Raw genomic sequence first — 72,089 nt, forward strand, 5'->3', positions numbered from 1 at the left:
GCAACTTCCTTTAGTAGCTCAATCTTTTTGGTTTGAGCGCATCTTGGTCTTTGATGTGCTTCATCATCGTTTCCATCATCTTGGACATGTTCATGACTTGCTCTTCCAAACTTGCTATATTTGTCATCATTGCAGGCATTGTGGAGAAAGTATAAAATGTTGCAGAATCTTCAACAAGGAGTTTTGATTCAGCAATTTCATGAGAAGATATTGATCTAGTACTTGATAGGTCATCTTCATGCTTAGAAAGTTTGGATCTAGATCCAAACTCAAGCATGGCAAGGGTCTTCTCGATTGAGGCAAGAACATCCATGGACCCAGTGTCGGAGAAGAGATCATTGGTGATGTTGAACCAAAGACGGAAGTTGATGCAGATGGAACTTCCATACTATTTTGGGTGGAAACTCTTATCATGCTTCTTGTCACAGGTCTAACAGCAAGAGAGTATTTGTAGCATCATCATATGCAGCCTTATTATCGAATTTGGTAATAGTAGCCTTAGAGCGAGTAGTCATGGATTTGTTGTTTTTCAGAACCATTGATTGATATAGGCGGTTGGATATGCAAAGAGAAGAGATGGAAGGCAGAGATGGTCCTACCAGGCATGCAAGAAATTTGTATGCGATAAAATTCAAGTCTGCAATAAAATTACAATACAAGAAAAATATATGACAAATATGAATTACATGCATTTTAAGAAAATATGCGAGTTACAATTTTCGAAATTTTCTCTAATTTGTAAAGAGTTTCCTTTGATTCTTCTCCGTAAACATTAATCCGAGGAGATTTGAAGAACTTGATGGAGTTGAATACTTGAAGATTCAAGTCTTGATATTTGAAAAACTTGAAGACCTTGAAGATGCAGAACCTTCACAGCCTTGGAGTTTCAAGAAAATATGGGAGCATGAGATATGTGATTTGTGAGTTTTAGTGGAAAGACTCCTTATTTATAGCTGTAGAATAGGGTGGAATTTGAAACCACGCATGCCACTTTGCTTGTCTTCAAAACATGAAATCATATCAGAATTATACCACTTTAAATATTATATCTTCATTTGATATTTATTAATAAAGAGATAATATTAATAAATATTTCCTTGATTGATTAGGCTTGTAAGGGCATATGATATGACACAATTTAATTGGACGAACCATTGCAATATATAAGACATATACATTGATTAAATAACTCTAAATATTATCTCTTTAATAAAGAAATAATTATTTAGATATTTATCCATAATTTTGCCAAGTCATAGAGACATATGACATGGCATAATTTGATTGGCAAAGACATTTCAACAATTTTAATTGGTCGAAACACCTCAACTTGACATGTAAAGAGACATGATTAGCTGTCGAATAGCCAAATTTCCAAGTGTGCATGATATGTGGCAATATTCAATTGGATAAAAAATAAATCATAAACATGATTTATAGACCAATGATAATTTTTAAAATTAATTAAAATTCCATTGTTCACACATATTTTCAACAAATCTTTTGATCCTATGGAACCGCAACTCATCCACACGTGAGCATTAGATAATAGCATCAGGGCATCAATTAAGTTGCGAAGTTGAGTTAGAAAAAAAAATTCTATATGTACTTCTAAATATATAAGCACTTATTCGAACAATGAAAAAAAATTGATGGAGGGCCAACTTTTATGGTTATGCAAAGAATTAGGTGTCATCAAATTTTTACAACCTGATGTGTGCATGGATAGCGAGATGGATGGCGGCCCTGACTCAAGGCTTTCATAGAGATATTGAAGGCTTGGAAGGAGACAATCAAGTTATCTACACCATGATCCAAGCCCATGAAGAGTCAAGTTATCTACACCATGATCCAAGCCATGAAGAGTCAAGTGGGCCTCCAAGTGAGTTGGCCGAATAGGGCCATAAGCCTTAGTGTTAGGAGTCTTAAGTTTAGATTAGTCCTTTTGTTAGCCATGGATTCGGCCCACCTTTGTCTAAGGATGGCCGAACCACTAGGCCCTTTTTATTGAGTCCATGGGTCGGCCCACCTTGTCCAAAGAGTGGCCGACCCTCTAGCCTTGCGATATTAGGGTTTCGTTAGTTTTGCCTATATAAAGGCTTCCTTTGTAAGCATAAAGGGAGACGTTTTATCAATAAAGTTTTGCATATTTTCGATTCTTCTTGAGAGAGAGATTCGACCCCTTTACTTGCTTTGGCAAGGGTTTTGAGCAGTCTTGCGTCCTGTCCTAGATTGTTCTACCGACCTATTCCCCTGGAGTATTCACCTTCATCGGAGTGTCGTCTACCGTCTTGAATCATATCGTGTCGTCCGTTTGGTTCTCGACCCCGCAATTCCAAGCGTTGGACATCCTCGCTAGATCCTTGGGCAAACGTGCTACGTGTCTCGAAACGTGTTGATCGAGGAACGTATCAGTTGGCTTCAGAGCTGTGGTTGAGGTATCTTCCGTTATATCCGTAGTTTTGTCTTAGTTTTCCTTGTTTCCGCTGCCTTGTTTTACAAAAAAAAAAAAAAAAAAAAAAACGTCACTGTTCATCCGAACTGTTCATCCGAACTGTTCACCGCTACTGTTCACGTTACTGTTCATCCGAACACAAAAATCTGTTGGTGTGTTATCTCCTTTGTGTTGTGTCTAGTTTGTTGATAATTTCTGTCCACAACTTGTTTCTTGCGTTTGAGTCGTTTGTGCATCAAAAAAATTCTGGTTTGTTGGTGTTTCAACGTTGCTCCCAAATCTGTCTCGTTAATTGGTTGTCGCTTGGGCAGCAAGAACAATAACGTGACGGCTGCTAGGGTTTCCTTATCTTGCTAGGGTTTCCTTCTCTTGCTAGGGTTTTCCTTGCGGCTAGGGTTTTCTACTTGCGGCTAGGGTGTCTACTTGCGGCTAGGGTTTCATTTGCGCTAGGGTTTCTTTGTTTTCACTTGGACACTCTCCTATATTTTGGGGCACTCTCCTACATTCTCTCCTATATTTTAGGAACACTCTCCTACATTCTCTCATCCATTTTAGGAAACTTGTATATATTCTCTCATCCATTTTAGGAAACTCTTCTATAATCTCTCATCCATTTTAGGAAACTTTCCTATATTCTCTCATCCATTCTAGGAAACTTTCCTATATTCTCTCATCCATTTTAGGAAACTCTCCTATAATCTCTCATCCATTTTAGGAAACTCTCCTATAATCTCTCATCCATTTTAGGAAACTTTCCTATATTCTCTCATCCATTCTAGGAAACTTTCATATATTCTCTCATCCATTTTTAGGAAATTTTCCTAAACTCTTTCATCCATTTTTTTGGAAACTTTCCTAAATTCTCTCATCCATTTTTAGGAAACTCACCTAAAATTCTCTCATCCATTTTTAGGACCTTTCCTATATTCTCTCATCCACTTTAGAAAACTCTCCTATATTCTCTCATCCACTTTAGGAAACTCTCCTATATTCTCTTCCTAGATTTTAGGAACACTCTCCTACACTTTCTCCTATATTTTCTCCTAGTTTTTAGGAACACTTCCCTACACTTTCTCCTGCATCTCCGTGATTACTCTTGAGGGAAAAGTCGGTGACGTTTATTGGACTTGTGCGGCATTTCTCAACTACCCAATCCGACAAGTAAAGGAATTTTGGTAAGCTTATTTGAGTGCTTTGAGTGATACACGAGTGATGAGTACATACACGTGAGCTTGTGTGTCGTGAGGAATCTCCTTTTCTTTGCTAACCATTTTTACAGGTCACGTAATCATGCCAAGGGGAGTTGCCTCTTACTCATACAACCCAGAATTCTTGGAGAATGAGCCTCTCAAGAGGAGGGGTTCCAAGCGGCCTACTCCCAAGCACAGTTCCATGGAATCTAGTTCACAACGTGAGTTTCGCTCACTCCGGGAGGAGATGGAACGTTACCGTGCTTCGTGTATATATGAAAGGTATAAACGAGATTGTGATGAGTATGAGAAGGAGCAAAGAAGTTTGCACCGAACATCTAAATTGAGATCAACCTCAAGCAAACAAGATTCATCTACGAAGTGCCTTGACAATCAAGGCAAGGCGTTCGCGAACTCTCGAATTGAGGCAAAGCTTCGTGAATCAAAGGATAAATTCCAGAGTCGGACTGAAGCATTGATTGATGATATGATGGAAAGACTTAGCCAAGTGTTGGATTCACACTTGGATCAACTTACCCATGTGCCAACTGGTGGTGATAAGGGGAAAATTCAGTCTAGTCCCTCGTTGATTGAAGAGCCATGTACGAATGAGTTGCCACCGAGCCATGAACAAGAGCTAGCCAATAAAAATCCGAACTCAAGTGCAATAAATGAACAAATGTCCAAGAAGAATGAAGTGGGAAAAGGCAAGAATAATTTGGCCTTATTGCTGAGTAAAGAGGAGGAGTTGGCCATGTTCGCAAAAGTTGAAAGTGTGGACGTTTTGTTTGCTAACAAGCTAACATGTGTTGTGTTTAGTACCTCTTCTTTTGTGCAGATTAAACAAAGTCAAGTAGAGTTGGTCATGGCATGTTCCATTCCGAAGTCACTTGGACACTTTGCGAGTTTCCATGGAGTTTGTCTCCTAGGAGCTAAATCTCTTTGGTATCAATCCATGGAACAATCTCCATTCAAACCTGTCCGCGCCATGGGAGGAGTCATTCGAGCCCATTATTTTGACGAGAAGTATGGTAAAGTTATCCAAAATTTTCCAACTACGACTAAAGAGTTGCAGCCTGATTTCATGCTTGTTCCAACTGCGTGTTACGCGAATGCATGTGATTCGTATGGGGTGAATTTCACTTCATTCTTGCCGCTTATGTTGGGTGATGCCCGCAAGGGTGTCAATCAAGATCCGAGTGCTGTTCTTACCTCACTAGTTCGTGTTTCTATGGATGTGCAACACGGGTGGCTCAGTGTCCCACCTCCAGAGTGGCAAGTTGTGCCGATTCAGTGCCTGGGGCTAAATTACACCACCTTGCACAACCAGGTTCGAGGCTTTTCTAGTTTCAATGAATATCGTTATGAAGTGCATGTGAATGTCCGGGTGCGAAGGCTAATTAGCGAGCTTTGGGTTGCAACCTGGAACGTTCACAAGCCTTATACACGTTCCTTCCTACCTTGGAGAATGTCCTTGTTTGAGAACCCCTTGAAGCTGACCAAGAGACATGTGCACCGAATTATCTTAATCATAACATATGCAAGTATCATTCAATCTAAGAGGGCCAATATGTGGAGATTTGAGGTGTCATGCTACTATCTCTTGTTAGTATCATTCATCTCCATCCAGATTTGAGGACAAATCCTTCTCAAGAGGAGGGGACTGATGTGTGCATGGATAGCGAGATGGATGGCGGCCCTGACTCAAGGCTTTCATAGAGATATTGAAGGCTTGGAAGGATGACAAGTTCCATAAATTTTGAAGAAAAGAAAACTTAGTTCCGCCCCCTTTTCTTATTTTTTTTAATATCTACTATGTAATTATAAGGACATTTTGGAGATCTTAAAATGAATTTATAACAAAATTAATCAATTTCTCTCAATTAATTAAGAGTGTGGGAGATTTTTTATGTTATCTAACAAACAAGAGAGGATATAGCTGTTATTCATAAATCAAGAGAGAAGGTCTCTGATTTTTGTAAAAACTAAAAGGATGTTACTATAATTTACCTTAAATTTATACTTTTTCTACTTTTTGTAGTGCAAGTCGATCGATGACATGTATTTCTTTATACTTTGAATAATAATATAACAATTCAAGTTGACAGGGAACGTGAAATCTCACATAATTGCGAAGGCAGCCCAAGTGGATCAATAAAGTTAATTCTTTATGCTTTTCCAAATCACATTTGTGTCTAAAATTTGTCACTGAAATTACTGTCTCGCATAATACTGAGGTAAGGTTAATGGAACAATGGGCAGAGGTACTCTAGTGCAATGTGAAGAAAGGTGCATGCTAACTGCCATTGACAATATCGTATCCCCAGACGTGTGATGCAATATTTCAGAAAGCATTCCATCAACATTTGGAAATGTTGCTGGACAAAGAATCTCTATTTTCCTTGCCGCTTAGCAGTTCAGATCAGGGAATCTACTCCGATGGAGAAAATAACACAGAGAAGTGAAAACAAAATGGGATTTGTTAAACAAGAAGAAGACATCTTAGATTTACACTCAGCAATACATGGTGAAAATGCCAAAACTGCTCGAAGAAGAAAATATCATACTTCAAGAATTCGAAACAAGCCTGATTCTTGAAAAATCAATCATCTCAATCAAGCACAATAAACCAAACCCAAGTCACAATTCCTCAGAAATTAAGAACAACCCACTATAATACCAGTCCCAAGAATAAACTCAAACCCAACTTCGAGAAGCACTCCCTTTCTCCTTCTCAGTTATTGAATCATGCTCTCATTCTTTATCAGAATCGCTTGAACTTGAATCAGAGCTAGAGCTAGATCTAGTGCTTGACTTGTGAGATTTTTCCCCTTGATTACTAGCAAGATCAGTACTCAAACTTTCAGGACTTTCAACATTATTTAGATCCAGCTTTTCATCAGCACCATTGCTTTCCTCTTGTACACCCAATTCATTTGTATTTGACTGCAGATATCTTGAGGTGCCTGCTTCATTCTGTTCAAATAATGCTGATGACTCCAGCACCTTATCTTGTTGATGTTCTGAGGCTTGTCTCAGATCCAAGCTTGGATCCTTTAGAGATCCAGTTCCTGAAATAGACAACTCTGAATCTTTTCGTTCCAAATATTTAATTTCTGCCTCATGCAAACCATCACTAATTGAATCAGGCAGCATCTCTCTCTCTACGCCAATTTTGTTGGATTGCCTAAGATCCAAATCAGCATCTTCTAATTGACTTGGTGGAAAATCCATCTTATGCTCAGAAGGGCTTGACCCTTCATGCAGTCCATGGTCCCAGGAGCCAAACGGAGTGGTATCTTCAAAGGTGAGCTCAGCACCTAGATGCATTCGTGCTTCAAGCACATGCATCCCGGAACTGCTTGCTTCATTGGCTTCACTTTGAGGGGGAATCTCAGTACTTCCAAGCATGACCACCTTTTCTGCTGACATCAATTCAGATATCTTCAAGCTGGACTCAACATCTTGTATTGATTGTGCTTCAATCACTGGCATATCAAGCATGACCTCTTCTGCATTTTGTTTCGTGCAGGGATTTGCAAGCCCAATTTGATTTTGTCTTGGCAACATCTCTTGTTCTGTTGATCTGGAATCTATGTGAATCTGAACTCCCTCAACTGAACTCCCACTAGATAAGTTAGCAAGCTCAGTTGTGTTTGTCACAGACGTTTGAGGTTCTGAGATACATTTAATCTCCTCTACATATTGAGCAACATCATCCTCCTCGGATGGCCATGCATTCATCACAGGTGGTATAGAGATACTTTCATGCATTTTAATAGAGTCACCATCAAGTGGGCTAGTGCTACGTATAGTATCATCCGAGATAGAAAAACCCTCTTCAACAGAACCCACATGCTTTTCAAATTCATTTGAGGTTGTGAGCAGTTCTTTTATGCTAAAATCACCAACTGCATCTAATTCTGATAATAATACTTCATCAATTTCCTTTATCTCATCTGCATCATTTTCAATATCTTCCACATTAACTTGAGAAATAGTTGCCTCTGCTGCAAAATTTATGTCCTCCAAAGCCTGAAGCCGGTCATCATTTCCAAAATTATGAACACTGTTGCTCTCAATATCCGAATAAGCTTCAGCTGCTCTGCTTTCATAAGTCTCGGACAGAATGGAAATGGATACAGGGCTAGTTGGAGAGTTGATCTTAGTTGAAGCTTCCTGCACAAGCTCATGGGGACTTGTGATGTTCGAGTTGTCTCGAGAGCTTAATTCTTCAATTATCTCCTCAGCGATAACTGCACTCTCCTGAGTTTTGTTAGAAAAATTAGAGAAGCTATGAGTTGCGCAAATCATGATGAAGTTAGAAGTATATTTCATATTCCACTCTCATATCTGCTAGAAGTACATTTTATGGAACTGATTTTACTAACACAAAGAAAAAGGACTGAGTATTGCACAAAACTGCATTCCAACACTCAAAAAGCATAAAAAATTGCCATTTGAGAACTAAGGCTTCTGTACAAAATAGAATTGCAACCATATTACCAGTCTAAGTTGAATTACTAGAAAACAAATATAACGACTCTTCCATATTTTCAGCACCTTTTCATCCTTTGGATTTATGGAGAACAAATTCGTGTTTTACATGATGTGACTGCACATTCACTTTATCAATAACTGAGCTGGATCTGGTGACCGAATAATTGAATTTGGAATAGACATCTTTTCCTCCAATAGGAAACAGGTGGCAGGCTCCAAGTTGAGAATATGGATTCATCTGAGTTTCCTCAATATCATTATCTACGACTTTATCATCATCAAGATCTAGAAGTTTGCTGTTGATTCTAGGTCTTGTAATGATCTATTAGCTTCTAGAAGGAGACTTTGATGGAAACTGTACCTAAGTCAGACCAAAGCATCTCAAAAAAAGCTCTTCATCTGTCCTTTTACACTAACCTCCCTATGCAAATCACCATGATCATGAGGACAACCCATTTCAAGTATTCCTGAAGCATTTGTTCCTATTCTGTGTTGAATTCCCCTTTGTACCATCTCAAGTATATCCTCTTTTCTTTTCTTCTTTTTTCCCCCTATTCGGAAATTAATAAAATGGTATTTATTCCTCCAGTTTGTCAGTCAAACCATGAAGGAGCCAATCCATAATTTCAGAAACCCAAAGAAATGTTCTTTATCAAAATAGTAAACTCAAAGGAGCTTATTGTAATTTACTCTTTTACAAGTTTTGCAAACATATGTAACTGTTTCTTTTCCACTTGATTTACAAAACTAGAATACAATTTCATCTCCCCATCCCCATGGAACAATAAAAATGATAGCAATCTCAAGAGTCATATATCAAATTGTTGCATATTCTTTAAACAATGAAAGACCACAATATCATTCAACCAGCTAGTCAAAGGTTTAAGTTACTTGAAATTTATGATAGCACAAAATCCCTCTTACAGGATTTGTTATCTACAACCAAAGTCCCTATTAGTGTTTGTTTACAGAAAAGCCAGTAAGATGAGTTTTTTCCATTCTGGCTATCTTTTTCTTTTTCCTTTCAGTTCTAATTACTTAAAATTTCAAATATACAGTTCCAATGCTTTTCCTAACATTGGTATAGCAACATCTCAGCATATTAAACATGGTAAACTAAATTTTTAATGGACTGGACTCTGAATGACATCTTCCCTGGATGACAATCAGGGAGTCCATACTTTTTTGTTATTTATTTATTTGTTCTCTTGAGATGCTGATAGCAATCGCTCATATGTTAAACTTTGATCTGACCTAAACTTTTTGGTTGCTATCTGATATGATAATATTTAAAAGAATAAAATTTACTTCAAAAGAATACTATGCAGATATAAGTTGCAGTAGAACTTGGGCAGTCCTAAATCATGTATAAGTGCTCATGTTCGCTGGCCAACTCTACTGCATACCTTGACACATAGCCTCTCTATAACTTATCAGCATGTTGGACAAATGAACTTCTTTTCCTCCATTAACAACCAAATGTTCCAATCAGTCGTGTATAGAATTCAGCATTTCCAAAAGGGAAAATGACCTGTTTCATCCCTTACATTTCACAAAAATATTCTTTTCGTCCCTCACTTTTAAAATGAAGCAATTTCATCCCTGACATTTAAAAATTAAAGCTATTACATCCTTGAACCCAATTTTCAATCTGAATCAAACCACCTATCAACCTGATTACAAATTTTGGAGGTATAATTGGTAGATCACTTGGTTAACTCAACTTGAATATAACTCAACTTGAATTCCTACATTGTCATTGTATACACTGATAGTTTTATGTACCTACCATATCGTTTCAATTTAAATTTAAACACATTTATGATACACATTTAGACTCGCAAGCGAATATACTAACGGTGCATGAAAAGATTTACCCAAAAGAAAAACCCGACTATTCCAAAACAAATAATGGCCTTTATGTTATAATATTTATTTTTTTGGTTTGATAAATGTCATGTGAATATGATGAAATTGACCGAGTGACCTATCAATTATATCTCCGAAATTTATTATTGGATTATTGGATGGTTTGATTCAGATTGAAAATTAGGTTCATGGATGTAATAGCTTTAATTTTTAAATGTCAGGGATGAAATTGCTTCATTTTAAAAGTGAGGGACGAAAAGAATATTTTTGTGAAATGTGAGGGATGAAACATGTCATTTTCCCTTTCCAAAACAAGGATTTACTGCAACTATTCTTAAAGCCAACCTGCACAACTTGGTGTAGCAGATATGGCTCCCAACCTTCATAATTTATGGCCTATTAAAGGGTAATGTGCATAAATAAAATGAGATAGGTTAAAGACGACGAAGGAAGCTCATAAGTCATAATGTGGCAAACTAGAAAAGAATGAAGGTCTGAGAACCCACAAGGATATTGACAGTTGAAAGTTAATTAATGTCAGACACATGAAACTCCATTGATGGGTCAGTCAGTAAGGCAAGCAGGCATGTTGTGCATGTCTGCTTAAACGACTTGGAAGAAAAAATGTATAATCAACACGTCATATTTGCTCATAGGACTAGCAAATTAGAGCTACATCTTTACAGCTAGACTATGTAACAATAGAATGCTAAAATCAAGGAAAATGATTTATTTAATGCAGAATTGAACAACTAATGATAATGATAGTAAAAATAATTACCCAAAACAATGACTGAAAAATATTGTTACTTGGGTCAACAACTGTACTACAAAATATAAATCCTTTTTTAGAGAAATGTAGCAACTCTAAAAAGTGACAATTCTTCACAGATAAAGGAAGCATCTATACTATGGACCACAGTACATATGATATAACAAAATCGAGCAACTACACAAATAAAAGGTGTCAGCGTGTTTAGAGATTCAATACTGACTTCTATTACAACCCTCTTAGAAGTTGCCCAAGGCTTGTATGGGCATCTGCTCATTACCTCCTCTATTTCACAGGACAGTGAATCTTATGAATATCTGTCCACATGCCAACAAAACAACTGGTATATTTTCTTTTTCTTTTTGAGTCAAAGGAGATAGTTGTGAAGGGGAAAGGAGCACAGCAAAGACAGTCATCTCAGCGCCCAAATGAATAGAGCTCACAAATTTGATTATCTAAGCATTTTTTTTTAATGCCTCAAAATACCAGCGAGCGGTTACTATTAAGACATATATTGTAATCTAACTTGATTTCAGTGGAAAAAGAGATTCCATCTGAAACTGATGAGAACTCATACTGCTGATCTGAACTTCTGGCAACATATGCCTAATTAATTATTTTATATGCAGCGATAATGTGAATGTTGGGCAATTTAACCATAATGTCCGAATATCCATCAATGAAAAAAGCACTGAAAATAGAGAATAGATTTAAAACCACCAACACAAGGGAAGCAAATACAGAAAGGGGGAGAGGGAGACTAACCTGCCCTTCATGATTAGCCCTGGAATAGGTTTCATCACTAGATTTGTCTAAGAAAACCAACTCTTCACTATATTCAGTTGTAGGCTTCTCTTCTGCAGTAAATTGATCATGTGCAAATATTTGTTTCTCCTTTCCTTCAACATGAACATCATCACCAACTGAATGCTCTGGATGGTATTCTGTAGATTGACCGACAGTGTATGGCATGTTGGCATGCAGAACTGGCTTAACAGCCAGTGAAGGTGTTTCATCTGACTCAACAAACTTTTGATCTTCAGAAGAAGTGGCCATAGACTCCAAAGTTGAATGAACAACATTCTGGACCAAAAGATGAACATCTGCATCAACCAAAGCGAAGCTGTTATCAGCTTGATGCTCACTTCCACGTTGATGTGTAAGATCTCCCTTGACAGCAGTGTCCTGAAATGATTTTGAGTCCCTAGAAGCAAGCTTCACATGTGGTTCAGGTGCTTCAGGAGCACTTGTGCTGTTAGAGACTTCATCAGCTCCTGACAAATCAACTCCGATCATGTGGTTGCCACTTGTATCAGTTGCCATCCAAGTTTCACGTTGATTTTCATCTACTGGAAAAGCAACCGATGCAGACATATCATTATCATCAGAGGCATTCTTGTCCCTCTCCTCCTTACCAGATTCAGATTCTCGTTCAGTAAAAGAAAGAGGTCTCTTAATTGACAGAGTTGGCATTTCCGTTTCCACATGAAAGTCAGATGACATAGAAGATGAAGAACAGTTCTTCCTAACTGCAGGTGGACTTGAATCATAAACTGGCTCCTTCTGTGGAGTATCACGGGCCATATTCAAATCTGACCCTTCTTCTGAAGGCCTTGCAGAAACACCAGCCTCTTCACCAACATCAATGCATCCTTCCACAAGATTAGAAAATCCTCCTACTTCCCTCTCTGAAGAGATCCTTTCACTCACATCTGACAATGAAGATGAGCTTGAAGTACTTTGATATACTTGTTTCACAGCTTCTGCATTTGAACAAGTTTCAGTTTGATCCAATTCCATGCTACTGGAAAAGCTTCCTTCCTCAATTGATAGTGATTCAATTTTGTGATGACTATCAACATGCAGCAAACCAACTTTGACCCCATTCGCTTCCACATCTCTGTGCTCAATTTCGTCCAATTCCAAGGTGTCTGTTTCTTCAGAAGATTGGCTTCCATGTCCAACATGCTCCGAGACATGCTCTATCTTGGAGATATGCTCTTGTTCATGAGAAATATCCTCTTCAGTGGGGCTCTTATATTCTTTCATTGAGATGAGATCTGATTCTTGGGATATATCTTCTTCAGAGAGGTTCTTGTCATCCAGATCTCCAGCTGGGTCCATCAGCACCACCTCAGGAACTGAACTCAGTGCCTCTGCCTGATGAGAAATATTTTCTTCAACCAGGGACTTCTCATCTATGTCCCCAGCTGAAGCCACAGAATCTGTTTCAGGAACAGAACTTGCCTTGGAGTCACTAAGTTCACTGGATTGTCTTTGAAAAGATGAATAGCCTGCTCCATCTGAATCCATCCTTTCCGCGACAAAGTATGGTCTTAACCTGCTGTCTTGTCTCTCTTGCCTGCTTGGGCCAAAGATTGAAGGCCCTACATTAAAACTCTCATGCCTCCGGAAGAGGGGCTCTTTTGGTTGAAATGAGGTGAACTCTTGTTGGAAACTGTCTCCCATAAGATCAGGTTTCTCTTCACTTGAGTCATAAGGCAGATCAAAAGGGTTTCTCCTTGGCAGTAAAATAGATGGGGCAGATCCTGGTATTGGAGGAAGTCCCATATCATCATAGGAATCATAAGCAAGGTCAAAAGGATTGTTTCTTGCAGTTGAAATGGGTGCGACATTGAAAGGAAGATCGGCACTGTCCAAGTCTATCAAGTTCCTTTCGGCCATCATGCTCATGGTCTTCCGTGCTCTTCTTCTTGCTATAAGACTCTCCAAACGCTGGTTCCTTTCAAGCTCAGATGTCCCCAAGTCCATGAGATTCTTTTGATCCTCTTCTGTCCATGTAATAGCAGATTTTGTTTGGCCCTCTCTGTTTCCTTGTACTTCATCCTCATCATCGCCATCATCATTTTCCTCATCAGCAGCTTCCGCATCTTCCTGCTTTTCATCATTATCATCATCTGATTCACTACTGCTGTCACTGGATCTAAGAGAACGTTCTGAAGCAGCATCTGAGACATCATGTGACAATGAAACAGGTTGAGGAGCATCCTCATCTAAAAGGGGGTGGAGCTCATCAAGCATTGGAATTATGTCAGCCATGGAAGCATCAGGAGAGGAACTTTCAGCTCTATCAGACCCAGAATCCAAAGCCTCATCATCTTCTACCTCCTCCTCCTCCTCTTCTTCTTCTCGTTCCTCCCCTTCCTCGACATGTTTCCAAGGTGAGCCAGGAGGAGAATCTAGAGAATCTACATTCACCCTTTCAGAATCAAAGGATTCAGCTGGTGATTTATCATTTTCCAATTCAAGATCCTCATCATCTGTCTTAGCATTGCCATCAACTGGTCTGTCATCATTTATTTCATTTTTCTCCTCAAATCCCTCATCACGTAATTTTCTCCCTTCTTCCGCAACTAGCCTATTCTCAAATTCAATATCCTGACACCTTGCCTTGATGAGTGGAGCTCCATAGTCCACTCCATCACCTCGATGAAGCTCACTAGCCCTGTTTGCAATTGAACTTGCAACACCATTTAGCTGCTCTACCACATCCCCTCTCCTATCTGTGAACTTCTCAACATTGTAGCTCTCATTCTTCTCAACAACAACATCATCCCCAAATACCCCAGTTCTCAAAGATGCAATCTCATGGTTCGTTTTCTCATCTCTTTCGATTTCAGGTATATTCGGCTGCCCAAAACTTAAAAGGGTGCCCAGCAAAACAGCAGTGCAAACAAGAACAGGAGAAGCAGACACCAGTAAAGAAAACACAAAAGGAGATGATCTGTACAGAAATAATAAAAAACACAGCATACCCACAAGGAACGGATGACTGCAAAATGATCTATAACATCTTTTGGTCGTAAAGATCACAATTTTCCTCATTTTAACCACCATCTCCAACATTTCAACAGCCATTTTTCTTTTTTCTCGAAACGCTCCCTTCTTCTTTTATCTTTGATAATCTGCACACAAATACATTTTTACAAACAATCCCCAGTTCCGTAAGATCAAGTCAATTCATATCTCAAACAGAAAACTAAATTATGAAGTACATAAACCAAAAACCAACCTAAAGAATCAGAGAATTAAGTGAGGAAGAACAAAATTGTAGAATCAGATAATATTGCAATCAGTACCCAAAACCCAAACTATGGAAGATAAGATTTGTTTTTCTTTTACAGTGGCAGAAAAAAAAATGAATGAAAAAATTTAATAAAAAAAGAATTGGAAACAATTACTTTACCAGCTTGAAACAGGAGATCAATCCCAGAAAATACAAGAAGAAAATGAAGTGGAAAGTAATGATCTTCTGTGACAACACTCGTATAATGCTGAGCTTTGTGAATGTATGCGAATAATTGTATAAAGTGATCGAAGAAGAGAAAAGGCAATGTGGAAAAGGAAAAGTCCGTTCTTTTCTTTTTGGTTCGGTCAACCTTCCTGTTCTGTTTTTCCAAGGTGAATTAATTTTTTATCTTTTTTGAGATTTTGTTTCGGATCTTGGTTTATATTTGATCGGACAAATAATCGAATCCATTAGATCAAGCCCTTTACAAGTTATGATCTGCAGGAAAGGATTAGATGGATATGATTCCATTAGAAGTGCTTGTGGCTAGCGGTAGCAATAGGGCGGGAGTGGGGCGGGGGACACCTCCCCCAACCCCTGTCTCGTTGCATTTTAATTCCTCCCGCCCCCACCCCGTCCCCCGCCTCCTCCGCGGGGACACCCATGGCCGTGAAGTTAAAAAAAATTTATTATATAATTTTATTATAATTAAATTTGAGTAAATAATCAAGTACTAAAATATCAACACATCACCAAATTATTATTCATTGTAACTTCACAATTGAAACTTATAAAAATAATTAAACAAAGGTTATTTGAATATAATCTAATTTGTTAAAACAAATATAACTAAAATAATCAAGTTTTCACTTTTGATACAAATACAATCACTAAATTATTATTGTGTTTTTTTTTATAAAAAAATGTTATTGTATTAAGTGTAGTTAGGAATTTAACATAAATGTATTAATAAATTTAGTATAAATAATTAATAATTTTTATTAATAGACATGTATAATTAGTAGTATAATTGATAATATCATTATATATATATATAATTATATACATATATATTTTCAAACGGGGGGAAAAATTCCCCCCACCCCGCCCCACCCGCCACCCCAACCCCCGTCCCAATGACTCCCCGCAAGGGTGCCCGCCCCCATTGCTATCCCTACTTGTGTCTAAATAAGATAATACCCCAAGAAATCTCCTACTAATATATATGTGATATATTTGTATATACCAGATGTTATTTGTTGTCAATATGGCCTTGGGGTTGGACGTGGGTGATCATTACTTTCTCGCGTTTAGGATTTTTATTCTCATCTTTTACTTTAATTTGTCCAATTGTTTAAGTTGGTTGGGATGGCATGGCAGCAACAATGGATCAGACCGGGACATTCACTTTACGGTTAAAATTGACTCAGATTGGCTGCCGAGTGCCGACCAATTTGGCCCGTCTTTTTATTTTTTCTGAACCTTTTTTTTGGGACGGGAAGGGGGGGTGGGGGAGGAGGTTAAAAACGAGGTTGGACTTCAACTAACCACTAACTAGTACTAGAGGTGAAGTCCCCGCTAGTCTCCGGAATGGGGTGTTTGTGTGTTTCAGTTTTGATTAATAATATTAGGAGGCATAAAACGCGCGTTGTGCATTGGAATAAACATAAAACATGCCCCCTTAAGCATATGGATTCATGGAACAAAAATGTTTGTTGGTTAATAATTTGTGTACACGGCTAAGCATAAATATACATGAATAAGTAGAAGGCAAAATCGTTTCACGAAAATAGTATGAATATTTTTTTAGATTTATAGAGAGGTATTGCTGGAATTTAAAGTTAATACTTTTTTAGCTAGAAATTGGTGAATTCTTCTCCTATCTTACTCTATTGCTTGTTTGGCATGAGAATAAAGTTCAGCATTTTTCATGAAGGGTAGAAGTATAGGATGTAATGATTCGAATATATCGTACTTCGTAGGAGAGAAAAAGTACTGCTGAGATATAGAGCCACTTTAGCTGGAACTTGGAAAATTCTTTTTTTATCTCACTCCATTTCTTGTTTAACATGAGAATCAAGTTTACTATTTTTCATGAATTGTAGAATAGAGTGTGACCACATGTATATATTATGCTTCACAGGACAAAAAAGGGAAATACTAAGCTAAATATAAAGACATCTTCATTGTATGCAACAACATTGATCCAATTGTGATATAGTAGCTTGAAAAAAAAACAAGTGATTGGATTCTTAGATTTAGTTGACTATGAGTTAACCGAGCTAAACAGTGAAATTAAAATGCCATGGGTACAGTCTTTGAATTCCTCTTAAGATGAATCGGATAACAATAAAAGAGTTCTAACCTTATGGAATATAAAGGAATATTTCACTGGCACAAAGAGTGTGGTCAACAACCAAGCTGTATCAATTCTAGTGGAAAGTCCTTTGGCTCATACCAATGGTATAGGTTATATACCCACTTGTACAAATTATTGTCAGTGTCTTCTCATTAAGTTTAGACAAGCTAGCTTGCTCGTGCATGCAGTCTACAGATATTAAAAAAAGGCATAAACATGAGTGATTATCAGTATAGTAAGTTAGTAACCAAGGAATGTATGTTTTGTGAGGACCCGAAAATTTGTTTTTATATTTTGTATTTTAATCTACTTGTCTTGAATTTTTGGTTGATTTAATGGTTAAGTCATGACTTTTATTACTATTGCCCCATTCAATTTGTTGCATATTGAGTTTCATAGTGCATTATGCTAATGTGACCAACTAGTGAGGTGTGTGCAATAAATTTGGTGTTAAGAGGGAGTTTTGTACAAAAAAGGTTTATGTGACAAAAGGTGTTAAGAAATGATTGGAGGAAAGCTAGATATTTTAGTGTATGAGAGGCAAATGGATAGGTATTTCTTCTTGGCTTGCCAAGTGTCAATCATCTAGAAACCTTTAACCAAGACCAAGCCTTCTTCTTATCTTCACCAAGCTTTCATTCCATCCCCATTTCTTCTTCTTTTCTTCTACCTTGGCCGAATTTATAGAGAGAGAAAGGGAGAGAAAAAACTCCTTTCCTAACCTTAATTTCTTGTCTATTTAGTGAGAAAACATGAGAGAAACCTTAATCTACTCCATTAAACCTTGAATCAAGCTTGGAAGGAAGCTCTTGAAGAAGTATTTGGAGGAGAAAAGCCTTGCAAACTTCTTGATTTGCTTGTCATCCTAGGTTTTGGAGGTAAAGAGGTAAACTTAGCTAGAAACCCTAGTTTTCTTCCCTTATCTTTCAGTTTAGTTGAGGTATGATGTTATAGAAGCTAAAGGAAGGATCTTTATGAAAGATTTCATGTTTTTGTCAAATTATGTTGCAATTTCTACTTTTGGTGTGTAATCTATTTAGCTTAGTTTAGAGATTTATATATGTGCAATTTTGATGAAAAGGAAGGATTTTAGGGAGGATTCATGTTTTTCAAGTTATGCTCTAAATTTTCAGCTTTGGTGCATAAGATATATAGTTTAGTTTAGAGTTTCTATAAGTGAACCTTTGATGGATTTCTTGTGATACGAGCAGTGGGACCATCACTAGCTCGTGCCAAGATGCTTGAGAGTTTTTTCAATCAAATCCATGATGTTCAAGGCTCTTGATACGATTCTCGATCAACTCGTTTCGAGACACGTAGCACGCTTGCCCAAGGATCTAGCGAGGTTGTCCAACGCTTGGATTGCGGGACCTAAAACCAAAACGAACGACACGAATTGGTTGAAGGGTAGTAGAACGACAACTCCAACAGAGGTGATTACTCTAATGGATAGGTCGGTAGAACAATCAAGGACTTTCGCAAGATTGCTCAAGAACCCTTGCCAAAAGCAAGTAAAGGATCGAATGCTCTCAATAATTGAAGAGAAACAAATCAGAATTTTATTATGAAAATTGTGTACTCGTTAACCGTACAAAGTGAGCCTTTATATAGGCTAAGGGGCTAATGAAACCCTAAGAAACTAGATAAGGAAGGTCGGCCACTCCTTGGACAAGGTGGGCCGGCCCATTACTCAAATAAACTAATCTAATCCAACTCTAAACAATTGAACCTAATACTAAGGCCTAGGGCCTAGTTGACCAACCCTTCATGAGCTCTCTTCGTGGGCTTGGATCATCATGTAGACAACTTGATTATCACCTTCCAAACCTTCAATATCCCGATGGACTCCTTGTTGGTCTTGAACATTTCGCACAAGAGTTTGAAGGGACTCCTTGAAGCGCTTGGCCCGTGCACGTGTGACTGGATCCAATGGAACTCGAACTGGATCATTACTTGGGTTAAGGTCCGTGCACACATCAGTCCCCTCCACTTGAGAAGGATTTGTCCTCAAATCTGGATCCTCCTCGCCAAGGAATGGGCTCAAGTCGGTGACATTAAAAGTCGCGCTAACAGTGTACTCCTTAGGTAGTTCCAATTTGTAGGCATTGTCATTGACGCGTTGGAGCACTCGAAATGGTCCATCACCCCTTGGGGATAGCTTCCCTTGGCGTTGCTTGGGAAATCTTTCTTTTCACAAGTGTAGCCATACCCAATCGCCAGGTTCAAAGGTCATCTTGCGATGGTACTTGTTAGCTTGCTGGATGTATTGCTACGTACGCTTCTCAATATTTGCACGAGCAGCTTCATGTAACCTGCGCACATAATCAGCTTTCTTTTTCCCATTTAAGCTTGTGTGCTCAGAGGAAGGTAAGGGTGCTCAATCAAGGGGAGTCAGGGGGTTAAAATCATATACAATCTCAAATGGTGAGTAGTGTGTTGCACTATGAACAGTTCTATTGTAAGCAAATTTCACATGTGGCAAACACTCTTCCCAAGATTTAAGATTCTTTTTAATCAAAACCCTGAGTAATGTTCCAAGTGTGCGATTGACAACCTCAGTTTGGCCATCGCTTTGGGGATGACTTGTGGTTGAAAACAATAATCTAGTGCCAAGCTTAGACCACAAAGTCTTCCAAAAATAACTCAAGAACTTCACATCTCTATCACTAACAATGGTTTGAGGCATACCATGCAAGCGAACAATTTCTTTGAAGAACAAGTTAGCAATATGAGATGCATCATCAGTTTTGTGACAAGGGATGAAATGAGCTATCTTCGAGAATCTGTCAACTATCACATAGATGGAGTCATTACCCCTTGGTGACCTAGGTAGGCCCAAGACAAAGTCCATAGACAAGTCTACCCAAGGATGATATGGAATGGGCAATGGGGTATACAAGCCATATGGATTTGTTTTAGACTTGGCCTTGTGACAAGTGACACATCTACCAACCATGCATTCAACATCCCTACTCATATGGGGCCAATAGAAGTGTTCTTGCAACATTGCTAAAGTCTTAACAACACCAAAATGTCCCATGAGACCACCACTATGTGCCTCTCTAACCAAAAGATCACGAATGGAAGAATTAGGGACACACAACTTATCTACATGGAATAGGAATCCATCATGCAAAAAGTATTTTCCATGCGGGTTCTTAATACAAGCAGCATATATGTCACCAAAATCATGATCATGTGCATAGAGTTCCTTAATCATTTCAAACCCTAGTAACTTAGCATCAAGAAAAACAAGCAAGGAATGTCTACGTGATAAGGCATCAGCTACCACATTCGATTTGCCAGTTTTGTACTTAATGACATAAGAAAAAGTGTCAATGAAACTTACCCACTTGGCATGTCTTTTACTCAATTTTGATTGCCCTTTGAGAAACTTCAATGACTCGTGATCAGTGTGTATCACGAACTCCCTAGGGCGGAGGTAGTGTTGCCAGGTCTCCAAAACCCTCACCAGTGCGTACAACTCTTTGTCATACGTAGGGTAGTTTAAGGCAGCACCTCCCAGTTTCTCGCTAAAGAAGGCACAAGGTCTCTTGTCTTGCATGAAGACGGCGCCAATACCTACACCAGAAGTATCACATTCAATTTCAAAGGTCTTGTTAAAATTTGGTAATGCTAGAACAGGTGCATGGGTGAGTTTGTCCTTGAGGGTAAGGAATGCTTGTTCTTGGGCTTCTCCTCAATGGAATTTATCGTTCTTCTTTGTCATGGCGGTCAATGGAGCAGCAATGGTGCTGAAGTTTTTGACAAATCGCCGGTAGAAGCCCGCCAATCCATGGAAGCTGCGCACCTCAGGGACGGATGTTGGAGTTGGCCATTGCTTGATGGCCTCAATCTTGGACTCGTCTACTTTGATCCCCTGTGAACTCACAACATAGCCTAAAAACACAAGCTCATTAGTACAAAAGGTGCACTTCTTAAGGTTGGCGTATAGACGCGCCTCTCGAAGTGTATTAAGAACTAATCTCAAATGCTCCATGTGCTCATGCTCATTTCGACTATATATCAAGATGTCATCAAAATAGACAATCACAAACTTCCCAATGAAGTGTCTCAAAACATGGTTCATTAATCTCATAAATGTACTAGGGGCGTTAGTCAATCCAAAGGGCATGACTAGCCACTCATAAAAACCATGTTTAGTTTTGAAAGCCATTTTCCATTCATGCCTTCTTTCATCCTAATTTGATGATAGCCACTCCTTAAATCAATTTTAGTGAAAATTACAGCACTATCAAGTTCGTCAAGCATATCATCTAGCCTAGGAATGGGATGACGATATTTAACAGTAATAGCATTAACGGCTCTACAGTCAATGCACATGCGCCAAGTACCATCCTTTTTAGGAACAAGTATCACAGGCACAACACAAGGATTTAGACTTTCCTTTACCCAACCCTTACTTAATAGGCCATCAACTTGCCTTTGAAGCTCCTTTGTCTCCTCAGGACCCATGCGGTAAGCCGGTTTGTTGGGTAGTGGTGCTCCAGGAATCAGGTCGATTTGGTGCTCAATCCCTCGAATGGGTAGTAAGCCATCAGGGACCTCATCAGGGAACACGTCCTCGAATTCCTGCAAAAGAGCAACTATACTCGAAGGCAATGTCTTATCGAGCTCACCAACATCTAAAAGCACATGTTTACAAATCATGAGGAGTACAGGCTGATCAGAATTCACAATCTTTCTAACATCCTTAGCCTTAATGATCATGTTTTGCTTCCTAGTAGTGGGTTTAATGAGTGAATAGTCATATGTAACACTAGGTGTGCTCACTTGACCCTTGGTCGATTGCTTACTTGTAGAAGTGGAGCATTTGCCAGGGTCGACCGCCTTTTGTTTCCTCTTTTGGTGGTCCAATTCATACTCCCTTTGCAATTTAAGTTGGTTCTCATACACTTGTGCATGTGTGAGTGGTGTCAGGACCATGCTTTTACCATTGTGCAATAGAGTGTACTTGTTTGCCCTACCATCAAATGTGACATGTTTATCAAATTGCCAAGATCTTCCTAGAATGACATGTGTTGCATGCATAGGGATAACATCACACACAACTTCATCAATATAGTTGCCAATTGAAAAAGGAACACGTACCTGTTTATAGACACGTACCTCACCTTCTTCACTTAGCCATTGGAGACGATATGGATGTGGATGTCTAGTGGTCAAAAGGTCCAAGCTCTCAACCATTAGTAAGCTTGCCACATTGGTGCAACTCCCACCATCAATGATGAGACTGCACACTTTATCACTTACTTTACAACGAGTGTAAAATAAGTTTTCCTTTTGCAATTGCTCGTCCTCCTTGACTCGGACGGTTAGCACCCGTCGTGCCACCAAACACCCTATTCCCCTTGAATAGGAGAACATTCTTCCTCAGCCGAGTCATCCTCCAAGCAATCGCCCTTGATTAATCCAAGCATATTCTCACAATCGTCGTCATCGGACATGATCTCTCCATTGTGAGTGACTAACATGATCCTTTGGTTTGGACATTGGGACTGGATATGTCCAAACCCTTGGCACTTGAAGCACTTGACATCTCTATTCCTAGTCTTAGGAGTCTCATAAGATGCCTTAGAAGTGGACCTGGATGCATCAACAATTTTGTTAAGGGTAAAATTGGAATTCCGGTTAGGAGCATTACCTTGAGCTCGGCTAGATGAAGTTGGTGTAGCCAAATTTCCAGCTTCGTGGGTCGCTCTCCGTGGTTGGTTGCCCCTCCATGAAGTTGAGTTGGAAGTTTGGAAGGTACAGGCTCCTCACCTCAATTTCTTTCCCCTCTCGGCCTTGATAGTGAGTTGAAGAAGATCATGCATGTCCAAATAATGTTGGAGCTCCAAGGCTTCTTGAAGGTCAGGGTTGAGACCTCTAAGAAACCTCACCATGGTCGCTTCACTATCTTCTTGAAGGTTCACCCTCATCATGGCCATCTCGATCTCTTTGTAGTAGTCCTCCACACTCATGTTACCTTGAGTGAGGGTTTGAAGTTTGGAGTGGAGATCACGATTGTAGTAGCTAGGAACAAATCTCTTGCGCATCAATGCCTTGAGTTCTCGCCAAGTTCGGACTTGTGGTTCTCCCATTCTCCTTCTATGGGTCCTCACTTAGTCCCACCAAACTAGGGCGTAATCGGTGAATTCAACGGTGGCAACTTTCACCTTTTGTTCCTCGCTATAGTCATAACAGTCGAAGACCATTTCGATGCGGCCTTCCCATTCCAAGTAAGCCTCAGGATCACTTTTGCCTTTGAACGCAGGCACTTGAATTTTGAGTCCCTTGAGTTCGTTCTTAGGCGTGTCCTTTCTAGGCCTCTCGGCTCTCTCGTCATCTTCACTACCCGAGTATTCATCACTATTTGCCTCCTTGGTGCCATGGTTACTCCGGTTGTACGACCGAGAACGAGAGCCTCGTGTAAGACGCTTGGATAGCTCCTCAAAGCGAGTGTGCAACTCTCCCATTTGTTGCTCACTAATTCACCTGAGCTCGTTCCTCATGGTGGTGAACATCAACGAGTAGTCTGTGGTCGGTTGATTTTGCTCTGTCCCTCTTTATGCCTTGCAAAAGGTTAGTAACAAGGAAAACAACACAAGTATATCCTCACTTCACTCCCTTAGTGTATCACTCACTCTCGTGTGTATCACTCAAAAGCACTCTAATGGACTTACCAAATACCTTTACTTGTTGGGTCAGGTAGTTGAGAAAGGCCGCTCAAGCCCAATAATTGTCACCAACTTTTTCCACAAGAGTAACCAAAAAGGTAAGACACAAATGTGGATGCAAAATGAAGTGGGAATGGACGAATTTGGAAGGCCAATAGTGGCGGACAGAAATGGAAGTGCGCTAATGGAAACACGCAAGAAAGAAACCCTAGCTTCCTAAAATATAGGAGTGGGTTCTTAGAATGTAGGAGAGTATTCCTAAAATGTAAGAGAGAATGTAGGAGAGTGTTCCTAAAATGTAGGAGAGTATCCAGGTGAGACAAGAGTTATCCAAGTGCTTTACTTAGTTTCCTAATTGACTTTGGAAAGCAAGTTAGTTTTGGAAACCTTTAGAAAATCCTTTTCCTCTTGGAAACCATTTTTAAGAAACTTCCAAACCCTAATCTAAAGTCGGCGGCAACAACCTTTAAAGCTCCCCCACCGCACAATCCAAACTCACACACCACACAAGTGCAATTCAGAATTTCTGGTCCTAGTGCTCAAGATAATTCGACTATTGGTCAAGGCAAGAAGATGGCGTCTCAAGAAGATGCATCAAGCTTCCTCCCAACGGGCTACTCAAGAATTTCCCAAGAATTTTACTCCCAAACCAAGGAAGCCCTTCACCACTGTAAAAGAGTATAAAAAGATGTTTATTCGAAGGGTGGTACAAGTTTCCAAGACGCAAGGTGATCAGATTATTCGAAAGGTGGTACAAGTTTCCAAGACACAAGGTGATCAAGAACCTCAAGAAGAAGTAGGTCAAAACTTTTGAGTACTTTTCTTTTTCCTTTGCTTAATTTTCTGTTTTGGATTGGAAGCAAGATGTAAGAGACGGTTTTGGGCAATAAAATTCACTTTCCTCTCTTGTTTTCTTTGTATCTTGCCAATCGGATTCTCTTTTCTTTTTTTTTTTGTTTCTGTTTTTTTTTTGACTTAACAAACGCCACAAACACTTGGTCGAATGGGTCAAGATCAAAATCTAGTCAGCCCTCTATCTTCCCACAATCAACGATCAAGAACCACAAGTTCTTACAAGAACTTCCAAGTTTCAAGAACTTCAAGACTTTTAAGAAACCCTTAAAATCTTGTAGATTCTCTCAAGATTCACAAACGCCAACTAGTTTTACCAAAAATCAGTTTAGAAAATTAAGAACAAACAACTAGGATAACTCACAAGAACTTGGACAGGTTTGGACGAAGAAAACCCTAGCGCAATGAGAAACCCTAGCTGCAAGGAAAACCCTAGCCGCCCAAGGTCCGACCTTCTTGCTGCCCAAGCGTCGCTCAACTACTCAAGTCAGTTTGGCACGAAACAAGACACAAGATTATGGACAGAATTTGAAGACAACTAACGACTCACTGCCACAAACAAGTCGCGGCCAGATTTGACGCACACAAGAGATGCTAACGGACTGGAATTTGGATGATCAACAAGCACGCACAATGGATACACAAACGACTAGCACTTGATGCAACAAACTACTACGGATAGATTTGAAACAAACGACTCAAAATTGATGCGACAAAGGACGAAACCAATGCGGACAGAATTTTTTTTTTAACAATGCAGCGGACAAAACACAAAAAAAAACCCTACGACACAACTACGAGAAACAAAGATATAACGAAAGATACCTCCACCTAAGCTCTGAAGCCAACTGATACGCCTCTCGATCAACTCGTTTCGAGACATGTAGCACGCTTGCCCAAGGATCTAGCGAGGTTGTCCAACGCTTGGATTGCGGGACCTAAAACCAAAACGGACGACACGAATTGGTTGAAGGGTAGTAGAATGACGACTCCAACAGAGGTGATTACTCTAATAGATAGGTCGGTAGAATAATCAAGGACCTTCGCGAGATTGCTCAAGAACCCTTGCCAAAAGCAAGTAAAGGATCGAATGCTCTCAATAATTGAAGAGAAACAAATCAGAATTTTATTATGAAAATTGTGTACCCGTTAACCGTACAAAGTGAGCCTTTATATAGGCTAAGGGGCTAATGAAACCCTAAGAAACTAGATAAGGAAGGTCGGCCACTCCTTGGACAAGGTGGGCCGGCCCATGACTCAAATAAACTAATCTAATCCAACTCTAAACAATTGAACCTAATACTAAGGCCTAGGGCCTAGTCGATCAACCCTTCATGGGCTCTCTTCATGGGCTTGGATCATCATGTAGACAGCTTGATTATCACCTTCCAAGCCTTCAATATCCCAATGGATTCCTTGTTGGTCTTGAACATTTCACACAAGAGCTTGAAGGGACTCCTTGAAGCGCTTGGCCCGTGCACGTATGACTGGGCCCAATGGAACTCGAACTGGATCATTACTTGGGCTAAGGTCCGTGCACACATCAGTTCTATTGGAATACATGAAGTCATGGAGGAGATGGACCGCTAGCTATTTGATTTTCATGTTTTTGGTTTCTTTTGTTTTGTTTGATTTTTCTTGTTTAGTTGGTTAGTTAGTTATTATTATGAATAAATATGGCCAGCTATTTGAGCCATTTAAAAGTAGTTAGGGAAATAAGTGACAAAATCCTTATCCAAATTGAATCAGTCTTAGTGATTTAGTTTTTAACTATAAATAAGCCTTTTCTATTCCATTGTAAGACAACCTTTTGAGACATAAATTAATAAAAGTGAGTTGTCTCCTTTTATGGAGTTCCTTGATAGAACTTGAGTTTCTTCTTGAACTATATCAAGTATTTAGCTTGGATACTTGTGGTGTTCAAGGCAAGATGACCACATCATCTTGTTCTTTCAAGCCAATAACCAATCCACTATGTTTCTAGAGACGGGTTCTCTTTAGGTCTAGCAAGGTAGCTATTATTCCATAACTTGGTCAAGATAGATCCTTCCGCTGCCTGATCAACTTGGTTCTTCAAGACAGGTTCTTGTTGGATCGAGTTCGTCTCATTTAGAATCAGAGTTTCGGCTCTTGACCCAGGTTAATATCCTTTTTCTTTTCTTATTTTTCCTATTTGTTTTTCTACCTAAACCCTAGCCGCCTTTTTATTTAAAAAAAGAAACAAAAAAATTTTATTCTTGTTTTCTTGATTTTATTGCTTGAGTCTAACCTATCCCCTTGATTGATCGAGGTTGAAATTTCTTGGTGTGATTAGGTTCTTGAAAACAGGTTTTTCGAGGGTTTAACTCTCAATTAAATTTCTTCCAAGTGAAGTCGTAACCTTGTGTCGAGTCGTCAAAAGCCAAAAAAAAAAAAAAAATTTGCGGATAGTGTTCACAGGGGGTACTGTAGCGTTATTGTTATCGCTACTGTAGCATTACTATTCATCCGAATTACTGTTCATCCATGTTACTATTCATCCAAATTAAAAAAAAAAAATTTTAGATTGTATTTTGTTGTGTTTGCTTTTCATTTTTGGTATCCATCCGTGGTTAAGTGGTAGAAGAGTCCTTAGGGTTTCCAATTCCTAGTTTACTTAGAATTAGTAAGTTCGTGATTTTCCTTTCCCCATTGTGCACAACTTTCCTTTGCTGTTGAATTCCTAGCATCTTTGGGAGTCCATCAAAACTATTATTTCTAATCCTTAATTGTGTGGGGAAAAAAATTTCAGTTTATTTCCATTACCAATTCCATCTCCCTTTGCAATACTGAAAGTTCTCTATTATTGCTACACGTGTATGTTTCTTTTGGCCAAATCTCGATTCGAGGACGAATCGCTTTCAAGAGGAGGGGAATGATACGAGCAGTGGAACCATCACTATCTCGCGCCAAGTTGCCTGAGAGTTTTTTCAATCCAATCCATGATGTTCAAGACTCTATTGGAATACATGAAGTCGTGGAGGGGATGGAGCGCTAGCTGTTTGATTTTCATGTTTTTGGTTTCTTTTGTTTTGTTTGATTTTTTTTTGTTTAGTTGGTTAGCTAGTTATTATTATGAATAAATATGGCCAGCTATGTGAGTTATTTGAGCAATTTAAAAGTAGTTAGGGAAATAAGTAACTAAATCCTTATCTGTGAGAACCTGAAAAATTTTTATATGTTTTCTAGACATTATTTTATTTCCTTGTCTATAAATTTATACTTTTCTTCAATATATTAATTTTCTATACATTTTTATAAGTAAGTGAATATAGTTTTCAAATCATTTTCTTGATATAAGTTAGTGTACGTTAAATTTGAAGTGTAGTATTGACGTGGGACCCGCTAGTGCGTTAAGTGCGTATTATTCGGACAACTAGCTTAAGTTTTGTGTTATGGGATTAATTTACAAGATGCTAGGAGATAATTAGAGGTTTGCTAGATTAATTAGTATGGAGAGACAAGAAGATAAGCTTAAATATAAAGGGTGCCACATGTCACGTTTCTATTCGAGGGTGGACTTTTGACCAAGATATTTGTTTCCTTCTTAAAGCTAATTTTGACCAAAACTTTCCCATTTCTTATGCTCTCTTGGCCGAATCTTCTAGCTAGAAAAGGAGAAAAGAAAACTTCAATTCCAACTTCAATCCTTGCTTGGATCTTGAGTTCTAGCCACTAACTTCACAAATTACTCCATATAAAGTGCTAGTTAAGGAAGATTAGGAACTTGAATGGAAGGATGTTTGGAGGACAAAGCCTAAGCTACCATCTTTCTTAGGGAGATAAGGTATTTTGCCAAGAACATCCTCTTTACTTCAATTAATTGCTTATTAGTGGTTTTTAGTTGTTTTAGATGTTGTTTTGTGGAAGATTAGCACTTGAATGCATGAATTCCAGTTTAGGGTTTCATTTTTTACCCCATTCTGCCCGGTACTGTTTCTCCTAGTTAGAGGCCGAATTAGCCTTGGTTTAAAACATAACAGTTGTAGAGAATGATGTTTTATAGTTGCCTACAAAATTTCAGCTCAATCGGAGCAACGTAGCCTGTGAAAAGACCGAAATACCCCTGCTGCCCTGTTTCTGTCCGAAAATGAAAATCAGCCTCTGTAAGTGGTTAGTTTGACCAGGAATATTACCGAATTGGTTGATGATGTCTTCTTAAGAATTATAGCCTTGTATCTTATATTTCAAATGGCTTTGGAATTACCTGAATTGGAGTTGTGTGTGTTGAGATATGAGTGAATAAAGCAGGACTGCTAGTTGATTTCCGCAGTAAATTTCGAACTGGAAAATCTGGAGTTGTTTTGGTAAATTTGACCTAGTTAGGGTGAGAACTGGACTGAGTGGTCTTCATGAAAGTTGTAGGTCTTTGTCTTAGCTTTTCAACGCCTTGAAGAACGCCTTAAACGGACTTTGGTAACCTACGATATGGCCATTTAAAGGTAGTACAGTTAATTAGCCGATTCGTTGGAACTTGGTTCTGGGAATTGGGAATTTGACTAGGTTACACTGGAATTTGGACTAAGTGGTCTTCATCAAAATTGTAGCCCTCTTCTTAGCTTTGAAACGGTATAAATTACATCCCAATCCGATAAGCGTAGTTTCGGATATGTCCGTTACGCAAAACCCGTCAAATCTGTGTTTTGTTAAACTTCATTTCCGCACATGTTGTTAGCTTGATTTTTGTACTTATATGACTTTGAGCCTATGGAATGGCTATTGAAATGAGATGATATTGTGTGTGACTTTAGGATTGATTGAGGAAAACAATGAAGCCATAAATGGCTGGAAAAATAGGTAAATACAAAGGGCGTGCTACCCAAATTTTCGCTCGAGGGTTAAGTTTCTATTTGAATTTGTATATTTTCGTTTGGCAAATACTATGACCGTTTTCCATCTTAAAACATGATCCTTCTTCAATTGGAAACTCCAAATGTTTACTTACTCTTACCCAAATAAAAAGGAGTGGTTTAGGGTTTTCTTGGGTATTTTGTCCTCCCTTTTACATGAATTTCATTAAGATATTTAGTCTATAATATCTACTTGAATATGAGATGATTTTGAACCACATAAACAATCCCGAAAATAATATTTTTAGCCTATCTCGTTGGAGTTCGAGTTGTCTTTGGTCCAAGTGTTTTCCGCCGGACATTTTATAACCCTAGTTATTTCCGTCCTCCGATCCAAATATCCCCTTTTCACTATAAAGGCGTCTTTATACGTTTTACTTATCATTTGCCGGTTTTTCTTTGATTTCACTTACTTGTTTGCTCGATGAACTGTAATATTCTCTCTCGTTTAATCTTAAGTTTTCTCGGTGACTGAGGTAATATCCGGAAGGATATTTGCACGTTGTTTTGCGTAAATAGGTGAGTGTTCCTTGTTTGCTATATTTTTCTTGACTTCATGACTTGTGTTCTTATTTGATAATGTGTTAAGTGCTTTCAAGGATTTCCAAAACGAGTTTTCTAGGCGAGCGTGTACTTTACCGCGTTCGACCTAAATGAAACGTGAAATTTTCAATGATTTAATGATTGCTACATTAGTTGCGCATGATGTAAGCCTTTTGGCTGAACTGGGCCGTGCCCTTCGTTACCGATCGACTCGAGCCAGAAGCGGACTCGGTCGGGCGATATGGTAACCCTGGGTGAATTTGGTATACTCGAGTATTACCTTGTAGTCTGGTGGAGCCTGGCCAATTTCCAGGAGGGGGTGAACGAAACGAAAGAACGAACGAGGGTTTTATTTACCAAAAATGCATTTTATTTAATTGACTGGAGGAATAAGGGGAATGACAGGAGAACGAACGAATATATAGCTCCCTGTGAGCCCGTATCCTTTTAATGAATGTGTTTATCGCTTTATTTTGTATTTGTACCTTGAATTATTGGTTATATGTAATGAATGCATTGAACTTCTTGTTGCCTATGTGTTCGGAACCTCACTGAGCTTTTAACTCATTCCTTTAGTTTTGTTTTCCTTAACAGGGGACGGCGAGCAAGGACGAGAGCTCGGTAGAGTCTAGCCTAGACTGGTTTCTTTGGTTTTGTAATGGTTCTCGCCCTAGTGCTCGGCACGGACTGGATGTATGGTGAATTGAGAACCTTTGTATACTCGATGTTTGTACTCCCTTTTAGATAGCAATGTATATAAGTTTTGCTTTAAGTTTTGGATCGTTGTTATGTTTAGTCTTGTGGGTTTATTCTAGTTTCGATTGAGGATTGACGTGAACGACTGAGTCCCGACGAGAGCTGGGCAGGCAGTCCGCCGAACCCTTTGGTACGCCTTAGGGGGAGGCGGGGCTGTCACAGTATCCAAATTGGATTAGTCTTAGTGACTAAATAAGTGACTAAATCCTTATCCAAATTGGATTAGTCTTAGTGGTTTAGTTTTTAGCTATAAATAGGCCTTTTCTATTCCATTGCAAGACAACCTTTTCAGAGATAAATTAATAAAACTGAGTTGTCTCCTTTTATGGAGTTCCTTGATGGAACTTGAATTTCTTCTTGAACTGTATCAAATATTTAGCTTGGATACTTGTGATGTTCAAGGCAAGATGATCACATCATCTTGTTCTTTCAAACCAATAACCAATCCACTAGGTTTCTAGAGACGGGTTCTCTTTAGGTCTAGTAAGGTAGCTATTGTTCCATAACCTGGTCAAGATAGATCCTTCCGCTGCCTGATCAACTTGGTTCTTCAAGACAGGTTCTTGTTGGGTCGAGTTCGTATCATCTTGCCAAGAATAGGTACCATACACCTCATGAAATGTTCATTATGATCTATTGTATTTTAGTCATGAAGTTAAGGTTGAAAGTTGGAAGTTAGATGGAGGAACTTGGGGTTAAGTTGCTGGAAATTTTCTTGCCTAAACCGTATGGTGTGAGCTGTGTTTTCCAGCTTGTAACTTCCATTTTTTTTTGAAGTTTTTCAAAGAGATTTATGCCATATAGTCACGCTATGATATATTGCAGGATTTATGCTTGAACCATGAAAGAAAGTTAAGATTTTGATTAGAAATCAGCATGCATGTAACCTGTTTTAGATGAAACTTTGCGGTTGAATCCGAGTGGATAAAGCTGCAATTTTGGTTCTTTTCTTGCAAAATACTTTACTGGATTTTGTCTCCATGTACATAATATACTTTCTATCCCTCTTTTCATGTCATACAAGGAATGTTTTGCTTGAAATTCAAGTGAGATAAATGGTGGTGTTGAGGGAACCTTGCTGAAATTTCTGTTTATGATTGACTCTTAAGGGCCATTGGATTAGAGCCTAGAGTTTGTAGCTTTAACTCCAAAATTTTTACTAGTTTTGGTCAGAACTCATTTCATGTATCATTTATCTCTTTTAGCTAAACATGCATGAGGTATGTGTAGAGTTAAAAAGTTAGAAAAAAATAGATTTTTGGAGGAAACCCTAAAGCTGTAGTTTTAGTTTTCTTGCCAAGAGCCTTGTCCCATTTTAGTAAAAATCTTAACTATAATCGACATGTTTTTGTTCCATAATATGCTTGAATCATTGACCTATCATGTACGTGGTTTTCCACTTGATTTGAACAAGAAAACCGTGTGAATTTTGAAGGACAATACGAGTTATACTTGCTGGAAATTTGACAACTTGAGTGGCGGTTTAAGAACTTAGGTTTAGTCGCTTTTTACCTTGGGTTTTGATGAAAATTTGATGCCTTATTACTTTTGTGCATGCTCTACTATATATGATCGCAGGGTTCAAGAAGGGCCTAGGAGGCGAACCTGTAATTGAAGTATAAAGATTGCGCTAAGTCGGTGAGTGTTCCAACTGCATGTTTTGACCATGTAATTTACTTGACTGATGTTTCATGTGACTTGTTAATCGAAATGTGACTTGTTACTTGAAATTACTAGATATCTTGAAACTGCAAAGGCGAGTGTGTATTTATCGCACTCGACCTAACTTGGCTGAGCTCTTGTTATTCTGTTTACAAGTGAACTGATATACATGTGCATACCTTGAAAGTCGGTTGGAGATGTTATTTCATCGACTATACTCGTACTTGGGATCCCAAACCCCATTAGCTAGTTAGTCAAATCGAGACAACAAGGGTTTGGTCGAGGCGATTGACGAACCATGGGGACTCGAAAAACGCTGCTACTGAACTGGCTATAAGTGAAATACTGAATGGGAATAAGTGCTACGACTAGAACTTGATGGGAGCCATCTCTAAAGCTGTATCAGTTCATGAATCTATCCTTGAATACTGAACGGGAATAAGTGCTATGTCGGGAATCTGGCGAAGCCACTTCTAAAGCTGTATCAGTACCCATATCCTTTTCTTACTGTGTTAAATTGTTTATTTGAATATGTGAACTGTTAATGACTTTGCTTGTAGTTTACTTTTTTTGCTTTAAGATTTTGATGTATGTGATTGTTATCTTGCCAATTTGATTGCATGTTTTCTTAGAACCTTATTGGGGTTTGCTTATTCCTTTAGTTTGTTTTCAAGACAGGGGTTGGAATCGTGAATCTGAAGATTAGTGAGTTCGAGAGTTGCAGTCTTCGCTTTAAGTAATTACTATCCTATTTGTACTTAATGAATTGACTGAATTATTTGTATTTAGATCCATCTAGTTATACACATAAGTATGGATGTTTTGGAGAGCTAGATGGTTTGCAATATTTGATTGAGGAGTTTCATGCTTAGTTTGGAGTTAATATTATCTCTCAAGTTAATATTAGCGAGTGAGTCTTGACGAGAGTTGAGCAGACGGTTTGTTAAACCCTAGAGTATGCCTTAGGAGGTGGTGGGGTCGTCACATGTTTCAAGTCGAAGCTATTACCTTGAGGCTTAAGCAACCAGTTTAGTGCTTGGTAGCATAGTGAAAGAGAGCGTCCATGTCATCAAAATATTTGACTATGAAGCACAGAAAGGCATAGAGGCATAGCTCAAATGTCCATTTGTTTCACAAGAAAAGCATGTTATTCTCACGAATCAGATTGTTAATACAATATGAACTTCACCCTTCTTGAAAACATTTATCCTTAATGTTTATTTCCCAGCTGCGAATGCCATGATATAATTTAATTGTCATGCCATCCTGGAAGTCGATTGAATCAAAAACAGTAGCTGAAATGTCCTATAAGAAAAAAGAAAATATGACTTATCATGTATTTAGCAAGCAAGAAATATGCTTTTCTCACTATGTTTCAGGACTGCCTGTGTAAAAATATGTATGGATTAATGGCCATGGAAGACAATAAATTGAAAGTGTATGAAAAAAAGTTCATTGGGTGGGTTAAGGGTGATTCAGGGTGTTTCAGGTGGTTAAAGAATTTTAGCCCTGGGATTCATGATAACGGTGTTCATGTCAAGTTTGATAATGGTGGAAAGAGGAGGAGTTCGAGTATAGGGCATTCAACTCCTAAAAAAGCACTTTTAATGAGAGATGAAACAAATATGTTGCTCATGAGTCCTTTGAAGGATAGGAAGCCTCATTCGACGGGGCTTCATCAATTGTATACTGAGATTGGAAAAATTATTACGGAGTGGAAGTTTGCAAAGGACGGTGTGAATATTACAATGAGAGACATTACTAATGATGGAAACAAGTTAAGTTTGCTCCAGAAGAGCTATGGTGCTGATATTAGAAAATCCCATCAAATAGCCCAAGCACAAGATAAGAACTTCAAAACTGGAAAAACAACTCAACCACTTGAGGCACAAAAGAAAAGCCAAAAGAAATTCAAAATTGGAAAACAACTTAACCAATGCAGGTAGGAAAACACCCCAAAAGAACCACCACACAAGAGACGAGAGAAAAACCATTTGTAAAAGGAAAAAAAAAAGGAATCCTTGGCAAGAAGAAAAACAAACTATAAAAGAAGGAAAAAAGACAAGAACTTTTTATTGAGTAAAAAAGAAAGAATTTTTGGAGCAGTTGTATAATTCAGTAGAAACTGGAAAGCAAGGCTAGCTTGTCAATCACAAATTAATTAGTAAAATGGATAAAAATAAAGAAAAAGAAAAATAACAATTTATCAAGAATTGTAACTGAACACTCCAGGCATCAACATGAAACTCATCACACAAGTCTTTACTCAAGGGAGCATCCTGCAACTAAACAAACAACAGAAATGATATAAGAAGATTCAGGGGAAGAATCGCCAAACGAACCAAAAATAAGGACATTAGAAAAACAATTGAATCACTGCAACTTATTAGTATAATTAAGTGCTGTCTTGAGATCTCAATGTTTGTATGTCTGGAATGAGTAGAAGTATAAAACATCGAGAAATCTTTACTTGACATGAGAGCAAGAGATCATCATCAAGTATTTCAAAATGATTGCTTGTGGTGGCCAATCTTCATGAATCCAGAACTAAAAATGAGAAAACCTCCATAAAATGTGCATCAAAAAGGCTAATGAGGGAATTTAAACAGATTAGATTATCTTTTTTTGACAAGTATATAATATAGTCTACCAAACAGTGACAGGGAACACTATAGCCTAATAATGTGCTAAGGTTGCAAAACAAATCCTACTTATAAAATGACAACCTATGTCGCATTTTCTCCACCAAATAACAGAGAGATATTTAGAGAATCATGGAAAATTTTTAACACTTAAAAAAATTAGAAGTAAGTCCTAGATAGTAAACTGGCACCTCAGCACCAAACAAAGACACAACTCAAAAGAATGTACAATCATCAAACAAACTACTCAACTACAACAAGCCTAATTTGATCTTGAAACAGCTTGCAAAAAAAAAATGACAGGGAGAAGGGGAGGGGGGATGAGAGGTCGTACTATTTCCAACTAGGAGAGAGCTTCTTGCTTTCTTGATGGTATAGAGGAACCTCATGTGCAAGTTCTGCCGACCCAAAAAAATCCCTATCTTATTATAAAGGGCAAAAAACCGCGGTGGTCCTCCAACTTTCAACTTTGCACATTTTTAGTCCTCCAACTAATAATTGCACAAATGTAGTCTTCGAATTAAAAAAAGTGTATATTTCTAGTTCATCCGTCCAATTTTGCTATTAAGATGGACGGGAGAGACATCACGGACTACTCTCATAACATTTGTGGGGGCAATCTCGTCAGCATAGCAGAGGGACTTACCTTAAAAATCTCCTTCTTCTCTATTTTCACTCCATCTGAAGCTTGTAGGAGTGGTAGCAGTAGATTTTTGGTTTCAATTGAGCTGAAAATGAGGAGATTGAACACTTCAACTCTCCCTGTGTGCGCCTGTGGTAAATCGACAAAGATGGTGACTTCGTGGACATCTCGGAATCCTGGCAGGAGGTATGCAGTATGCACAGATAGGGGTTGCGAGTTTTAGGATTGGATCGATGGGGAAATGTGTCGTCGGTCAATTGAGGTGATACCTGGTCTTCTAAGAAGGGTGAATGCAACTGAGCAACAAAGGGATGAATTGCAAACTGTACTGACCAAATTGGAGTCAAAAGTTGCAAAGTTGAAGGTGAAAGTGAAGGACATGGAACACGAATTGGCGAGGCAAAAGCATATTAGGAAGTGGCTTGTAAGACTACTGGTACTCTCTTGGGTTTTATTCTTATTAATGGTGGTTTGGCCTCGAGATGGAAGATGGACTTCTGGAATGCTGCAAATTGAAGAAGCTCTATGAAAATTGTGTTCATGTGAAAATTGTATCTATCAAGATACTGTGGAGTAATATGATTTTAAGATAATGTAAAAATTGTGTTGTAATCCTGCCACATTGTATATTGGCCTTTTGTAGTGTTAGCTAGGCTAACGAATATGCAGTTGAATTGTACTCTATGCTTTTGGAAGAATGGAAGTAATAGAATGAAGTTTGATCTGAACTGGTGTAGCTGTGAAATTGTAATGGCAGGTTGGCAGCCACACATGAAGACGGCATTCATTTAACAATTAGTAGACAAAATAGAATAAAGCAGTGGGTACCATCCAACATAGCTTTACAAGATAAAACAGTGGGTACCATCCAACAAAATTGTACCATCCAATTGAAATTGAATGAATGCTAAAAATAATAGTAGAAACCAGAATAAAACAAAACAAAACAAAATGCGCTATTATATTCATTTACAAGTGGATACCATCCAACATAGCAGTCAAAACAATAGTCAAGCTTGACCATTTAACAATTAGTAGACAAAAAACTAATCCACTTATACAGAAAAAGCTAAGCAGTTGGACAAAACCATTACTTGGTCAAAAGCTGTCTATTACAAAAGACAAAAGACATTTCCCAGTCAAAAGAGATCCAACAATAAAGTACTACTAGGTTTGCAAAACAGTGGGTGTTGTTGGATTAAGCTGCTGTCTATCCTCTTGTACCTCCAGTTCCCCTTCGTCTACCAGCTCTTCCTCTACCCCTGCCACTCCATTTTCCCTTCCAATTCCCAATAGTGAAGGGAGGTTGCTTGCCCAAATATGCATAGTTCAGATTGATAAATCCTTTATCAGCATTCGTTAAAGGCTAGTTTATTGAATTTTTCTGCTTCTACCTCTTAGGAGGTAGTTTCTGTGTTAAGGGAGTGCTACAAGAGGCCTGCTGTTCTTGAAGATTAGCGCCATGCTGGAATGATGATTGGTGGTCTTGCTGATCCACTTGTTGTTGATGTGTCTCATTCTGATGCTCATGTTGGTGTTCCGATTCAAATCCCGAATGTTGATGCTCAAATGCCTCGTGTACTTGAGGAGATTGTCACTGCACATTTCTTTTTTTCTTCCTTTGCTGGTCCTTTCTAACCTGTCAATGGCAGCAAATAGCAAAAAGTAAGATTTTAATCTGCCTTTTCATGTATACCACAATTTCTATACACTTATAGTCTGCCTTTTAGATGGCCTCGTAGAGGACTTTGGACTTTTAGGATTTTTTGCACCCTGTGGAGTATGTACACCAATATCAGTACCCTCTTCTACTTGATTAGATTGAGTAGACCCTTCTTTTCAGTATGTAGCTGCATGTGACCTGCTTTCTCACACTTTCTGCAATGTATAACAATTCTCCTTCTCAGTTTTCTACCATGATTTTTTCCTTCTGTGATGTCTCTCATTTGAGCCTTTCTTGGCCTCCCAGGTTGAGCAACAGTGAGTGGTGGGTCCAATATAGGCATGGTGAATGGGGGCCATAGAATTTTACCACTAATTGGTTGGAGGACATTACAATATATCTTCAAAAATAGATCTGTACTGTAGCAACCTTCAACTTCGTTATAAGGATTTCCATTATTCCTATGAATTGCTGCTATTGCATGACAGCAAGGAATTCCACTTACGGCCCACAATTTGCATGTGCAATGCCTTTTTATTAGGTCTATAGCATATTGGTCTCCTTTAGGGCCCTTCAATTGATAACCAACAGCAGCATTCCAAATAGGATTCCAGTGAGTTGAACGCTTCACCCTCTCATCAACAATTTCGGTGGGCAATGGTCCAATAGGACCTTTATATTTCTCCATGGCTGCCTTTCTTTGTTGAATCCTATCCATAATATACTCTCTGATAGTCTCCAGTAGTGAAATTATAGGTTGATCTCTAGCTTCAAGGATATGAATATTGAAAGATTCACAAAGGTTATTGACCAGCATATCACATTTGGTATGAGTTGGGAAAAATGCCTTGCACTAATGCCGAGGATGAGGTGCCTTTTTCACTCAGTTGTGTGCTTCCTTTGTGAGGACTCATGTTTTTATTTCTAAAATAGTTATTTTTATGATTATTTACCATAATATTAGTTCTTATATTATCGTTGCGAGAATTTCTTTTAAGTTTCGTTTTATCGCACGCGAATCGGAAGTTCGCGTTTTTCGCGTCAAAACGACCCAATGGAGATTTAAGAAATTTATTCTAGACTACTAAAAATGAATAATTATAGTGTTAAAGAAATTATATTGGAGGTTTAGTGCACAAGTGAAACAAACCTGAAAGAAAACGGATACGAAACCCTCGCGCGCGAGTACTATTCATAGTTGACTTTTGCTCAAATTTTAACCACAAATCACTCAAGCTTCCCCAAGAAGCTTCATTCATCAGCCACACTCTCTCTCCTCATCTCCATAGCGGGCCGAAACTCTCAAGGGAAGAAGGAAGAAGGCTCACCAAATTTCACTCCAATTCTTGCTACCATTTCACCTCAAATTTTTCACACAACTTACATATCACTTGGAGAGCAACTCTAGCTTGGTGAAAGGCTCCATCTTGCGATTTTCTTGGAGCTTTTGTAGTGATAAATTTCTGGTTTTTCAAGAGCTCAAGAGGTATCCATTATCTCCTCTAATCTTTCCATTTTTCTTCAAAGTTGGAGCTTCAATTGCAAGGGTTTGAACCCTACACATGGATTAGGCTAGAGGACTTGAGGAATTTATTTTTCTTGCTCTTAAATGTTAGCCTAGCGGTCTTGTGGTGACCTCTAGGTAGCGGGCTTGAGGTGTAAATGCTTGATTGTGGTTGTTATGTGTTTAGATGAGTTGATTATGGATAGAAAATAAAGGAAAGATGAAGGAAAAATTGCGCATGGATGCTAGCCGAAATCTGTCCTGTTTTTACCGTGCCTTTGTTTCGAAATTTTGATTCTCAAATGACTATAAAACTGATGTATATATGTTGTATATGGTGTGCAGAAAGTTTCTACCAAAAATCATTTGAATTGGTTGAGTAAAACTTGAAATTTCGAAATGTGAAGAAACCTGGAAAATGTGTTCTGGCAGCTTGAACAGTATCCCTTTGATCGAACATATCTCTTTATATAGATGTCAAAATGAAGTGCTGTTTATGGCATTTGAAACTAGACATTTGTAGCTTTACAATGGTATAAAATGCACTTTCTAGTTCTAAATGAGTGAGCCGTAGTGAGTCGGCAAAGTTACTGCCCTGTTCTGATGGCCTATCCGAGAGAAAGGTAGATGCTGAATTTTGTGGCTCTATTTTCTCTCACTTATGAATTGATTTTGAGAACAATTTGTTCTGATGAAATCTAGCCTTATGATTCTAGTTTTCTACGCCACCAACCATTCACAATTCCAAATTGTATTGAGTGAGATATGGTCCAATTTCCAAACTGCGACAAAACTAGAAAACCCTTTTTTTGGCTGGACGACTGGTTTAGTTGTTTGTGAGATGTTTTATTTTGAAATTTTGATGTCAACCAACTATCAATTGCTTATGAAATGTTTCATGGATCTTGGTTTCACAAATGAATCAAAATGGGACTGGTTTCATGGTGCAAAGTGTTTGAAAAAGGAAAGAAAACAAGAAGACAGATTTGTCTTGGAAATTTCTTGAACTTTGGTAATTTTGTTAACTACCTTTCCGTACGATTTTTTACATGAAATTTGATAGAGGAATAGCCCTCATATGGGAGTTTAATTATACCAAATTTGGTGTCATTCTAAAACCATTTTGATACCCAAATGATGTCCCAAAGTTCACTTTCAATTCTGTTTGTTTGTTTGAAACTTTGATTGAAATTCTTTTTGTGTTACAAATTTTAGAGGCTATTTCACTTTTTGTGAATTTTGCCGAATTTCCAAAGTTTGCCGAAAAACATGATCGAAACTGTCTTGTATGCTCAAGTCAGCCACTTTGAGCTGAAATTTGAATGTGTTCCATTTAGAATCTTGGAAAAGTTTCTAGATTAGTACTTTGAACCAAGATTCCAATGGTATAAAGTTTTCCAATTTTGGACCTATTGAGTGCAAGTTCTGATTTTTCCAAGTTTGACGTGCAAAACTGAAATTTTCCGACTCGATGGGAAATGAGTTTTTGGAAAACTCTTCCCTATCCTTTAAGATTGATTGACCATTTTAAACTTGATTTCATGAAGGAAATTAGTTTTCCTTGTGTTATTAAACCCCTTTTTTGAGCCTCGATTTACGAGTAATTAAGGCTCTCTTTCATGATATTTTCTTAGTATTGTACAAGTATACAATCTTTCTTGTTAACAAGGGGTTTATAAGTAATAGTGTATGATAGTCAATTATTATTTGCTCAGGCGCTCAAGGGAACCTTCAAGAGGAACTCGAAGCGGACACCTAAAAGTTGTTTGAGCACTTACTCCCTATTTTGATTGGTGAGTGTCAAGTGCATGATTTGTTGCAATTATGTGAATTGCTTCTTATGAACTGAATGGTTTATGATTGTTGAGTCGAGTGTGTACTTTATCGCACTCGTTCTCTTTTAACTGATTGAACAACTGAATTGAACTTCTTGCAACTGAATTGTAACTGAACTGCTTGCAAGTCATTGGAGTGAATCTCCTTGACTTATAACTGAACTGTGGGGACGCCCAAATCTCAATTGGCCGACCTTGCGACTCGAGCCAGCAAGGGCTTGGTCGAGGAGCTTGGTGAACCATGAGATAACTGTAAGGTTGATCTATTGAGAGATCTTGCTTGGCCTACTCGCGTAGTAGTGCCTTTTATTGATGTTTGGGCCCGATGCGGTGTATGGTGGACGGAATTGACGTTAAGTGGAATTCTATGGACTTAAAAGCCGACCAGGTTGACGGAGTGTCATCGTGAGAAGGTATTCGATTGAGGCTTGGCGAAGCAAGTGGAACTTAGCTCCTGTATCCTCATTGAATGTGTTTAATTGAAAATTTGTGAATTACTTGAATGTTATAGCTTTAATTCTTGCTTAAATGCTGTTGTTACTTGAACTATGTGTTTTACATATTTTCTTGGCCTCACGAGCATCCGCTCACCCCATTAGATTTGTTTTCCTTAACAGGAGCTGAACTGGAAGGGGATTATGGAAAAGCCTACTTGATGGCTCTTTTGGCTAGAATTTTGAAATGTTTTGTCTAGACATCTTTTGGGAAGTTGTATATTTTGGAAAGTGGATGTATTTTGAACTTGTGATGTAAGATTGAATATTTTATGTATGGAAGCGAGTTCTCTTTCTTACTTCATCTTGTCTTATTAGTTATTATTGGTAATAAGCTTGAACTGGAATTGTACTGAGTCTTGGCGAGAGTTGGGCAGGCGTCCCGCGGATACACTTTGGTTTGCTTTAGGGAGAAGTGGGGGCGTCACATCCTTGTCATACGTCTCCAGGTTTGACATTGCCTTATTGAAGTGCTCAGGTGTAGTACAGCATGCAATATTCCAAAATCTCTCCTTCAACGCCTCTCCTGGATGCTTTTTCTTAAAATTTCTAGCACACAATATCGGTGCTCATAGTTTGAAAGCACCTCAGCTAATGCTCTATCCAGTCCTTGCAATATAAATAGAAAAGTAAACACCTAACTTGACGATAGAAACCAGATTACAACGATATAGTGCATAACCTTTTATTGGTCAGAGATAAAAGTGTAGTGGTATTAGTTTTCTATTTCCAAATCCTCACTCAACAGCTTCAGAAACCATTTCCATTGTTCTGTGGGTTCTTTCTCCACAACTGCCTATGCAATTGGCCAATAACCATTGTTAGGGTCCACTCCAAGAGCAGTAAGTAATTGTTCTAGATAAGTGCCTTTCAGGTGGCATCCATCTAAGCCTATAATAGGCCTACAACCATTCTTAAAGCCTTGGTTAAGTGCCCCAAGGCGGTAGTATAGTCGCATGAATCTTGGATTACCTGTAGGCAGTTTGAATGGGGTAAACATGACCTCCATAGTACTTCCCTCATGTGTCTTCTTTATCTCATTGCAATATTCCCAAATCTTCTTGTATTGTGCCTCTGCAGACCCCTTAATAAGCTGTATAGCCTTGGCTCTTGCTTTTCTAGCCACCCATTTAGAAATCTCAACCTCATAATCCTCATGAACAGTTTGCCTAAGCTCCCTAACGGGCATCTTTGTGTTAGACCTGATTCTCTCCATATACTTATTGGATAGCCACGTAGAAGTCATGTTTTTATTCTTCCAAGCATGATTGCAATTCTCATGCACATCATGCATTGTCTTTACCACCAAATCTGATGTACCAAGTGCCCTCTCAATTGATGCAAAGACAAACCAAAGACACGGGTCTCTACAAACAGCCCCCACCCTTTTGGTATCATTTTTACATGTCCAGACTGGTTTACCTGCCTTGATACCATATTCGGTCACTGCTGTCTTGAATTGTTGCCTTGACTCAAATTTCATCCCCAATTTAAACTTGGGGTCTATCATGAATTTATCCCATACAAATCTCTTGTATCTGCCTTCAAACTGGTTCTCATCTTCGTCTGATGAACTGTAATCACTGCTTAAGTGATCCGGTACATAGTCTTCATCCAATGCATATGTCTGCCTCTTAGGACCTTCATCTACAGGTTTCTCTCTTTTTCTCCTCACTTGTTTCTTCCCCTTTTTTGGCTGCTGTGGTTGCTTATTGTTGGTTTTCTACTGAACAGAGGGCTGTTGGGGTTGTTGCTCAGCTCCTACTTGGTTTTTAGACTGCTGATGCTTGTTTCTAGCCTGCGAAGACCTCTTAGATGTATCATGTTGTTGTTCACCTCTTGTATCCAGTTGCTGCTGGTTTCCTTCTCTAATGAGGTTATAAAGAAGTTGTTCATCTCCACAATAATCATTATCCCAAGGAAACCTCTCTACTTCAGCATCTGATTCAGATGCAACTTCACCATCATGTGTAGTGCCCTCATGTATAGTTCTAGGCCCCTCATGTGTAGTGCCCTGTTCATTCCTTGGATTTTCAACATGACCTCCATTGTCCCTTAATGGTTGTGCTGAAGTCCATAGTTCCAAGCCCCTCATGTGTAATGCCCTCATCTGTAGTTCCAGGCCCCTCATGTGTAGTGCCCGGTTTATTCCTTGGATTTCCAACATGACCTCCATTGTCCCTTAATGGTTGTGCTAAAGTCTGCCCAGTGTCATTATCAACAGTTTGCCAAGTTGACTGTGATGCCCCTACTCCACTATGTACCATTTGTAAACAAGGTTCCGTAACCACCCTACCTTCATCATCTAGTTCTTCGATTAGCACACCTCATTTTTTATGGCTCTACTGAATAACCCCTACCAGCAGCCTCCATCAAAACTTGATCAATTTCTTCAATTGTTAAGTGGTTACAGTAAACCTCCATCACTTTATATTCATAAGCCAAGTTGCAAAATTTGTTTACATCAGCATCTGTACACAATTCCCTTAAACCCACTGTTAAGATCTTTAGTTGGTTCAAGATAGTAATACATTATGGTTTCCTGAATATGACCTAGCTCCTCTACCATTTGATTCAGTTCATGAATTGACATCTGTTCACAATCACATAATTCTACATCGTCCACATCACCACCAACATAACTTATGTAACTTTCCCAACGAATCTTTCCCCCGTGATGCATTCTTATAGTAAACCATTCAGATCTTGCATCTACATTAACAATTACGAGTAATCATTAATTTGGTAACTAATTAATTAACTCATTAATTTTGTATATAAAAGACCTTAATGGCTTAATCCCAAACCTAGGTCAATAGGCACAATTAAAATAATATATACTAAACTAATCAACAATAGAAATTAAATAATTAGGCTAGCTCAACAAGACAAAGTAGTCATGGCCCAGTAATTTAAAAAAATATGCTTCAGGACCACTGGTGCTTATTTATAGACAGAGACAGTGAACCCAATATGGGACCACTTTCCTCCCATATTTGAGACAAAACACCCTCACATTCAACCCTACAACCAAAATAAAACTTCCTATTTACTTAGCCATCACTGTAACACAAAGAACCATCAATTGTTGTACCATTTTTGTAGAACTTTGTACAGTTTAAGTGCACTTACCGTATACTAACTGGGGGTCGAAGTAGACACCCCTTCTCCTGATTTTCCATTCCACCATTCCTCTCGGCAGACTTCAAACCCGATCGTCTTTTTCTCTGCTACAAATCTCGTCACTGCAAGGAGTAATTTAGGTTTCTCTGGGAGAAGGAGTTCCACTAACAGTCCGAACTTTGAAGCTTTCGAGGGATCGTGTTGTTTCGAAGGACTTTGTTGTTTTTTGTACCATAGTGCCCCCAACAAATGTTATGAGAGTAGTCCGTGATGTCTCTCCCGTCCATCTTAACAGCGAAATTGGATGGATGGACTAGAAATATACTCTTTTTTTAATTCGAGGACTACATTTGTGCAATTATTAGTTGGAGGACTAAAAGTGTGCAAAGTTGAAAATTGGAGGACCACCGCGGTTTTTGCCCTATTATAAAAGCTTTAACAATAAGAATAGAATTGCAACAATGAAGATGATGTTGGATTTGTCCCAACAAGTGACAATTTTAAACTATGCCATACCTCGAGTCACACAAAATAGTACACCATTCTGAGATGCTGTCGTTCCTCTCTTTGCACCATTCTGAGATGTAATCTTCAACCTATCCAATGTACACTTAAAAAAAAAAAAATAGAGCAATATGAAATACATATCTGTATATCTAGAAAAGTAGTAAAATAATGGCAGCTACCCCTCTCTTCTTTCCCCGTCATTTGCCAAATTTGTAAAACTTCTAGTCTAATGTATTGTAATGAGTACATTTGATTATATCCATTGGGAACACAATGATGCTTTGGATATTTGCAAAACTGATACAGGTCTCTGTAATTGACATGTGAACTAACAACAAAAAATGAAATGTTCTAGGTACAAATGCTATTTGTTACTTTTAAAGTCAACTTCCAAGGATAAATGGAAAATATGTTGCTGCTTGTTAACATTAAGTTGGATTTAATTGATTTGTCAAACATCTCATGATTAGATTCCATTTCGTTTATAGAAAAAAAAAATAAACAAACAAATGAATGCAAGAAGTGCAGTTGTAAAAAATGATTGTTGTACAATTACAATCAAATTTGACACTATAGTAAGCAAGTTTTAGCCTACCTTGCTTATAGAATACTATCCTTACATTTCATTCATCTAGGATAACAAAAAATACTGATAACCTATAAAAACTTGGAGCATGTTGTGTCCTTAAGGAAGGACAAAGGAAAATCAACTTCACCTAACATTAGGGCTAGTAATTTACCACCTAATGGAATGAAAATGCATGAAAAGATCTTGACCAAAAATATTGTATAGGATAGGGATGCTGTGAGAACCCGAAAAACTTGGTTGTATTTTATTTATTTTTTTGAATGCATTTTCTTTACTTTAAATTATTACCTTAATTTTCTCGATATTTGTATAAGTGAGTCAAGCTTTTAAATTATTTTCTTTGTATAAGTTCGTACATGTTAAGTTTGAAGTGACCTGCTAGTGCGGTAAGTGCGATAACATTTTGATGACTAGGTGAAGTTTTGCATAAATGGATATTATTTTATAAGGTGTTAAGGGATAATTAGAGGTTAGCAAGACAATTAGTGATTGGAAGACAACAAGATGAGGATTAATATTGGCTAAACATTTGTCACCAAACTCTTGGATCTTTGACCTTGACCAAAGACTTTCTTACCTCTTGAATGAAAACAAATTTTGACCAAAAACTCTTCCATTTTCTTCCCTCCATGGCCGAACCTCCTTGAGAGAGAAAAAAAAGAAAGAAAGCTTCCACTTCAACCTCCATTCCTTGCTTGACTCTTGAGATTTCACCGTAATCTTGCAAATCACTTCACAGAAGTTGACATTTAGGGAGGATTAAGGGTTTTGGCGGAAAGATTTTGGAGAAGGAAGCATTTGGTTGCCATATCTTCATAGGGTTTCAAGGTAGCTACATCAAGAAACCATATTCTCTCTTATCACTTGCATATGAGTAGATTTAGAGCTTGTTTTTGGTAGTTTACTTGGAAAATTTCATGGTTTAAGTTGTGGTTGGTGTTTGAGCTATACATGTGCTACATTTGGATGGTTTTGTGGCCTTAAATAAATGTATAGATGGCCTATGACTTGTGATTGTGATTGAGGTTGCATTGAGATGAAATTTGGTGTTGAATTTGGATGGAAAAGTAAAGAAAACAAAGGGAAGTGCTGCTGAAAATTTTCCGCAGGAACCCTTGGACAGTCTTAGGAAATCTGTTATATCTTGGTGTAGAAAAGCCGGAATTGAGTTCCGTTTGTTGCGTTTGAAACTGGATTCAGATTGCTATCAACCGTGTAAATTTCATAATTTTTCTCAATTCCTATGAATATCTATGATTTTTCAAAGTTGACTGAATTTGCATACCTGTTCTGTCTTTTGACTGGATGAAGCAGCAAATTTAGGTTGAAATTTGACTGACTTGTGGTCTGAATTGTACAAAGGTGTCTTCTAAAAATTATTAGTATTTGAAGTCTAGTTTTTAACAAGCCAAGTTGTATGAATTTTTGATAATTATAACTCAAGCTATGAGTTTTCTAAAGGAATGGTGCATACTAGGGTTTTTGGTGTATTTTTGCGTATTTTGATAATGTGATTAATTGGTGAGATGTGTGTACTAAATTAGATGGTTAAGAACGAGTTTTAAATAAGAGGAAGTGTGTGATTAGAAGTGCTATTAATAAGTTAGTTAATTATAAGTTAAAACACAAGTACGCGAGAGTTAAGGCAAATCGGCTTGAACCGACGTGCACCGTTTGCTACCGGTTGAGTACACCACTTGACCGATACTTTCTTACCCTAATCCTCTTGTTTTTATTTCACCTAATCCTCCCTAAATTACCCCTTAATCCAGCCATCTTTGTTGACTAAGGAAAAGGAAAGAAAAGAAAAAAAAAGAGAGAAAACTTGGCCTTGCCAAGTGTCAAAAATCCAAGGGTTGTTTGACTAAAACACCTTTCTTTCTCCTTATCTTTCCCTTGGACCAAATTTGCTTCATTTCTTGCTTATGGTGGCTGAAAATTTTGAGAGAAAAACAAGAGAGAAAACCTTCAACTCCAACCTTGAATCTTGCCTTGTTTGAGTTGAAACCACAAAACTAAACCGATTAAACTAGCACCAAGGAGCTAAGGAAGATTGTTGTGGAGTTGTTTGGAGAGAAAGAGCTTGGTTCTTCACTTTCTTCAAGTATTTTGAAAGGTAAAAAGTCTAAAACTTCCATTTTCTTTCTTGTTTTAGCAAAATATGGGATAGATGCTGTGAGCCCTACCTTCCCCTAAGGCGAACCAAAGGGTTCGGCGGACCGCCTGCCCAACTCTCGCCAGGACTCACTCACTCATAGCTCAACAAAATAACGTACATTCATAGAAAATAAATAACACATCCACTTCAACTTAATATATACATTGATGCTCAAATCCAGATACAAAGCTTCTACACACCAAAATACTTCAAAGTGATTACAATTCGAGTACAATCAACCCTAGTCGGGTACTAGCATGAGTACAAATTCAAACTTCAAAACAACTAGACTACGCTAGTCTGTACACGTCTCACGCCTCGCTTGTACCCCCTGTAAGGAAAATAAATGACGTGGAATGAGCTAAAAGCCCAGTGAGGTTCCAAATAGCAAATCGACCATTGTTTACAAGTACAAGTGTCAATATAGCAAAGTAATGAGCATGAAAAATTCATAAAAGTGGGCAATAACACTTCAAGTAGCAAATCTCAAAATGAGCGAGTGTAAAGTTTTTTCTTTTAAAACGACACAATAACACGATAAGTACTAATCATTCCAAGGTATAAGGATACGGATGGCTCTCAGGAGCCAACTTCCCATTGCATCACCAGAGCTTGATCAAGTAATAGTTGACACTCCGTCAACTTTCAAGTAAGTAACCAATCCAGTAGAGCACCACTTAAACTACTCTCCGTCCACCATCCAAGCCCCCTATTGGGCCCAAAATCCTCAATAAACACTGGTGGTAATACTCGAGTATACCGATTAGTCGAGGAGATATCACTCCACTCGACAAAACAAAAGACCCAAGATTCGTTACCCAATCGACCAGCCCCTTGCCGGCTCGACTCGAGTAACTCGCCACAGGGTTTCTGGATTTCCAGGAAGTGCGCACCATATACACAAATATATCAAATTCATGGCAACAATAAACAGTATATCTCATATTAGGGCAAGTGCGATAAAGTACACTCTTGCCCGATCAAATAAATGACATATCATTAAATCACATTGGTCAAGTACTGAAGACAAGTGTCTAGTTCAATCAGGTATTTGGAAGCACTCACCAAAGGTCTAGTACCTCTCAAAAGTCACGTTCAGGTCCAACTTCTTGGTTGGAGTCCAAATCTACGATAAAATATAATTTGTGAATGTAAAACTCTTTAGAGTTCGAAACCAATGTTTTCAGAACCGGACCGGACCGGCCGGTTCGACCGGTTGGACCGTGAACCGGCCATGTCACCGGTCCGGTCTAATGCTAAAGCCGGAAGTTCATGGAGAACCGTTGAAACTCGGACTAACCGGACGAACCGTGCGAACCGTTAAGAACCGTGAACCGGCGATTTTTTAAATTCTTCAACAAAATATCAAGAATGGTGTAGCTAAGATTCGAACCTAGGTCTCCAAGTTTGGATATGACAATCTCACCGCTAGACTGTAGTTAAGTTTGTTGAGAATTCTACTTGACTAAAAAATATATTAAAACATCAAGTTCTTCTCTTATTTTTTTTCAATTTTTTCTTCTTAACCATTTTTAACCCAAATATCCACAACAAGATTTTCTCAAGTCTTCACCATTATTATCAGGTTATTATCTTTAGCAAATTGTAAACAAGTTGAAAATTTCAACTTTTCTTGTTTTCCAACATCTTAGTAAGTTTAATTTTTTTCTTTTCAAGGTTTTTTTTTCTATATTATTATCTTTAGTTGATTTTTTGCATTTTCTTCTTTTTCCCCTCAAATTTCATATGTTTCCCTCATTTTTGTTTTATTTTTATTCGATTAATTAAGGATGAAATTTTTGCAAAAGTAGTGCACATCCGTGTAGGAATTGGGTAGGAATTACAAATGATAACATTGGGCTGGTCAAAAATATGGTAGTTGGCACATAATCGAAGCTATTGATAATTGAATTTAAAATAATTAATGGTATAGGATCATTGAATTTAATATAACATGTTAATTAGTAATGTTTAGTAGCAATTAATTTTTTATGTGTTTAACTGTATATTTGTTTTTCAAAAATTTTTAGTTTTTTTTAGTTTGAGCAATTAGATTTATATTTTTATAATAAAATTTTAACTTTTTCAGCTTAAGTTGATGAAATTGTGAAGGTGGTGTGGTTGCTTATCATGTCACTGATAAAAGTTTGCTATTCAAATAGTTTGTCTTAACTTGAACTCTTTTATGGATTTTTTTAAGGGTTGTAAAAGAATTTTAATATTTAATTTATTTATTTTTTGTGTTTTTATTTGTGATAATTGGTGAACATTTGGATTGTATCTATTTATGTTTATAATGAATTTATGAAAACTTATGGTGAATTATGATATTTTAATTATATTTATCATTCCATGTTTTATGTATAACTTTTAGAAAATTTATTATTATCATAACTTAAATTAAGTTATGTTGGTAAAGTTCAAGTATAGAATGAAACCTGCTTAGTACTTAACACTAAAAAAAAAAAAAAAAAAAAAAAAAAAAAAAAAAAAACAGTGAACCTTTGAACCGGCCGGTTGGACCGGTCGGACCGGTCGAACCGCGAACCGGCCACCTCTCTGGTTCACTGACCGGTCCGAGTTTAAAAACATTGTTCGAAACATAGGAGTTTTGCTTCAAGAAAATCAAGTAAATGCAATTCGCTTAAGTAGTATTCACGATACTTATCAAATTCTGAAAAATTCATGCTCGCTCTTAAACCTTTGAAACTTTGAAACAATTACACTTGAAATACCATTTGAGTCGAAGAAATGGAGAAAACGTATTTCTATGAGTCGTAAATTTCATTTTCCCAAGGGTACAAGGTCGGCCAAGTTCTAACTGATATATCTCGATAAAAGAAGATGCAAATATCCTAGATGGTTCAAGTGGCATTTGCTCTCAAGCCTTACTCGTGTCGCAAGTATATCTACCTAACCCTCAAGCGTAAATTTGGGCAGCACGCCCTTTGTATTTACCTATTTGCCAGCCATTTATGGCTTCAGTCGTTTCCTCAATCAGTCCCAAAATTACACACAAAATAATCTCATTTCAATAGCCGTTCAATAGGTTCAAAGTCATACAAGTACCAAACCAAGCTAGGAACATGTGCGGAAATGAAGTTTGAGTCAAGAAACAAAAGACAGATTTGACGTTATTTTGCGTAACGTACACAACTGAGGCTACGCTTATCGGAGTGGGATGCAATTTATATTATTTCGAAGCTAAGATAAAGGGCTACAACTTTGATGAAGACCACTCAGTCCAGTTCGTAGTGTAGCTAGGTCAAAATTTCAATGTACAAAACCAGAATCTCACAAACAGGTTAGCGAACCGCACTATGGTTAAATGACAATAACTCAGGCTATCGAAGTCCGATTGAGGCATTTTTTGGGGCGTTGGAAAGCTAAGATATAGCACTACAACTTCTATGTTTTGGCAAAATGCTAATTCAGTACGCATCAGGGTGAACAGACGCGGTCAATTTGATAAAATGTCAAAACTGTCCCTCAAGTTCTACCTATGGCAGTCAGGGGTATTTTAGTCTTTTCACATGTTACAGTGCTCGGATTGAGCTGAAATTTTATAAACAGCTATAAAACATAATTCTCTACAACTTTCATGTTTTGTGCTAAGCCTAATTCGGCCTCCATCATGGTCAACCAGAACCGGACAGAACAGGGTAACTTGGTTTCCAAATTCTGAAATTTGCACCTTTACTCTATAAATTCATATCTAACAAGTGCTCTATCATCAAACCCACCAATTACTAGCTCAATAACATCAATTAAGAGGTAGATAACCATAATCAAGGCTGAAAATATAAACCCTAGCTAAACATCCCAACATATCATTTAACCCATGAAATTTTCCCATAAATCCATCAAAACTACAACTTTAAGCTTCTAGTTTACACATATAAGAAGTAGAGGGAAGTTTCTTACCAAATTCACCTTAATCCCTATGTAAAGAAGCTGCCAAGACCTTCCTTTTCCCAAATCACTCCACCAAAACCCTTAAGCTTCCTTACGTAGCTACGACTATGGAAGATAAAAGAAAGACTCGAACACAATAAAAGAGATATACGTGATAGCTCTAACCTTGCTCTGATAGCAGATGATGTGAACGCGGAAGCAAACTTGGGATCTTAGAGGACACGTTGCGGATTGACGGAGTCGAACCCAAACTTGGACCACTCAAGAATGGATTCAACGGTAGAGGACGCCACAACCAAGTGTGTGTGCTTGATTGATAAGTCAATAAACAACCTAGGAACCACTCTAGGATGTTCAACTTAGCTTTCACAAGCTAAAGGAATTTTGCCTCAAGACAGACGAAATTCTGGAATTTTATTAATAATATCACGAAAAACTAAGTGTAAACAATGAGTTGAGGCTATTTGTAGCCTTGACTAAGACCTAACAAAGCTTGGAAAAACATGGAGAGAATTCGGCCAGGCCCTTGGGCTTTCCTCTTGGCTGAAAGTTAGCCCAAAAGCGAGACCCCTGAACAGCTCAGCGGAGGTCGAAGACCAAGGGCCTCTTGCTCAACCGCATAAGAAAGAGAGAATGAACATTTAAAGGTGTTGAGTGTGGAAAATTTCATGCACGATTCTGCCATAGTGGAAATACAAGAGAGAAAGCCGACATCTGTTGTACAATCTAAGGATGTGAGGAGAATTTCTTATTATACTAACAATATTAACCTTGCAATGTCCAGTATTTTTTGTTTTGTGCAGGTTAAGCAAAGTGCAATCGCTTTGATCTTACAATGTTCCATACCAAAGTCACTTGTGCAATTCGCGAGCTTCCATGGAGTTTGTCTCGGAGTTAGATCAAATTGGTGCTCATTCATGGAATCGGATGATTGCAAAGTTGTTCACGTCTTTAGAGGATCAAACTATGTGCACCCTCAAGACATTGCAGCTGACCATGTGCCGCGAGTTTACTTAGGGAGCGAGGTCTTCAATGGTCACTACAACACCCATACTCATCTTGCACCTAGTCCATGTGAAGCTCCAACTTCACCAAATCAGTTTGCATACTTTGCAAGCTCATTCAGGCTTGAGGAGTTCACCGCATCACTTTGAGGATCCTTACCTCATGGCTACAAGTGATCAAGTTGAGCATACATTGAAACTAGTTCGTGAGATTCAAGGTTCAACAAGGGCTACTTTCCAGCTTAGCAAGTGGCTTTTTGCATTGGGTGAAACTTGTGGTAATCATAACAAAATTGACTCGACGGCATGTAACTCTTCTAATCATCATTCATGCTTCAATTTGTGGGCAAATTGCTTTCAAGAGGAGGGGAATGATACAAACCAAGATATGCCATCGGACAAGATGTGAGTTCCTCTAGGACCCGTGACACGTGCACGAGCTAAAAGGCTCAAAGAGTCACTTCAAGCCTTAGTTCATGCCGTTCAAGCTCAAGAGAAACCGTGCATTGAAGGAATTGACATGGAGGATCTTTGCAAGACTACCAAGATGTTGCTTGCAATTGAAGATGCAAGTGATCAAGCTTCAATGGCCGATTGGGCCAAGATTATTTAGCTCATGTTAAGCCTAAAGGGCCGGCAATGTGGGCCTTAGTTCCCTTAATGTTTTAGTTAGTTAGTTAGTTGGTAGTTGATTAGGTTAGATTCGGCCAAGAGAAAGAAAGGGTGCTGGCCGAATCCCTTTAGGAAGTTTCCAAGTTTTATTAGGTTTAGACAAGGCTATAAATAGCCCCAAGTTGATGTCTACATTCAGTTTTTGACATTTAATAAAAGAAATTTAAAAAATTTGTCTTCTTTGAAGCAATTTCCCTTTAGCTTGTGAAAGCTAAGTTGAACACCCTAGAGTTGATCCCAAGTTGTTTCTTGACTTATCAATCAAGCACACATACTTGATTGTGGCATCTTCTACTGTTGAATCTGTTCTTGATTGGTCCAAGTTTGGGTTCGATTCCATCAACTTCACAACGTGACCTCTAAGGTCTAGGGTTTGCTTCCGCGCGTCGTCTCCTTGGTTCCCGTGGATCAAGGATCACATCAGTTGGTAATCAGAACTAGTTAGACTTATCACGTATATCCCTTTTTATTGTTTTTGAGTTTGTTTTTATCCTCCATATTCGTAGCTACGTGTTAGGGTTTTGTCTTGGGTCGTTGGCAATTCTTGTGTCACGTACGAAATTCTATTTTGTGTGTTAGTTGCTGTCCATAATTGTCTGTCCAGATTTGTTCATCTTGCATTGTGTTTAGTTACTATAATTGGTGATATGAACGGCACCAACCTTGTGATGCAACTCGTACAGAAAGGCTAGGATCTAGAAGGCGATACTCACGTTGAAGACAAATGAACGCAGCGAAATCACCTAAACCCGTTGATCATGTGGTCAACGAACCTCGGTATTGGTAGAAGACGCCACAATCTAGCGCGGTCCTGATGCGGTGGAGCACGAGGCCCAAAGTGTACAAGTAGACCCTGTGAAGGTGCCCCAAGGCACAGTGACACGAGCACGAGCTAAGAGATTCAAGGAGTCCCTCCAAGCCTTGGTACGTGCTATCCAAAACCAAGAGAAACCGAGCATTGAAGGGATTGAGTTGGAATATCCTTGCACGACTACTAAAATGCTGCTTACAATTGAAGATGCGAGTGTTCAAGCTCCAAACGGCGGGCTGAGCCCCGAAGCTTATGATCTATAGTTAGTTGGGCTAGCTTTCGGTCAAGTATAGGCCCAAGGGGCTGGCCGAACTTTCCTTGTTATTTTTCCAGTTTATTAGGTCTTAGTTACGGCTATTAATAGCCTCAAGCCGCATGTTACATTCAGTTTTTGAGAGTATTGAATAAAATTTCCAGAATTTCGTCCATTCCTTGTGGCAAATTCCCTTAGCTTGTAAAAGCTAAGTTGAACATCCTAGAGTTGATCCTAGGCTGTTCTTGACTTATCAATCAAGCACACATACTTGATTGTGGCGTCCTCTACCGTTAAATCTGTTCTTGAGTGGTCCAAGTTCGGGTTCAACTCCGTCAAATCTTCATCGTGTTCCTCTAGATCCGAAGTAGCTTCCGCGTCTCGCATCAGCTGGCATCAGAGCTAGTTAGAGGTATCACGAATATCCCTTTTTATCGTTTTTAGATCTATTTTAGTCTTCTAAATTCGTAGCTCAAGTGCTCGGGTTTGTCAAGTCCGAAATCTGTCTTTGTTGTTTCCTTGTCAGAAATCTGTCTTTGTTGTTTCCTTGTCAGAAATCTGTCTTTGTTGTTTAGTTGTTGTCCGAAAATTTCTGTCCAGTGTTGCCTTGTGTTTATGTTCTGTTTAAATCCCAAAAAAAAAAAATCTGTTGTATTGCATACCTTATTGTCATTTCCTTGAGTCGTTGCTGGAATTAATTTGCTGGGATGCCGAATCTGTTTGCACTTGTTTATTGAACCTTTGTGTTGTTGCTTTGCAAAACTCGAACATCAAAACCTTATTGGGGAAGTCTTGAGCTTCTTGGATCAAAGAGGTTAATCTTGGCAGTCTTGAAACCTGAAATAAACCTTCAACCGTGTTCTTGTTTTCATGGAACTTTGATCTTGAAACCAAATCTGTCCAAGTTGTTTACGTTAATTGCTGTGAAATTGTGGTCTAAACTAGCTGGCTATTGTGTGAAAACACCCCAACAGAAGTCAAAAAAAAATTTCAAGAAAGACGGCTCTGGTTTCCAATTCTTGACCAGCCTTCAAGTTTTACCAAATCTGATTCAAACTTGGACTTTCAAATCTGAACAGCCCTAGTCTTGGTCAGCCTTCAAGCCACCAAATCTGATTCAAACTTGGACTTCCAAATCTGAACAACATCCAATTCTTGACAGCCAACAGCCCTAGTCTTGGTCAGCCTTCAAGCCACCAAATCTGATTCAAACTTGGACTTCCAAATCTGAACAACATCCAATTCTTGACAGCCTACAAGTTTACCAAATTTGGTGCAAAATCTGACTTCCAAATCTTACCAGCCCCAAAATTTCGAATTTGGACCACTTGGGACTCCCAAATCTGACCAAACTCCAAGGTTTCCAATCCTTGGCAACCCCAAGTGTCCAAATCAGATCAAACTTTCCAATTTCCGAATCTTGAATTCTTGAATTTTCCTAAAACCGTTGGAGCAATTGTGACACCCGATTGGGCTGAGTTTTAGGTAGTAGATTGCCCATTATTTGAGTAGCCTAAGGCCACCCAAAATACTCCAAAACCCATACCAAAAAGACCACGGACCAGCAGCTCAACAAATTCCAGAAAATTGGGTTTCGGGTAGAGTTTTCTAGGATTTTCAAAATTTCAGCATTCAAGTTAATTGTCTTACTTTCTTTTGAGTCGTTAGTTATTGTCCAGCTATATTCTGAGTCTTGAGTCGTGTCTAGGTCGTCAGTCATACACCTCCATTTATTTCTACTAGCTTGTGTGTCACTTGTTGACTAGTCAAGAACGTATACTGCGGTAACACCTAGTTTGTTCAACCAAGCAACTAGCAAGCCAAGGAATTGCTTGGTAAGATTATTAGAGAGTGATACACTTGAGTGAAATACGAGTGTGAGTGACCTATACATCGTATTTAAAAAAAAAAAAAAAAAAAAAAAGAGAGCAAGGAACTCGTTTTTGTTTATTTATTTTGCAGGTGGACTAAATATGTCTAGTGAAGTTGGTGAACAAACCATGGACATCAAACTACAATTGTAAGCCATGTGTGGGAGGAAAATTCCTTTGCACTACTAACCGTTTTGCAGGTCACATAGTCATGGCCACTAGAGTTGCATCTTGCTCATACAATCAAGAATTCATGGAGACCGAACCTTTCAAGAGGAGAGGTCCCAAGCGAAGTACCTCCAAGTACTTTAGCCCCATGCAATCCAGTTCACAATGTGGGTATCATTCACTCCGGGAGGAGATGCAACGCCACCGTGCTTTGTGTGTGTATGAAAGGTATAAACAAGATTGTGATGAGTATGAGAAGGAGCAAAGCAGTTTGCGTAGAGCATCTAAATCAAGGTCAACTTCAAGCAAACAAGGTTCATCTAAGAAGTGTCTTGACAATCAAGACGAAGGGCTCGAGAATTTTCGAATTGAGTCAAAGCTTCGTGAATCAATGGATAAATTCGAACGTCGGACTGAAGCATTGATTGATGATATGATGGAAAGACTTAGCCAAGTGCTGGATTCACACCTGGAGCAACTTAACCATGTGCCAACCGGTGGTAATAAAGGGAAAATTCATCCTAGTCCCTCGTTGATTGAAGAGCCAAATATGAATGAGTTACAACTGAGCCATGAACATGAGCTAGACAATGAAAATCAAACCTCATGTACAATGCGTGAGCAATGGTCCGAGAAGAATGGAGTGGAAAAAGACAAGAATAATTTGGCCTTAGTGAAGAGTAAAAAGGAGGAGTTGGCCGTGTTTACAAAGGCTGAAAGTGTGACCATTTTGTTTGCTAACCGGCTAACATGTGTTTTGTTTAGCACCTCTTCTTTTGTTCAAGTTACACAAAGTCAAGTAGAATTGATCATGGCATGTTCCATCCCGAAGTCACTTGGACACTTTGCGAGTTTCCATGGAATTGGTCTTCTAGGAACTAAATCTCTTTGGTATCAATTCATGGAACAATGTCCATTCAAATCTGTCCGCACCATTGGAGGATTCATTCGAGCTCATCTTAAAAGGGAAATTCCAGAATCTACTTCTTGTTCTTTACCTATGTGTCAAGGACTAGCACTGGAATCTCAAGTTGAATCAATTGGTGGAAGGAATATCGAAGTGTCAAAGGGAGTTTTCTCATTTAAATCTCGTTCTACACCTTCTTACCATCTAGCTAATAATGTCCCATTAGTCCTTTACCCGATTTCTGAATTGCTCCAAGTTGAAGGTTATTTTGTTTTCATAGGTTGTAACGCTGTCCACAATTTTCCAACTACGGCTAAAGACTTGCAACCCGATTTCGTGCTTATCCCTGCTGCAAGTGGTGCACGTTCGTGCTTCTTCACATGTCCAAAAGCTAGTCACCACGAGCTTACTTCACCAACCCCAACTTGTGCAAATTCATGCGATTCGTATGGAGTGCATTTCACTTCATTGCTGCCACTTATGTCACGTGACAATATGACAATCCATGGCCGAAGGTTGATTAGAGAGCTTTGGATTGCTACCTGGAAGTTTCGTGAGCCTTACACAAGCTTTTTCCTATCTTGGCGCATGTCCTTGTTTGAGGGCCTCATGAAACTGACCAAACGGCATTTAACTTGGCTCGTGACCTTTCATTTGTTCCCAACGTGGTTGACCTCCAAACGCACTGTTGACATCCCCATCTAGATTTGAGGACAAATCCTTTTCAAGAGGAGGGGAATGATGCGGTGGAGCACGAGGCCCAAAGTGTACAAGTAGACCCTGTGAAGGTGCCCCAAGGCACAGTGACACGAGCACGAGCTAAGAGATTCAAGGAGTCCCTCCAAGCCTTGGTACGTGCTATCCAAAACCAAGAGAAACCGAGCATTGAAGGGATTGAGTTGGAATATCCTTGCACGACTACTAAAATGCTGCTTACAATTGAAGATGCGAGTGTTCAAGCTCCAAACGGCGGGCTGAGCCCCGAAGCTTATGATCTATAGTTAGTTGGGCTAGCTTTCGGTCAAGTATAGGCCCAAGGGGCTGGCCGAACTTTCCTTGTTATTTTTCCAGTTTATTAGGTCTTAGTTACGGCTATTAATAGCCTCAAGCCGCATGTTACATTCAGTTTTTGAGAGTATTGAATAAAATTTCCAGAATTTCGTCCATTCCTTGTGGCAAATTCCCTTAGCTTGTAAAAGCTAAGTTGAACATCCTAGAGTTGATCCTAGGCTGTTCTTGACTTATCAATCAAGCACACATACTTGATTGTGGCGTCCTCTACCGTTAAATCTGTTCTTGAGTGGTCCAAGTTCGGGTTCAACTCCGTCAAATCTTCATCGTGTTCCTCTAGATCCGAAGTAGCTTCCGCGTCTCGCATCAGCTGGCATCAGAGCTAGTTAGAGGTATCACGAATATCCCTTTTTATCGTTTTTAGATCTATTTTAGTCTTCTAAATTCGTAGCTCAAGTGCTCGGGTTTGTCAAGTCCGAAATCTGTCTTTGTTGTTTCCTTGTCAGAAATCTGTCTTTGTTGTTTCCTTGTCAGAAATCTGTCTTTGTTGTTTAGTTGTTGTCCGAAAATTTCTGTCCAGTGTTGCCTTGTGTTTATGTTCTGTTTAAATCCCAAAAAAAAAAAATCTGTTGTATTGCATACCTTATTGTCATTTCCTTGAGTCGTTGCTGGAATTAATTTGCTGGGATGCCGAATCTGTTTGCACTTGTTTATTGAACCTTTGTGTTGTTGCTTTGCAAAACTCGAACATCAAAACCTTATTGGGGAAGTCTTGAGCTTCTTGGATCAAAGAGGTTAATCTTGGCAGTCTTGAAACCTGAAATAAACCTTCAACCGTGTTCTTGTTTTCATGGAACTTTGATCTTGAAACCAAATCTGTCCAAGTTGTTTACGTTAATTGCTGTGAAATTGTGGTCTAAACTAGCTGGCTATTGTGTGAAAACACCCCAACAGAAGTCAAAAAAAAATTTCAAGAAAGACGGCTCTGGTTTCCAATTCTTGACCAGCCTTCAAGTTTTACCAAATCTGATTCAAACTTGGACTTTCAAATCTGAACAGCCCTAGTCTTGGTCAGCCTTCAAGCCACCAAATCTGATTCAAACTTGGACTTCCAAATCTGAACAACATCCAATTCTTGACAGCCAACAGCCCTAGTCTTGGTCAGCCTTCAAGCCACCAAATCTGATTCAAACTTGGACTTCCAAATCTGAACAACATCCAATTCTTGACAGCCTACAAGTTTACCAAATTTGGTGCAAAATCTGACTTCCAAATCTTACCAGCCCCAAAATTTCGAATTTGGACCACTTGGGACTCCCAAATCTGACCAAACTCCAAGGTTTCCAATCCTTGGCAACCCCAAGTGTCCAAATCAGATCAAACTTTCCAATTTCCGAATCTTGAATTCTTGAATTTTCCTAAAACCGTTGGAGCAATTGTGACACCCGATTGGGCTGAGTTTTAGGTAGTAGATTGCCCATTATTTGAGTAGCCTAAGGCCACCCAAAATACTCCAAAACCCATACCAAAAAGACCACGGACCAGCAGCTCAACAAATTCCAGAAAATTGGGTTTCGGGTAGAGTTTTCTAGGATTTTCAAAATTTCAGCATTCAAGTTAATTGTCTTACTTTCTTTTGAGTCGTTAGTTATTGTCCAGCTATATTCTGAGTCTTGAGTCGTGTCTAGGTCGTCAGTCATACACCTCCATTTATTTCTACTAGCTTGTGTGTCACTTGTTGACTAGTCAAGAACGTATACTGCGGTAACACCTAGTTTGTTCAACCAAGCAACTAGCAAGCCAAGGAATTGCTTGGTAAGATTATTAGAGAGTGATACACTTGAGTGAAATACGAGTGTGAGTGACCTATACATCGTATTTAAAAAAAAAAAAAAAAAAAAAAAGAGAGCAAGGAACTCGTTTTTGTTTATTTATTTTGCAGGTGGACTAAATATGTCTAGTGAAGTTGGTGAACAAACCATGGACATCAAACTACAATTGTAAGCCATGTGTGGGAGGAAAATTCCTTTGCACTACTAACCGTTTTGCAGGTCACATAGTCATGGCCACTAGAGTTGCATCTTGCTCATACAATCAAGAATTCATGGAGACCGAACCTTTCAAGAGGAGAGGTCCCAAGCGAAGTACCTCCAAGTACTTTAGCCCCATGCAATCCAGTTCACAATGTGGGTATCATTCACTCCGGGAGGAGATGCAACGCCACCGTGCTTTGTGTGTGTATGAAAGGTATAAACAAGATTGTGATGAGTATGAGAAGGAGCAAAGCAGTTTGCGTAGAGCATCTAAATCAAGGTCAACTTCAAGCAAACAAGGTTCATCTAAGAAGTGTCTTGACAATCAAGACGAAGGGCTCGAGAATTTTCGAATTGAGTCAAAGCTTCGTGAATCAATGGATAAATTCGAACGTCGGACTGAAGCATTGATTGATGATATGATGGAAAGACTTAGCCAAGTGCTGGATTCACACCTGGAGCAACTTAACCATGTGCCAACCGGTGGTAATAAAGGGAAAATTCATCCTAGTCCCTCGTTGATTGAAGAGCCAAATATGAATGAGTTACAACTGAGCCATGAACATGAGCTAGACAATGAAAATCAAACCTCATGTACAATGCGTGAGCAATGGTCCGAGAAGAATGGAGTGGAAAAAGACAAGAATAATTTGGCCTTAGTGAAGAGTAAAAAGGAGGAGTTGGCCGTGTTTACAAAGGCTGAAAGTGTGACCATTTTGTTTGCTAACCGGCTAACATGTGTTTTGTTTAGCACCTCTTCTTTTGTTCAAGTTACACAAAGTCAAGTAGAATTGATCATGGCATGTTCCATCCCGAAGTCACTTGGACACTTTGCGAGTTTCCATGGAATTGGTCTTCTAGGAACTAAATCTCTTTGGTATCAATTCATGGAACAATGTCCATTCAAATCTGTCCGCACCATTGGAGGATTCATTCGAGCTCATCTTAAAAGGGAAATTCCAGAATCTACTTCTTGTTCTTTACCTATGTGTCAAGGACTAGCACTGGAATCTCAAGTTGAATCAATTGGTGGAAGGAATATCGAAGTGTCAAAGGGAGTTTTCTCATTTAAATCTCGTTCTACACCTTCTTACCATCTAGCTAATAATGTCCCATTAGTCCTTTACCCGATTTCTGAATTGCTCCAAGTTGAAGGTTATTTTGTTTTCATAGGTTGTAACGCTGTCCACAATTTTCCAACTACGGCTAAAGACTTGCAACCCGATTTCGTGCTTATCCCTGCTGCAAGTGGTGCACGTTCGTGCTTCTTCACATGTCCAAAAGCTAGTCACCACGAGCTTACTTCACCAACCCCAACTTGTGCAAATTCATGCGATTCGTATGGAGTGCATTTCACTTCATTGCTGCCACTTATGTCACGTGACAATATGACAATCCATGGCCGAAGGTTGATTAGAGAGCTTTGGATTGCTACCTGGAAGTTTCGTGAGCCTTACACAAGCTTTTTCCTATCTTGGCGCATGTCCTTGTTTGAGGGCCTCATGAAACTGACCAAACGGCATTTAACTTGGCTCGTGACCTTTCATTTGTTCCCAACGTGGTTGACCTCCAAACGCACTGTTGACATCCCCATCTAGATTTGAGGACAAATCCTTTTCAAGAGGAGGGGAATGATGCGGTGGAGCACGAGGCCCAAAGTGTACAAGTAGACCCTGTGAAGGTGCCCCAAGGCACAGTGACACGAGCACGAGCTAAGAGATTCAAGGAGTCCCTCCAAGCCTTGGTACGTGCTATCCAAAACCAAGAGAAACCGAGCATTGAAGGGATTGAGTTGGAATATCCTTGCACGACTACTAAAATGCTGCTTACAATTGAAGATGCGAGTGTTCAAGCTCCAAACGGCGGGCTGAGCCCCGAAGCTTATGATCTATAGTTAGTTGGGCTAGCTTTCGGTCAAGTATAGGCCCAAGGGGCTGGCCGAACTTTCCTTGTTATTTTTCCAGTTTATTAGGTCTTAGTTACGGCTATTAATAGCCTCAAGCCGCATGTTACATTCAGTTTTTGAGAGTATTGAATAAAATTTCCAGAATTTCGTCCATTCCTTGTGGCAAATTCCCTTAGCTTGTAAAAGCTAAGTTGAACATCCTAGAGTTGATCCTAGGCTGTTCTTGACTTATCAATCAAGCACACATACTTGATTGTGGCGTCCTCTACCGTTAAATCTGTTCTTGAGTGGTCCAAGTTCGGGTTCAACTCCGTCAAATCTTCATCGTGTTCCTCTAGATCCGAAGTAGCTTCCGCGTCTCGCATCAGCTGGCATCAGAGCTAGTTAGAGGTATCACGAATATCCCTTTTTATCGTTTTTAGATCTATTTTAGTCTTCTAAATTCGTAGCTCAAGTGCTCGGGTTTGTCAAGTCCGAAATCTGTCTTTGTTGTTTCCTTGTCAGAAATCTGTCTTTGTTGTTTCCTTGTCAGAAATCTGTCTTTGTTGTTTAGTTGTTGTCCGAAAATTTCTGTCCAGTGTTGCCTTGTGTTTATGTTCTGTTTAAATCCCAAAAAAAAAAAATCTGTTGTATTGCATACCTTATTGTCATTTCCTTGAGTCGTTGCTGGAATTAATTTGCTGGGATGCCGAATCTGTTTGCACTTGTTTATTGAACCTTTGTGTTGTTGCTTTGCAAAACTCGAACATCAAAACCTTATTGGGGAAGTCTTGAGCTTCTTGGATCAAAGAGGTTAATCTTGGCAGTCTTGAAACCTGAAATAAACCTTCAACCGTGTTCTTGTTTTCATGGAACTTTGATCTTGAAACCAAATCTGTCCAAGTTGTTTACGTTAATTGCTGTGAAATTGTGGTCTAAACTAGCTGGCTATTGTGTGAAAACACCCCAACAGAAGTCAAAAAAAAAATTTCAAGAAAGACGGCTCTGGTTTCCAATTCTTGACCAGCCTTCAAGTTTTACCAAATCTGATTCAAACTTGGACTTTCAAATCTGAACAGCCCTAGTCTTGGTCAGCCTTCAAGCCACCAAATCTGATTCAAACTTGGACTTCCAAATCTGAACAACATCCAATTCTTGACAGCCAACAGCCCTAGTCTTGGTCAGCCTTCAAGCCACCAAATCTGATTCAAACTTGGACTTCCAAATCTGAACAACATCCAATTCTTGACAGCCTACAAGTTTACCAAATTTGGTGCAAAATCTGACTTCCAAATCTTACCAGCCCCAAAATTTCGAATTTGGACCACTTGGGACTCCCAAATCTGACCAAACTCCAAGGTTTCCAATCCTTGGCAACCCCAAGTGTCCAAATCAGATCAAACTTTCCAATTTCCGAATCTTGAATTCTTGAATTTTCCTAAAACCGTTGGAGCAATTGTGACACCCGATTGGGCTGAGTTTTAGGTAGTAGATTGCCCATTATTTGAGTAGCCTAAGGCCACCCAAAATACTCCAAAACCCATACCAAAAAGACCACGGACCAGCAGCTCAACAAATTCCAGAAAATTGGGTTTCGGGTAGAGTTTTCTAGGATTTTCAAAATTTCAGCATTCAAGTTAATTGTCTTACTTTCTTTTGAGTCGTTAGTTATTGTCCAGCTATATTCTGAGTCTTGAGTCGTGTCTAGGTCGTCAGTCATACACCTCCATTTATTTCTACTAGCTTGTGTGTCACTTGTTGACTAGTCAAGAACGTATACTGCGGTAACACCTAGTTTGTTCAACCAAGCAACTAGCAAGCCAAGGAATTGCTTGGTAAGATTATTAGAGAGTGATACACTTGAGTGAAATACGAGTGTGAGTGACCTATACATCGTATTTAAAAAAAAAAAAAAAAAAAAAAAGAGAGCAAGGAACTCGTTTTTGTTTATTTATTTTGCAGGTGGACTAAATATGTCTAGTGAAGTTGGTGAACAAACCATGGACATCAAACTACAATTGTAAGCCATGTGTGGGAGGAAAATTCCTTTGCACTACTAACCGTTTTGCAGGTCACATAGTCATGGCCACTAGAGTTGCATCTTGCTCATACAATCAAGAATTCATGGAGACCGAACCTTTCAAGAGGAGAGGTCCCAAGCGAAGTACCTCCAAGTACTTTAGCCCCATGCAATCCAGTTCACAATGTGGGTATCATTCACTCCGGGAGGAGATGCAACGCCACCGTGCTTTGTGTGTGTATGAAAGGTATAAACAAGATTGTGATGAGTATGAGAAGGAGCAAAGCAGTTTGCGTAGAGCATCTAAATCAAGGTCAACTTCAAGCAAACAAGGTTCATCTAAGAAGTGTCTTGACAATCAAGACGAAGGGCTCGAGAATTTTCGAATTGAGTCAAAGCTTCGTGAATCAATGGATAAATTCGAACGTCGGACTGAAGCATTGATTGATGATATGATGGAAAGACTTAGCCAAGTGCTGGATTCACACCTGGAGCAACTTAACCATGTGCCAACCGGTGGTAATAAAGGGAAAATTCATCCTAGTCCCTCGTTGATTGAAGAGCCAAATATGAATGAGTTACAACTGAGCCATGAACATGAGCTAGACAATGAAAATCAAACCTCATGTACAATGCGTGAGCAATGGTCCGAGAAGAATGGAGTGGAAAAAGACAAGAATAATTTGGCCTTAGTGAAGAGTAAAAAGGAGGAGTTGGCCGTGTTTACAAAGGCTGAAAGTGTGACCATTTTGTTTGCTAACCGGCTAACATGTGTTTTGTTTAGCACCTCTTCTTTTGTTCAAGTTACACAAAGTCAAGTAGAATTGATCATGGCATGTTCCATCCCGAAGTCACTTGGACACTTTGCGAGTTTCCATGGAATTGGTCTTCTAGGAACTAAATCTCTTTGGTATCAATTCATGGAACAATGTCCATTCAAATCTGTCCGCACCATTGGAGGATTCATTCGAGCTCATCTTAAAAGGGAAATTCCAGAATCTACTTCTTGTTCTTTACCTATGTGTCAAGGACTAGCACTGGAATCTCAAGTTGAATCAATTGGTGGAAGGAATATCGAAGTGTCAAAGGGAGTTTTCTCATTTAAATCTCGTTCTACACCTTCTTACCATCTAGCTAATAATGTCCCATTAGTCCTTTACCCGATTTCTGAATTGCTCCAAGTTGAAGGTTATTTTGTTTTCATAGGTTGTAACGCTGTCCACAATTTTCCAACTACGGCTAAAGACTTGCAACCCGATTTCGTGCTTATCCCTGCTGCAAGTGGTGCACGTTCGTGCTTCTTCACATGTCCAAAAGCTAGTCACCACGAGCTTACTTCACCAACCCCAACTTGTGCAAATTCATGCGATTCGTATGGAGTGCATTTCACTTCATTGCTGCCACTTATGTCACGTGACAATATGACAATCCATGGCCGAAGGTTGATTAGAGAGCTTTGGATTGCTACCTGGAAGTTTCGTGAGCCTTACACAAGCTTTTTCCTATCTTGGCGCATGTCCTTGTTTGAGGGCCTCATGAAACTGACCAAACGGCATTTAACTTGGCTCGTGACCTTTCATTTGTTCCCAACGTGGTTGACCTCCAAACGCACTGTTGACATCCCCATCTAGATTTGAGGACAAATCCTTTTCAAGAGGAGGGGAATGATGCGGTGGAGCACGAGGCCCAAAGTGTACAAGTAGACCCTGTGAAGGTGCCCCAAGGCACAGTGACACGAGCACGAGCTAAGAGATTCAAGGAGTCCCTCCAAGCCTTGGTACGTGCTATCCAAAACCAAGAGAAACCGAGCATTGAAGGGATTGAGTTGGAATATCCTTGCACGACTACTAAAATGCTGCTTACAATTGAAGATGCGAGTGTTCAAGCTCCAAACGGCGGGCTGAGCCCCGAAGCTTATGATCTATAGTTAGTTGGGCTAGCTTTCGGTCAAGTATAGGCCCAAGGGGCTGGCCGAACTTTCCTTGTTATTTTTCCAGTTTATTAGGTCTTAGTTACGGCTATTAATAGCCTCAAGCCGCATGTTACATTCAGTTTTTGAGAGTATTGAATAAAATTTCCAGAATTTCGTCCATTCCTTGTGGCAAATTCCCTTAGCTTGTAAAAGCTAAGTTGAACATCCTAGAGTTGATCCTAGGCTGTTCTTGACTTATCAATCAAGCACACATACTTGATTGTGGCGTCCTCTACCGTTAAATCTGTTCTTGAGTGGTCCAAGTTCGGGTTCAACTCCGTCAAATCTTCATCGTGTTCCTCTAGATCCGAAGTAGCTTCCGCGTCTCGCATCAGCAAGTGTAACCAGACCCAATCACCCAGTTCAAACACCACGCGACGCCGACCCTTGTTGGCATGCTTGAGGTACTGCTGGGTGCGAGATTCAACGTTGGCCCTCACCTGCTGGTGTAAAACCTAAACAAACTCGGCCTTTTTCTTGCCATCAAGGTTAGCACGCTCAGACAAAGGTAAAGGTATCAAATCCAAGGGAGTCAGGGGGTTAAAACTGTAAACAATTTCAAAAGGGAAAAACTGTGTAGCACTATGAACTGTACGGTTATAAGCAAACTCGACATGTGGTAAGCACTCCTCCCAAGATTTGAGGTTCTTTTTAATGATGGCCCTGAGTAGAGTAGATAATGTGCGGTTAACGACCTCAGTTTAACCGTTGGTCTGGGGGTGATTGGATGTAGAAAATAGCAACTTAGTGCGCAACTTCCCCCACAAGGTTTTCCAGAAGTAAGAGAGAAACTTGACATCTCTATCAGACACAATAGTCCTAGGCATACCATGCAAACGGACAACTTCCCTAAAGAAGAGATCAGCTATGTGAGTGGCATCGTCCGTCTTATGACATAGAATGAAATGAGCCATTTTAGAAAATCTATCAACAATGACAAAAATGCTATCATGACCCATTTTACTCCTAGGCAGACCAAGCACAAAATCCATGGAGATGTCAACCCATGGTTCCGAAGGAATGGGTAGAAGTGTATACAAACTGAAAGGTTGGAGCTTGGACTTGGCCCGGTGACAGGTAGTGCAGCGTGACACCACTCGCTCCACGTCCCGCCTCATGCGTGGCCAATAGAAATGTTCTTGTAAAACACTCAAAATCTTGGTGAAATCGAAGTGTTCCATCAACCCACCTCCGTGAGCTTCACGGGTTAGTAACTCATGAATAGAACATGACGGAATGCACAATTTATCATTACAATACAGAAATCCATCATGTATGAAGAACTTACCTTGACCCGACTTAAGACAAGACTTATAGAGATCAGAGAAATCAGAGTCGATACCATAGAGTTCTTTGATGACATCAAATCCAAGGAGCTTCGCATTAAATAGAGCAATCAAGGCATACCTCCTGGATAGGGCATCGGCAACGACATTGGTCTTGCCAGCTTTGTACTTGATCAGACAAGGAAATGACCCCACAAAGTTGACCCACCGTACGTGTCTCTTACTCTGTGTTGAGACTTGAGATGCTTTAACGCCTTGTGGTCAGTGTGGATGATGAACTCCTTTGGCCGCAGGTAATGTTTCCATGTCTCCAGCACACGAATCAAAGCTAGAGCTCCTTATCGTAGGTGGAGTAGTTTAAGGCAGCACCATTCAACTTCTCGCTAAAGTATGCGATCGGCCTTCCCTCTTGGATCAACACGGCTCCAATTCCTACACCAAAAGCGTCACACTCAACCTCAAAAGTTTTATCAAAGCTAGGTAAAGACAATAAAGGTGCATGTGTGAGCTTGTGTTTAAGGAGTTGGAACGCCTTCTCCTGAGCTTCCCCCCACTCGAACTTCACATCGTTCTTGATAATGGCGATTAGAGGGGCAGCAATAGTGCTGAAATCCTTTACGAGCCGGCAATAGAAACTCGCAAGGCCGTGAAAACTTCGAACTTCACTCATGGTCTTGGGCACGGGCCACTCATTGATGGCCTGGACTTTGCTCTCGTCCACTCTATTGCCCTGTGCACTAACCTTATAACCAAGGAAAACAAGTTCATTAGTGCAAAAAGTACATTTGCGAAGGTTAGCGAATAACCTCTCCCTGCGCAATACATCAAGAACAGCTCGTACATGCGCCACATGTTCCTCAGGACTCCTGCTGTATATCAGAATGTCGTTAAAATAAACAACAACAAATTTACCTAAGAATGGGCGAAACACATGATTCATAAGGCGTATAAATGTACTAGGAGCATTAGTCAAATCAAAAGGCATAACTAACCACTCATACAGACCATACTTAGTCTTGAATGCTGTCTTCCACTCGTCCCCCTCCTTCATTCGGATTTGATGGTAGCCACTCTTAAGATCAATCTTGGTGAAAATGACTGCACCATACAATTCGTCAAGCATATCATCTAAACGAGGTATAGGGTGATGATACTTAACTATGATGGCGTTGACAGCGCGGCAGTCTACACACATCCTCCAAGTGCCTTCTTTCTTTGGAACGAGGATGACTGGAACTGCACATGGGCTCATGCTCTCTCGAGCCCAACCCTTCTCTAAGAGTTCATCTACTTGCCATTGGATCTCCTTAGTCTCCTCAGGACCCATCTTGTCGGCCGGTCTGTTAGGCAAGGATGCTCCAGGAACGAAATCGATCTGGTGCTCGATCCCTCTGAGTGGTGGATATCGTCTGGGAAAACGTCCTCAAATTCCTGCAACAAATAAGAGATTTCAGGAGGTAAGTCATTCAGTGCCTCATGAGAGAGTAAAATCACCTCTTTGCAATATAAAACATAGACAACTTGCTTGGACAAAAGTAATTTGCGAACTTCCCTGTTCTTGGCAAGCAAGCTAGGCCGTTTCTCTACTCGACCAGATGTTCCAGGCGTAGATGTCCTCTCGACCGGTGCCTTAATGATTGCATTGGAGTCAGTTGACTTCTTAGCCAACTCTCGTTCATGCTCCTGTTGCAATCACAGTTGGTCTTCATGCACCTGCTGAGGTGTGAGAGGAACAAGTGTCATCTTCTTGTTGTGGTGCAAGAAGGAATACTTGTTGGTAAAGCCATCATGAGTAGTCTCCTTGTCATATTGTCATGGCCGTCCCAACAAGATGTGGAAAGCTTGCATGGGAACGACGTCGCAAAGGACCTCGTCCTCATATTTTCCGATGTGGAAAGGTACTACCACTTGCTTGGTGACTTTGATATCGCCACTCTCATTGAACCATTGCAAGCGGTATGGGCTAGGATGTCTCAACGTGGGCAAAGAGAGATGATCCACCATGAGAGTATTTGCCACATTAGTACAACTACCCGCGTCAATGATGAGGCTACATACTCTTCCCTTGACGTGACATCGTGTGTAGAAGATGTTGTCACGTTGGGCCTCATCCACTTTCTTGACTTGGGTCGCAAGAGCCCGACGAGCGACTAGAGCAACGCCTACTTGCTCACTAGTGGCCTCAACCTCGACCTCGGAATCTTCACCTTCATCAATCAATGGAGGCATCTCGGCGAACTCATCCTCGTCGTCAGATACGACATCCCTGCTCGGTAGGACAATCATGGTACGCCTATTGGGACACTGAGAAGCAATTTGCCCAAATCCTTGGCATTTGAAACACTTGTCACGGCTTCGTGGCTTGGAGGAGTCGAAGGGAGGCTTGGTGGTTGCCTTTGGTGCCTGCTTGGGTGGCTCGGATTTAGGAATGGACTTAGACACCCCTGCACTGGGCCGTTCCCGCTCAAATGTCGAATTGTCCCTCTAAAGAGGCGTGGCCAAGAAGCTAGGGTTGCGAGGATTACCCCTCCTCTTAAGCCTCCGCTCAATCTTGGATGCCTTATCAATCAACTCAGGCATATCCACTAGTTTTGCAGTTCCACCAACTCGGCGATCTTAGGTCTCAAGCCGTTAAGAAATCTCGCCATGGTAGCCTCTCTATCCTCCACCATGTCTGCTTGGAGCATGGTGATCTCCATCTCCTTGTAGTTGTCCTCCACACTGTGGCTTTCTTGAACTAATGTCTGGAGCCTCAGGTATAGATTACGGTAGTAATGGCTGGGTGCGAACCGTTTTCTCATGGTGGTTCGTAGCTCCTCCCATGTACTAATTGGTCGTTCTCTATTGCGGCGTTTGCTAGTGCGCTCCTGCTCCCACCAGACTATGGCGTAGTCGGTGAATTCGAGAGTCGCCAGTTTGACTTTCTGTTCATCGGTGTAGTCCTGGCACTCGAATACCATCTCAATACACTGTTCCCATTCGAGATAAGCCTCTGGACTAGACTTGCCCTGGAATGAGGGAATCTTGATCTTTACCCCCTTTAATCCGTCGTCTGTCCTCCGGTAGTTCTGATTTGGCCGACGGATAAAGTTATCTTCCTCGCAATTAGAAGCCAACTCCTCGCGAGGTGGAGCATCTCGAGGGACAGTGTTGGACCGAGCTTGAGAAAGCTCCACTTGGTCAATCCTTTGGTGTAGGGACTCCATAGATTCCCTAAGCATGCGTTTAAACTCCGCCATCAATGCTAGGTTATTCAATTTGGGGTCAAATTTGGATGTGTCACTCCCGTCCGCCATGATGTAGGTAACCTGCAAAAGTTAGTAGAAAAACAAGTATATATATGTGTGCCTCACTCACTCCCTCGTGTGTTTACACTCATGATACGTTCCTCGATCAACTAGTTTCGAGACACGTAGCACGTTTGCCCAAGGATCTAGCGAGGTTGTTCAACGCTTGGATTGCGGAACTTAGAATCAAACGGACGGCACGATTTGATTAAAGGAGGTAGAACGACACTCCGATGAAGGTGAATACTCCAGGGGAATAAGTCGGTAGAACAATCAGGGACAAGACGCAAGATTGCTCAACACCCTTGCCCAAGCAAGTGAAAGGCTCAAATTCTCTCTCAAGAAGAAGAATCGAAAAATAACAAACTTTATTGATAAAACGTCTCCCCTTCATGCTTACAAAACAAGCCTTTATATAGGCAAACTAACGAAACCCTAATGCTAGTAAAAAGGAAATAAGGGTTCGGCCAGGGACCTTCAGCAAGGGACCTTCACGCCTCCGCCTTTGGTGCTTCATGGGCTTGGGCCCATGTGTAGCCAACTTGCTTGACCCCTTCAAGCCTTCAATGTCTCTATGAAAACCTTGAGTCAAGGCCGCCATCCGTGCACACATTAACTCTGCTCTCGTGTATGTCACTCAAGGCACTCTAATAATCTCACCAATGCTCTCAAACCCTCTTGATAGCGTACCTTGAAGAAATTAGAACTCCTTCAAGTAAACAATCAACTCACCAATTTTGGGTCACGAGACTGTGGCAATCCTCAATGGACTGGAGAGTGCACAATGGATGGAACTAATAGGGATTGACCCGAGGGACACAATGAAAGGGAAAGAGTCAAACGAAAGGACAAAGGACTAAGACACGGAAAAGACACGACCAAATGAGAAAAATACTCTTTTTTTTTAGACGCAAGCTGCCCTTTGCTTGTTAGTAGGTCCGAATGGTCTCCAAAGGCAGAAATGGGTGGCGGCTAGCTTCCTAGAATGTAGGAAGAGGTGGCCGAAAAGAAAAAGGAAAGGGATGGCTAAAATGTAGGAAGGAAATGCCTAGAAAGTAGGGAAAGGTGTGGCCGAATGGAAGGAAAGATGAATAGCTAAAGAAACCCTAAAATTTAGGGGAAAGTGACAGCTAGAAAATAGGCTAAGAAGTAGGAGTGTCTTTGATTGGAGATCACTCAAGGTGTGGTAACCAACGAGATTAGGAAACCAATTGCAATTAGGAAACCCACTCGCAAAGTGATAGCTACTCACGGTTTTGGAAACCGACCTTCAAAGTAGCACTTCCAATCAAGTTACGGC

General features: G+C 39.5%; 2 protein-coding genes across 3 annotated transcripts; both read right to left on the reverse strand.

The window, feature by feature from the left end:
- Window positions 1-6,107: 6,107 nt before the first annotated feature.
- On the reverse strand, window positions 6,108-15,452 carry LOC113740115 (uncharacterized). Of its 2 annotated transcripts, none has more exons than XM_027267656.2 (3): window positions 14,994-15,452; window positions 11,552-14,712; window positions 6,108-7,911 (listed from the first exon to the last, which is right to left on the reverse strand). In XM_027267656.2, the coding sequence occupies exons 2-3, from the start codon at window positions 14,663-14,665 to the stop codon at window positions 6,400-6,402; spliced, it is 4,626 nt and encodes a 1,541-aa protein (XP_027123457.1). In that variant the 5' UTR covers window positions 14,666-14,712; window positions 14,994-15,452; the 3' UTR covers window positions 6,108-6,399. The 2 variants fall into 2 exon arrangements, with proteins under 2 accessions (XP_027123457.1, XP_027123506.1); XM_027267705.2 differs by having other exon boundaries at window positions 14,989-15,418.
- A 22,177-nt stretch (window positions 15,453-37,629) lies between these two features.
- LOC140009882 (uncharacterized) lies at window positions 37,630-38,301 on the reverse strand. Its single transcript, XM_072056217.1, has one exon. It carries the CDS (start codon window positions 38,299-38,301, stop codon window positions 37,630-37,632), a length of 672 nt encoding a protein of 223 aa, XP_071912318.1.
- Window positions 38,302-72,089: the final 33,788 nt, after the last annotated feature.

The sequence above is a fragment of the Coffea arabica genome, chromosome 6e, assembly GCF_036785885.1.
Source record: "Coffea arabica cultivar ET-39 chromosome 6e, Coffea Arabica ET-39 HiFi, whole genome shotgun sequence".
NCBI lineage: Eukaryota > Viridiplantae > Streptophyta > Magnoliopsida > Gentianales > Rubiaceae > Coffea > Coffea arabica.

Excerpts from the sequence above, each read along its gene's own strand:
- LOC113740115 (XM_027267656.2), bottom strand. The coding sequence starts at position 14,665 with ATGGCTGTTGAAATGTTGGAGATGGTGGTTAAAATGAGGAAAATTGTG. Across the intron at positions 7,912-11,551 it reads GGGCTAATCATGAAGGGCAG|GAGAGTGCAGTTATCGCTGA; the intron begins GTTAGTCTCCCT and ends AACAAAACTCAG.
- LOC140009882 (XM_072056217.1), bottom strand. The coding sequence starts at position 38,301 with ATGCTGGTCAATAACCTTTGTGAATCTTTCAATATTCATATCCTTGAA.